This window comes from Ciconia boyciana, chromosome 22 (genome assembly GCF_034638445.1).
Source record: "Ciconia boyciana chromosome 22, ASM3463844v1, whole genome shotgun sequence".
In the NCBI taxonomy this organism is placed as follows: Eukaryota; Metazoa; Chordata; class Aves; order Ciconiiformes; family Ciconiidae; genus Ciconia; species Ciconia boyciana.
The window spans coordinates 6,631,535-6,703,623 of record NC_132955.1 but is presented as its reverse complement, the minus strand read 5'-3'; the positions used below and the strand labels follow the sequence as shown (position 1 = coordinate 6,703,623).

The 72,089-nt window shown below is 43.1% G+C and overlaps 3 protein-coding genes and 1 gene segment (V, D, J or C); 2 read left to right on the top strand and 2 right to left on the bottom strand.

Annotated features, from left to right (window-relative positions):
* The window catches only part of LOC140662591 (von Willebrand factor A domain-containing protein 5A-like), a 9,972-nt gene extending 7,335 nt beyond the window's left edge, over window positions 1–2,637 (top strand). The window contains exons 16-18 of the mRNA XM_072886135.1: window positions 313–536; window positions 744–870; window positions 1,075–2,637. Of these exons, the coding sequence (XP_072742236.1) occupies window positions 313–536; window positions 744–870; window positions 1,075–1,154 (431 nt within the window). The 3' untranslated portion in view covers window positions 1,155–2,637. The remainder of the gene's footprint in view (window positions 1–312; window positions 537–743; window positions 871–1,074) is intronic.
* Window positions 2,638–6,730: 4,093 nt separating this feature from the next.
* Window positions 6,731–7,517, bottom strand: LOC140662638 (olfactory receptor 6E1-like). The gene is given in 2 exon segments (XM_072886208.1): window positions 6,731–7,207; window positions 7,209–7,517. Coding segments are annotated over 2 exon segments (786 nt in total).
* Window positions 7,518–27,117: 19,600 nt separating this feature from the next.
* On the top strand, window positions 27,118–29,284 carry DAD1 (defender against cell death 1). Its single transcript, XM_072886134.1, has 3 exons — window positions 27,118–27,411; window positions 28,391–28,533; window positions 29,093–29,284. The coding sequence occupies exons 1-2, from the start codon at window positions 27,171–27,173 to the stop codon at window positions 28,519–28,521; spliced, it is 372 nt and encodes a 123-aa protein (XP_072742235.1). The 5' UTR covers window positions 27,118–27,170; the 3' UTR covers window positions 28,522–28,533; window positions 29,093–29,284.
* A 4,349-nt stretch (window positions 29,285–33,633) lies between these two features.
* LOC140662450 (T-cell receptor alpha chain constant-like) lies at window positions 33,634–71,760 on the bottom strand. The segment is given in 6 exon segments: window positions 33,634–34,547; window positions 35,032–35,137; window positions 36,328–36,375; window positions 36,833–37,096; window positions 69,462–69,563; window positions 71,159–71,760. Coding segments are annotated over 5 exon segments (504 nt in total).
* Window positions 71,761–72,089: the final 329 nt, after the last annotated feature.

The window sequence follows — 72,089 nt, the reverse complement described above, 5'->3', positions numbered from 1 at the left end:
GGACAGGGACAGTGCTGGATCATAAATACACATTTGGATAAGATGTGTTGGGGGGCTATCAAGAGGGGCCTTGAGACATGTCTGGGCAAGAATGCCAGGAGAAGAGGCAATGGTCAAAGTTGAGCGTGAGTTAGGGATGTCCAGAAAGAGCTGCAGATAGGAGTGCTTTGGGGACATGCAGGAAGGAGCTTAGACTGCAGGTAGCTGCCTAAAGAAGACCAGAGATAATGTTCTGGAGCATTGCACAGGGAGTAGAGAGGGGCCAGCTTCCTGTGATTCTCCCAACCCTCCTGTTCACATCTTCTCCCACAGCATGTAAACCACCACCATCATCTATTTCTTCTCTCAAGTATGTGGGTCCCATGGAATTTGTTTTGCGCTCTACAATTTTTTGGCCTTGTTCCACCAAAGCGTTTGCTGAGTGCCAGGAGCTGGTGGCACTGCAGAATGCAGATGGCTCCTGGGCCCTCACCTCAGGACTGGCCTCTGTGCTGGAAATTGATGAGGCTGAAATCAAGGGAAAGATGCCTGGTGAGGTAAGGGGAGAACCTCTTATGGTGGCAGCATGTCATCCAGGGGCAGTGGGAACCTGTGGCTGGTGGCAACACTGGCATCCAAAGAGCAGCCAGAGAGGAATGAAGGGATCAGAAACCAGAAGCCACAAAGGAAGGGGTGGGAAGCAGTGAGGGGGCAGGGAGGATGCTCAGCACTGTGTGCTGGTCTGAGTCAGTGTTCTCCTACAGGTCATGGAGCCAAGCATTTGGGCCACAGTGCTGGCTGTGGCCTGGCTGCACAGACCCGACAAGTGTTACCAAGACCTCTGTGAGTTGCTGGAGGCCAAGGCTGTGACCTGGCTGTGCAGCCGAGCTGGTGAGTCTTGAGGGTCCTTTTCCTGCTGATCCTCACAGCACAGCCTCCTCCCTTCTCTCTCCAGTGGGACCTGCCTCATCCCTTCTCAGGACCACAATGTCCTGGGGGCAGGTGAAGGAGTCCTGTGTCCCCTTTCTCCTTTACACCTGTGGACTCTCCCTCCTGCCTGACTCCCCTAGTGCCTCTGTCTCTCCCTGATTGCAGTGTCCCAGCTGGACAAGTGCCTGGAGGCAGCCAACACCCTCCTTGGGAGCAGCGTGAAGCCAAGTGTCTTCAGACTCTGAGCTCAACACATGCCTTGTGCTACAGACTGGCAGCACCTGCAGAGCTAAAAAGGGCCAGAAAGTATAGCCTAAATTCACCTGCCACGCTGGGATACCACTGTTGCTGCCAGCTGGGGTCTTACATTACAGATGAATTCTCACTGCTTATGTCTTCTACTAGTTGGGCTGAACCTGTATCATGCTGAACTCCTCAAGAGAAAAACTCTAGTTCAGAGCCTCCAGCGTGTTTGGTTTGGGTGAAGGTGGGAGTGGGAGTAGGAAGGAAGCATCACATTCCCCAGTGGTTGCCCTTCCCGAATTTGGCTTTGGCAAAATGGGCTACTGGCCTCAGTAGACGGTGCTTAGGGACATAGTTTAGTGGTGGACTTGGTAGTGTTAGGTTAACAGTTGGACTCAATGATGTAAGGGTCTTTTCCAACCTAAATGATTCTATGATTCTATGGTTTGTGTCTTGACAAGAGAGTGCTGTGCACACTAGAAAAGATGAGTGTTTAGAGGTGTCAACAGCAGGCACAATAGCAGTGGCTTCCAATGGAGGACTCCTGCTGCACCCCACTTGCTGGCCTCCTTGCTTTGCCCCAAAAGTCCAGGCTGTGTCAGGACTCCCATATCTGCATTGCCATGTAAACCAATAATTTTGGAAGGAAAACTCTCATCTGCATCAGACCCAGCCCATCATAATGTCCAAGAGAACTCATGTTGGAGGTGGAACTGCAGGAGCTTTTGATTAGCAAACCAGTCATGCAATGTACTCCCTCCTGCCCCAGGGTCCTGAATTCATGGGTCTCATTCCATGTTGGCAACATCTCTGATTCATTTTCCAATAAACAGTGAATCTTCTGGAAGCCAAAAGGTGTGACACAGCCTTTATTTCGGTTGGGTCTATGATCCTTCCCTCCAGGGGCAATCTATGAGTTGCCAGGAGGGGCATGAAAGGACTTCACTTCCCAGAGAGCTGTGTATTGTAATACAGTAAATAAGGTGCTGCCATTGCTCTTGGAAGAGCACAGACCTGTTCTAGGTTAGCAAGACAAGAACTGAGAACTTGCCAGGCTTTTTCTGGACTACTGTTGGCTTGAACTTATTTCAGCTTGATCTTAGCAGTAGCAGCTGTAGCAACACTTTGCCCAGCAGATAGATAACTGATGTCTAACTTATCCTAGCTGTAACAGAAAAGTTGTCAGGTGATTAATGTCCAACTTGGTTTTAGCTTTAACGTTTTAACTCCACTGGAGCATGTGACTCTGAAAATAAATGCTGTTCTCCCTTTAAGCTTCACCTCTGCTGTCTGGAGGAGACGCAGTGCAAATGTCTGTGTGCACTGGCAAACCCTCCTGCCCTGGAGGTCAGTGGATAGACAGAGTCATCACCTTCCCCAGAGATGCAAACTGGGTGGGACTGAGAGGAATGTGCCCTCCCACACTCCTTGGGGTGTAGAAGGAGGAAAGAAGGGCATTGGGGACCTCACATTTTGGAGAGGTGAATCATGACTGTGAGGAAATACACAGGAATCCTTCAGGAAAGGCAAAATGCCTTCTGCACCTGCACCTCTCAGCTCACTGTGATCTCCACCTCCTGTGATAGCTGCCTCTTCATGTGACCTAAACCCACCCACACCAGAAGAGCACCTCAGCAAAGCAGTCTCTGTTTACAACACTGTTTTTTGTCTCCTGTTCAACCATTTCATCTACAGCACTAAGAACAGGCTCAGGATACCCAGATGTTGCTGGATGGAACAGAGAGAAAATGGCTGCTTAAAGAAGCATTTGACCCAGAGTTGAACCTTATACAGGAAAGTGAAAAAAGTTCAGACATGAAAATCTATGTTTAGCTTTAAATTACCAGACTAAAGCCTTTTCATCCCCCTTTCTCCCAAGACTCCCCCTTCTTCTCATGAACTGCTCTGATAAGAAGACTGTCAGCTTCCTTATCAAGCGCTTCAACATCAACCCCCTTGAAGGACTGGAGAGATGACAGAAGCAAGCGGGAACAACAGCAGGAGATACCTCCACCACCTATGCAGCCTGTGCCACCAGCGACATCACAAGCAGACACCAGCCATGTGCTTCCTCCTGCCCTATCAGCTACTCAGTCCCCAGTGACCTCAAAAGCACTGACTCAAGCCATGTGTTTTAGTTGTTTAGTTATTGCTTTGGATTATTTTCTTTGGTTTTCTGTAGCATGATCTGCAAATTGTTGTTTTTAAAGAAAGTATTCACTAGCAGTCTGGCTCCTGTTCATCACCTCTTGTTATGACAGGATTGTAATAAAGTTTGTTGAAAATAAATTTACTGGTGATCCAAATACGTAAAGTCCAAAAGTGCTGGTGATCCACATACAAATAAAGTTGTAATTGTGACTGAAAACTAGACACAAGTGCTGACACTTGTCATCTGCAATAAGAAGTTATTTTGAAAGAAAAATAAGAGATACCAGAACAACTAAGCATGACCAAATCCATTTATTAGGAAATGCAAGGATAATAAACAGGCTTTAAACCAGAAAGTTGTATGTTACCAGTCCAAAGGGACTGGTCTCTTGTTGGGGCAAACATAAATCTGCCTTCTAACCCAACTGTATTTAAAAAACCAGACAGGTAGAAAATCACAAAAACATTAAAAAAACATACAAATCACACACTATGCCAACTTGCACATATGTTACAGCACAGTGATTACACACTGCTACGGTCATCCCTGAAACTCCTTCCTCGCGGTGGGTTAGCAGCAGATATTGGACCTCACATGTGTAAGGTCCAAGTGCTGTTCCTTGTTTTCTGTGTTACCCCAAAACAAAGCTGTTGTCCACAACTCAGTTTCTTTTCTTAATCTATTAACCAACCTACTTGGGGAAAAAACATATCAGAAGTAAAGGATCATCAGGCAATTTGCATGAAACATATAGGGCTGGTTGGCTGCAGTTGCTGGTAGTTGGAAAAATCTGTTAAGAAGAATCCAATAAACCAAACTGGCCACATACAGTTAGTTTCTTCATTAGACCCTAGGCAAGGAACAAGTAATGAAATAAGTCATTAACAAAATAGAGAGGGCAGGGCACTTCCTTTGCAGGGTCTCTTGCCAGGGGGTGAAGCTGAGCAAGCTTAACACAGCAGTTTTGATCACGTTGTTTATCTGATCTTTTAATGTTTGAGGTTATGCTCTTTTTCTAAAAATAAGAGGATCTCAACACTTCATGACCTTGCAAGTTTCCTCAAAGAGCTCTGGGAACAGACAAACAGAGATTCAACAAGGCAAAGTGCCGGGTCCTGCACCTGGTCACAACAACTCCATGCAACGCTACAGGCTTAGGGAAGAGCGGCTGGAAAACTGCCTGGTGGAAAAGGACCTGAGGGTGTTGGTCAATAGCTGGCTGAATATGAGCTGGCAATGTGCCCAGGTGACCAAGAAGGCCATTAGCATCCTGGCTTGTATCAGAAATAGTGTGGCGAGCTGGCCTAGGGAAGTGACTGTCCCCCTGTACTCAGCCCTGGTGAGGCCACACTTTGAATACTGTGTTCAGTTTTGGGCCCCTCACTACAAGAAAGACTTTGAGGTGCTGGAGTGTGCCCAAAGAAGGGCAACGAAGGTAGTGAAGGGTCTAGAGCACAAGTCTTATAAGAAGCAGCTGAGGGAACTGGGGTTGTTTAGTCTGGAGAAAAGGAGGCTGAGGGGAGACCCTATCGCTCTCTACAACTACCTGAAAGGAGGTAAGTTGTAGCGAGGTGGATGTCGGTCTCTTTTCCCAAGTAACAAGCGAGAGGACAAGAGGAAATGGCCTCAAGTTGCGTCAGGAGAGGTTTAGATTGGATATTAGGAAAAATTTCTTCACTGAAAAGGTTGTCAAGCATTGGAACAGGCTGCCCAGGGAAGTGGCTAAGTCACCATCCTTGGAGGTATTTAAAAGATGTGTACATGTGGTGCTTAGGGACATGGTTTAGTAGTGGACTTGGCAGTCTTAGGTTTACAGTTGGACTCGATCTTAAGGGCCTTTTCCAACCTAAATGATTCTATAATTCTATACATCTGCTTTATCTTCATCCCTATTAGTCAGCTGACCATCTTCAACAAGTACCAGTCCAATGTTTTCTTTAGACCTCCTTTTGCTATTGATGTACTTAAAAAAGCCCTTCTTGTTGTCAGATACAACATTGGCCAGTTTCAACTCCAACTGAGCTTTGGCCTTCCATTTCTTCTCCCTGCATATACAAATCATAGCTCTGTAATATTCCTGCAAAGCCTCACCTTGCTTCCAGAGATTGTATAATTTCTTTTTCCTCTTGAGCTCCACGATGTTCAGCTCCCTGTTCAGCCATTACCTGTGATGGTAATTGGTAAGTGATCTCCCCATCTTTATCTCAATCCATGAGCTTTTTAATCTTGTTTTCTCCTGCTGTCCTGTTGAGGAGGGGCAGTGAGAGAGCTGCTTGGCGGGCGTCTGGCAGCCAGACAAGGTTAACCCACCACAGGTGTACATGGCAAGATTTTCATAACAAGGGGCCTGCAGGTGGGACCTCTGTGAGAAGAGACAAGCAGCTGCTCTGTGCTGGACACAGCCACTTCCAGCCAGCTTCAAAATGGACTCACCACTGGCCAAAGCTGAGCCCATGAGTGAAGGTGGTGGCACCTCTGGGAAAACATCTTTAAGAAAGAGCAGAAATTGCCAGCTAGATAGAGGAGGAGGGAACAAAAAGAGTGAGAAACAACAGAGGGAACAGCAAGATCAGAGAAGAAGGAGTAAATACTCCATGGTGGAGCAGATATCCACTGCAGCCTGTGGAGAACCCATGTTGGAGCAGAGGAAAAATGCGAGAGGAAAGGAGCAGCAGAGGGAAACCTCTATGGATTGACCATAACCCTCCCCACCCACCCTGCGCTGCTTCGGGAGGCAGTAGAGGAGTCTGGAAGGAATGAATAAAATTGAGCATGGGAAAGAGGCAAGTAAAAATGTTGGCTTAGTATTTTACTTTGTTTCTCACAAACTAAAACTATTTTAATTGGCAATAAATTAAATTAATTTTCCCCAAATCCAATCTGCTTTGCTCTCAGCAGCAATTGGTAAGCCATCTCCCTGTCTTTATCTCAACCCACAAGATTTATTGTTGCTGTTTTTCCGGTTTTCTGCCTCTGCTCTGTCCCACTATGGGGTGGAAGGGGTGAGTGAGCAGCTGGGTGGGAATCCAGTTGTTAGCCACGGCTAACCCACCACAGCAAGGGGGGAAAAATACACAGGCAAAGCTGAGTCTAGGTACTAGAGGACTAGAAGATCCTTTCTGTGTTGGCATATTTTGGTTGCTAACAGAAGAAGGAACTACATAACATGTAGAAAGCATAAAACATTAGAAATCAGTATCTTTAATTCAGTTACACAACGCTGATGTTGCATCTGGGAAACAACTCAGTCACTTGGATGGACTACTCCAGCATTCACAACTGCCTTAGGGAGCTAAAAAATGCCTTCAACATGCTGTCCTTTAAGGCTTGTTTGACTTGACTGTTCCTGAGTGAGTAGATGTATGGATTAAGCATCTGAGTCACCACAGGGAAGAAAGAAAGAACTTTGTCAGAGTCCTGCCCACCTCACTGTGCTGGGTGGATATACCTGTAAATACATGTGCTGTAAAATATCATCACCACCATGAGGTGAGCTGAGCAAGTGGAAAATGCCTTCTTCCTACCTGTGGAAGATGGTATATGCAAGATGGTGATAATAATGTAGCCATAAGAAACAGCAGTTACTATTAAGGTACCAGGTATGATGATAATTAGTATGATAAGCATCAGTCCTTCGATGAACCCTGTGTCTGTGCAGGACAGTTGCAACAACAGAGAAGTATCACAGTAAAAGTGGTTCATGACATTGGGGCCACAGAATGGCAACTGGACAATCATAATAGTGGGAGGAAACATCAAGAGAAAACTTACTGCCCAGCAAGCCAGGACCAGCTGGAGGCAAAATCTGTTGTTCATAATTGTTGTGTAATGCAAAGGGCGGCAAATGGCAACATACAGATCAAAGGACATTGTTGCCACATGCAAAAATGTGCATTTACCCAAGTAAAAGAAAAAGCAGCATCTGAAGGAAACAACAAGGCAGGGAAATCATCTTCCTCTCTGTCAGAAGGCTGTAAAGGGTGCTGGGAATGAATGTGGAGGTGAAAGTAATTTCCAAAAGGGCAAAATTTCTGAGGAAGTAGTACATTGGGGTCTGAAGGAAATGCTTCACAAGAGTGATGCTGATGACAGTAATGTTTCCAAGCAGGATCAAGAAGTAGGCAATCACAAGAAACAGAAAGAGGATGATCTCCAAATGGCGGCTGTTGGTCAGCCCCAAGAGGACAAATTCCACTACTGTTGTGTGGTTCATTGAGGCTTCATTGCTAGAAGAAAAAGAAAAAAAGGCCCATTTTGAGACCTAGTGGAAAACAACAGAGCACAAGTCAGTTTGGATTTGCTAACATTAAAGGGCAATACCAATAATGAACTCTTTGTAAAAGACTGGAGCAGCCACACTAACCAGATATTTACAATCTTGTTCACGTAAATGGAGTCCCAAGCTCCATTTGTAACACTGAGTCCTCACTCCAGTTAAAATTATTCATACAGTTCCCTCTTAGTATAGTTGAGAGAGGTGCACATGCCGAAACTGTTATAGACCCCAGGACAAATGAATCTCTGAATGGTATGACAACATTCACCGTTCATCAAATACAGAAAAAAGCCAAAAGCACACAGTGAGTACTTTGACTAAGTGCCCAAAGACCTACTAGTTGAAATGAATTCAAAAGCAGTACTGCAGAGGAATGCAATCACACTGCAGACTGACACTAAAGCAGATTAGATTAGTTGATGGATACATTAGTACTGCAAAAGAGACGCTTGCTGCAGTTAAAAGGAGATAAAAAGACAGAGAGAGGCAGAGACTTCACAGAGAAAAGGCCAGACATAAAGATAGCAAAGAGAAGGAAGATAAAGCAAGGTAGCAAAGGAAGAAAGATAGCAAAATGAAGCTAGTTACCACTGAGAGAAGGCAAAATGCACAGACATGGATGCTACACTAAGCAAGAGTATAAGAAGGGGAAGGGGAAAAACCATGGGGAAATTTTCTGTTTATTTTTCATTTACCTTCAGCTCCAGTGGGTCAACTCTAATGCTGACGGTCATTCTTTCTTCTTCAGAGCACCTGCCTCCAAGTATCCCTTCACTTTACAACATCCTACCCCAAAATCAGACATGTACATTGTCCAGTGCACTTTGTCTACTGCACTACTGTACTATACTACTACAGTAGCCACCACTGTGGTTGCCATTACCTTGTGGAAGTGAAGTGGAAGATGAAAGCTCTGGCTGATGCCCTTCAATCACATTCTATTCTTGCAGGCTTGCAACGTTCCATCTATGGGTTTTCAACTGTGTAACTAGATGTAACCAAAATGATTAGTTTGTTCTTTTGTAACTAAGCAACATAGACATAGGAGCAGGGCAGACAATACTTTAATGATGTGTTTGTACATCTGTGGCTATGGATATGCTACTATGCCCAAAGACAATTGGACGAGGAATAGTACAGTCATGCTGCTATGCTCCCAGTACAGCCCCAACCCATCTTGACAATGAGTCGAGGGTAGTTAGAATAATTGGTTTGTGTTAAGGGTGCCAAATCATTGTTAGGGACCATGCACCATGAAGAAGGGAAGCAGGTTACATAAGCAAGGTGATATTGCGCATGTCCGTAAGAAGGGGTCAACTAAAGGACACATCTGTACGACCACCAAGGACCACCAGAGACCCCCACGAAAGCCCCTCGGAGCTCAAGGACGCATGCGTAATGACCATGCAAAAATTATAACTAGTTCTGGGAAACAGAATGACTATGCCTTATCATTTTGGGAAATTTGATGCATATGTATGTAATTGGACAATATAAGCTTCAGTTGATGTAACCTGCGGTATGCACGCTAGGTGGAACGATCCCCCATGCATCCAGCGCCGTAATAAAGAATGCCTGCTTCTTAATACTACATTGGTGTTAAGGAGTTTGATTCCTGATTTCAGTTACAGTTTTGGCGACCCAGATGGGACCCTGCTTCTGAATTTCGACAGATCTGAGGGATTGCAGGACCTCCAGCTGGCACAGAGGGATTCTCGGGGAGAACCTCCGATCCCCAGACGAAAGAATTCTGAGTAAGATCGCCTGGAACAAGGTAATAAGGCATTCTTCTAACTGGTAACAGAGTTCTAGGTAGGACATGGGTTAGAGTCCCACTATAGGACGTGGGTTGGAGTCCCGCTAAAGTCTGCTCGTAAGGTGTGGCGAAAGCTACACAGGGTTGCGCTAAAGAGGTTCCGCGGTTGGTAAGTCTCTGCTAGGCGAAAGCCTGTGGACCGGGGCCCAAGGGGCAGTCTTCAACGGGGGGTTGAAGTCTCCAAGGTTGGGATTTCCAGCAGGGGGCTGGAATCCCAGAGGGAGCTCCAACAAAGGTTGGGGTCCCTCTGACTAGTGCCTGTGATAGTGCACAATCACAACCACTAGTCTTTTGGGAGATGGGTACATTTCCGAGTGAAAAAAAACCCCATCCTGCAAAGAACACTTTTGGGATGTATTTTAAAACATTGGAAAGATCTGGGAGGTGATCCTTTGACTCGGAAACAATTGATTGAATATTGCAATCATTGGTGAACAATGTATACCTTGGAATGTGGGGAGAGATGGCCATAAAATGGGACATTGTGATATAATACCATCTTGCAATTAATGCTGTTTTGCAAAACGGAAGGTAAATGGGATGAAATACCTTATGAGGTACTTATTTTTCACTTTGAGAAATCATCCAGAGTGGCAAGAACAGCATGGGATTATCCTGCAAGATTCTATGGTATTGACTTTGGAAAAAAACAGGGAAGGAATAAGAGTTTAAGATTATGTTGCTCTGCCTGTAGCATTGGGAAAAGGTGTTTGAAATGTGGAAAGGAGGAGGAGGGAAAGCAGGAATAGGTAGGGGAAGGGGAAGAGGAGGACCACAGGAGGAGCAGCACCTCCGTTTAGACCTCCCTGCTTGGCAGAAGATCAGTGTGCTGTCTGTAAGGAGAGGGGGCATTGGAAAAGGGAATGTCCCAAAGTGAGAGAATTGGATCTTTCGCTACAGGCAATTAAGTTGATGACTCTGAATGATGAGGACTGAAGGAGACCTGGGGAGTCAAACCCAGCTGAATGCCTGGTTACATTAAAGCTGCGGAATGATTAAGTAGAATTTTTAGTTGATACAGGGGCAACATATTCAGTATTAAATATATGTAAAGGGGCGTTTAGTCATAAAACTATAAGTGTTGTTGGGGCGACAGGGTGGAAGGAAAACCGGCCATTTTTACAACCTTTGAATTTCACATTGGGAAAGCAACGGGCAACTCATCAATTTTTGTATATGCCAGAATGTCCGTCATCTTTGTTGGGAAGAGGTATATTGAGTAAATTGAATGCACAAAATAATTTTTTAAAAAATGGGGAGACTCAGCTGTTAATACCTGAATCAAAAGCTGTGGAAGTGAGAATTTTATGTTACAGAACACACCAAGACCAAAGGAAGAAATTCCTGCAGAAGTGGAGGATGCAGTAACACCCTTGGTATGGGCAAGTGGAATCCCAGGTCGGTCTAAATTGGCGGAACCAGTAAAAGTTGTTCTAAAATCTGGAACTAAACTGGTAAGACAAAACCAGTATCCTATTAAGTGGGAAGCTAGAAAGGGGCTGGAAGAATTAATAACAAAATTTTTGAATTATGGATTATTGATAGAGTGTGAATCAGAATATAACACCCCGATATTGCCAGTGAAAAAGCAGAATGGCAAGGAATATAGGTTAGTTCAAGATTTAAGAGCCATAAATCAGATTGTTCAAGACATTCACCCAGTAGTAGCTAACCCATATACCTTGCTGACATCCTTAAAAGAAAAACATAAGTGGTTTACTGTACTTAATCTCAAGGATGCTTTCTTCTGCATACCTCTAGACAAAGATAGCCAGGCATATTTGCCTATGAATGGGAAAGCCCCACCACTGGACGCAAGACACAACTCACCTGGATGGTGCTACCGCAAGGGTTCAAAAATAGTCCTACAATATTTGGCAATCAGTTGGCAAAGGAATTAGAAGTCTGAAAAAAAAAGAATTCAGAAGGAATAATATTGCAGTATGTAGATGACATCTTGATAGCAGCAGAGGCTCGGGAAGACTGTTTACAAGTGACCATCAGCTTGTTGAATTTTTTGGGACAAGCAGGATACCAAGTATCAAAAAGCAAGGCCCAGATTGGGAAAGAGACTGACATATTTAGGCTTTGAAATTTCACAAGGACAAAGAAGATTGGGAGCAGGCAGAAAGGAAGCAATTTGTCAAGTTCCAGAACCCAGAACGATACGGGAATTGCGGACATTTTTGGGTATGGTTGGGTGGTGTCGATTGTGCATTCTCAATTATGCAGCTTTGAAAGGATCCCGGGAGAATCACCTGTTGTGGACACCTGAGTGTCGGACAGCTTTTAAAAATCTGACGAAGGCTTTGATGTCCACACCTGTGTTAGGACTCCCAGATTTAGCAAAGCCTTTTGAATTGTTTGTACATGAGTGACAACATCTTGCTTTGGGTGTGTTGACTCAAAAATTAGGAACTTGGAAACGGGCCATTGGGTATTTTTCTAAGCAATTGGATAATGTCAGCAAGAGGTGGCCTGGATGTTTGCAAGCTGTGGCAGCAACTGTACTCTTAATCCAAGAAGCAAGGAAATTAACCATGGGGCAGAAGATTATGGTTTATGTCCCACGTATGGTAATTTCTGTCTTGGAGCAAAAAGGGGGGCAATGGCTGTCCCCGAGCCGCATGCTCAAATACCAGGTCACTCTCTTGGAACAAGACGGTGTGGAACTTAAAACTACGACAGCAGTGAATCCAGCAATGTTTTTGAGCTTGGAAATGGGTGAGTCTTTACACCATGATTGTTTGCAAACTATTGAACAGGTATATTCTATCAGACAGGACCTGACGGACGAACCGTTGCCTAATCCTGATTTGGAGCTGTTTACGGATGGAAGCAGTTTTGTCCGAGATGGAAAATGAATGGCGGGGTATGCAGTGGTCACCACCACCCAAGTGATGAAAGCTGAAGCACTCCCTGTGAATACATCAGCACAGAAAGCAGATTCACCCACATGGAGCTATCTGGAAGGAAAGAAGACTGTTGTCAGCTCAAGGATCGTCCATTAAATACAAGGAAGAAATTCTTCAACTCCTCCAGGACATCCAGCAGCCCAAGGAAGTAGTGGTAATGCATTGTAAAGCACATCAATTTGGACAAACTGTGGTAAATGTGGTAAACCGACTGGCTGATAAAACTGCTAGAGAGGCAGCGGAGCAAAGCATCCTTGCCCTGGTACCAGTAAAACAGGTAAAACTTCCAACCCCGAAACCAAGTTATGGTAAGCTGGATAGATTATTGGCAGAACAGTTGAGAGCAGTAGAAAATGAGGATGGATGGTGGGTAACACCCACCCCACAAGTCATAGTTACCCCACAAAAAATTACAAAAATAGCAGAGGAAAACCAGAGAGAAACACACTGGGGAACTGAAGCGGTGATTGTGGATTTACAGAAATCAAGATTGCTGTGTGCACATCCCAAATGTTACAGCTGCTTTGAATGAACAAATAGATGATATGAAGAGGGTGGCACAGCAGACTGAAGGTTTAACAAGTGAAATGCAAACAAATTGGTTAGGCCAAATTTTGGGTCATTTTGGATTTCCTCTTAAAGGATGGATAACTGAGTTGTTACAGACACTAAAAATTTTGATTACAGTTGTTTTGGTGATTTGTTTGGTTTATCAATGTTTAAAGAAAATGTTGACACAGGTAATGTTTACGAACTATATAGCAATTTTTAAATCAGTGATGAAGCATCGTACACCAATGCCGGGAGAGAAGCCACCTGCTTATGTTGAGATATGAAAGATTAAGAGTGGAAGTATTGAAAAGATGATTATTTCAAAACTTCCAAAGAGGGGAAATATAACCAGATGTAACTAAAAGTGATTAGTTTGTTCTTTGGTAACTAAGCAACATAGAGATAGGAGCGGGGCAGACGATACTTTAATGTTGTGTTTGTACATCTATGGCTATGGATATGCTACTATGCCCAAAGACAATTGGATGAGGAGTAGTACGGACATGCTGCTATGTTCCCAGTACAGCCCCAGCCCATCTTGACAACGAGTCGAGGGTGGTTAGAATAATTGGTTTGTGTTAAGGGTGCCAAATCATTGTTAGGGACCATGCACCATGAAGAAGGGAAGCAAGTTACATAAGCAAGGTGATATTGCACATGTCCATAAGAAGGGGTCAACTAAAGGACACACCTGTACGACCACCAAGGACCACCAGAGACCCCCACAGAAGCCCCGTGGAATTCAAGGACGCATGCGTAATGACCATGCAAATATGATAATTAGTTCTGGGAAATAGAATGACTATGCCTTATCATTCCGGGAAATTTGATGCATATGTATGTAATGGGACAACATAAGCTTTGGTTGATGTATCCTGCGGTATACACGCTAGCTGGAACGATCCCCCGTGCATCCAGTGCCGTAATAAAGAATGCCTGCTTCTCAATGCTACATTGGTGTTAAGGAGTTTGATTCCCGATTTCGGTTACAACTGCATTCTCCCTCCTTTTTCTCCCAGACATCAGCCCTCCTTGCCCTAAAAAGAGAAATAAGTCTCATTTTGCACTCAGATCTCCCACGTTTTATCTACTGTGTCTGGATCTTTGAATCTGGTTTTAGACTCATTTCAGACTCATTTCAGATATTTCTGAATGATTGAAATAAACCCCAACACAATGAGTTTCCAGGGAAAGCAAGCACATCTTAGATGGCTTGTAGTCTATATCAAACATGCCACTCGATTTTCCTTTTTCAAATGCTCCTTACAAAATGCTCAACAAAAGTATAGATACGAGCTAGGATGCTACAACCCTTCTTATAACACTATTCCCATCAAATCTTTCGCCTTTAGTGACCTTTTGCCAGCAAAACACAGGGGTTTATTAGCATCATCTCATGGCTGTTTCTCAAAAAACACCAAAACAGAACAACTCCGCTCTCACAAAACATATAAAATATAGAACGTATTTTTCAATACCACAGATGGACAGATATTATCTGGAAGCTGAAAGTGATCCCTTAAAACAAGAAACTCCCTCAGTAACAACTAAAAGCTTTTACTTTAGTTTGAAGACTAAAATTTCAGTTTTCCAAGCTATTGTCCCTTTAAGCTTTCCCTATCTCCAAAAAATCATACCCAAACTCTAAGAAATGGTCCAAATAGTTACCAGTATAGCCACAGAAATTGAGGATGCTTCAAAAAGGATTCTGAGTCTGATGTTACTCCTTCATTTAGTTTGACATGTGATTTTCGGCAAATAAATTTCCTCTCTGTTCAGCTCCTTTTTATAATAGTGGTAGCATATTACATTCTTGTACTTCTTCGCTGAGTCAAACCTCAGGGACCAATTAGGTATTGAAATCTGCCAAACACCTTCTGGGAAAACATTTGTGAAAGTTTGAAGCACAGCAAGAATATAATCAAACCATAGAGAAAATTATATTGGAAAGGACCTCTGCAGGTCCAATCCCTTGCTAAAAGCAAGGCTAACTTCAAAGCTGGACAAGGTTGCTCATGACCTTCTCTAGGTAAGTGTGGATATCTCCAAGCATCAGGATCTCACAGCTTCCCTGGGGACTGCCTCGTGCTTCACCACTTTCATCGCGAAGACTTATTTCCTTGTGTCCAGTGGAGATTTACTTGTTTAAGCCATGACCCACACCTCTTGTCCTTTCCTTGTGCACTTCTGAGAGGTCTGGCTCTGACTTGGCTATAAGTCCCCTTCAGACAGTGGACAGTACAGCTAGATCCCACCTCTCAACTTTGTCTTCTCCCTCTGCTTCTCTTAATGTGTCATGTGCCCCAGTTCTCTGATCAACTTGCTTGTCCTCTGTTGGACTCACACCATTTTGATAAGATCTTTGGGTTTTTTACTGGGTGGGGGGAAGCTATACTGTACATAGTTCTCCAGATGCAGCCTCACAAGTGCCAAGCCACAAGAAATTAGCACCTATCCTGAATGGATGGCTACACTCTTGCGAACGTAGACTGGTATGCAGTGAAACTTCACTGTCACAGATGCACACTACTGATGTGTTCAGCATGTCATCCACCAGGAGCCCACAGGTCTGTTGCAGAGTTGCTCCACAGCCAGTCAGCTTCCACCCTACACCTATGGATGGGGTTATCCCATCCCACATGCAGGACAACTGAAGGGAGCCCACTCCACCTCACTCAGTACATGAACTTAGTAGTAGCTAGCTCCCTAGCTACTGTGGTTACTACAGGAGCTAAGTTCAAAGCACCAACATCAGACAGGAACTAGAGTATTAAACCACCCTTTGGCACCATCTGTCTTTCTCGATTCACTATTAGGAGTAAAGTGACTAACATGGATTCCTAAAGCAGAGACCTAAAGCTAGCCAAGGAAACACACCCTTGTAAGAATTTGCAAGCCAAGTCAGTGGCTTGCAAGCTAAGTCGGTGAGAAGGAGTATCCCAGATCCTTACTTAAATCAGGATTCACCCATCTCAAATCAGCCCATTTTGTAGGTGTGGAGCGGAGAAAAGGACAGACATTATTGCAAATCTCAGTTCTGCAGGAATCAAAACTCTACTTTGACTGTTAACACTTTCCTTCCTCCTGAGGGAAGCAATTCACAGGTTGGGTTGAAATCCTTCACCACACACCAAGAATAAATAAATAAAATTACCATTAACTATTTTGTACAGAAGGAAAGAGGAGGACTCCAAGCTATAGCCCATCTGTTTATTTGTAACATGTTTTTCTCTACTTTGATGATGCTCCTGCAGCTAGTAATAAATCAACAGCATAGGATGTTTGGTAATGAGGAAGTTCTGATGTAAGAGTGGGAAACCCATCCAAATTATATTGTGATATGTCATTCCAGCAGGTTCAGGTATTATTCCGCCACTTGTTAATCCATGGTCTGTACCAGGGTTTATCACACTCAGCTCGTTTGCGCTGTCCTGTCTGTCATGGCTCATTACACTCTGTTACTCAGCTCTTGATCGAGGTAAGGTTGTGCTACTCCCACTCTACTCTACCCCTTTGCCTTACTGTCATCTGGAAAATACATGCAATATATAGATGCAATTATACTTTCACTTGCATTATACATCATTAGTGGGCAAATAGCTTGTGTTTTCACAGGTGTATACATTCCATACACAAAAATTACGATAAAAACTAGTATGGTGCAGGCTAATCAATGGCCATCAGGTCCTAATAATCTCAACCCTTATGAAAGCAGCTTGCTTTATTCACATTGTACTACCCGTCAACTAGTTTTCTGTTTCTTCTATGCAGACACCAGCTGGGGAGTTTCAATATGTAACTCAATCTTTACAGGTATTTGCCACTTCTTGCAGTTACATCTACTGCTGGTGTTGTGGGTCATTGAGAGTGCAGTAGTCATATCACAGATGCCCAGCATCCATCAGCTTAAGGCATACTGGAAGCATGAACTCTGGAAGGGCCATGCTGTTGTGACAACTGCTCTTACCTCTTGCTTTTGGGGGGCTAGTAACAGCTTGGCACCAACATATAACCTTTCCACCTCACATCCTCTGTGTCTACAGTGTCTGCATACCAGTGTTCCCCCCATATCTCTATTACTGGGAGTTTTATAGACAAATGTCAGCACAAGTTGTCAATCCAGTCAGTCCCCAGATATATCATGGTATACCTTTCTAGCAGTTTTAGGTACTGTTCTCCTGTCATTTGTGGATTGGTGGCCTCTGCAAAGGCTCATCACACACAGTTCTTATTTACATTGTCCTGCTGACTATGTCTCATTACACTCAGCTATTCAACTTGTGATCAAGGCAAGGGGGTGATACTCCTGTGACATACACTCAGCTACACCCACAGTGAGGTGACTGCCACCTCACAGCAGAATTCTAAAACAAGACAGACTACCACCACAGTCAAGTGTCTGTTGTTGTTGCTCACAAATTGAGACCTTTATGAGTTGTGCATGTTTCGTCATGCTCCCAGCATGGAGGACAAGAGAAGTTACAGTGACAAAAATGCAGTAAAGGAAACACATCGATATTGGCAGGAGGACAGAGAGGTCTAAGGCTAGTGTAACTCCAAAAGCAAATATACTTAAGAAAAAAACCAGAATGACCCTACAGCTGATTCCGCAAATTGGCTCGATTCACCATCTCCTTCAGCAGTTTCTACCACTTGTCGTATAGGACTCCATAAGGCAGCTTTCCATCTCCGATGTTTTCCTACAATACGACAGGACCCATCAGTGAACAGGGCATATTGCTTCTCATTTTCTGGTAGTTTATTGTACAGTGGGGCCTCCTCAGCACGCATCACCTCCTCCTCTGGCGATATTCCAAAATCTTTGCCTTCTGGCCAGTCCATAATTACTTCCAAGATTCCTGGGCAATTGGGATTTCCTATCTGAGCCCGTTGTGTGATTAGTGCAACCCACTTACTCCACGTAGCATCAGTTGCATGATGTGTAGAGGGGACCCTCCCTTTGAACATCCAGCCCAGCACCGGCAGCCGGGGTGCCAAGAGGAGTTATGCTTCAGTACCAACCACTTCCGAAGCAGCTCGAACCCCTTCATATGCTGCCAATATCTCTCTTTCACTTGGAGTATAGGAGGCCTTGGATCCTCTGTATCCCCGTCTCCAAAACCCTAGGGGTCGACCTCGAGTCTCCCCTGGTGCTTTCTACCAGAGGCTCCAGGTAGGGCCATTCTCCCCGGCTGCGGAGTAGAGCACATTTTTTACGTCTTGCCCTGCCCAGACTGGCCCAAGGGTTACTGCATGAACTATCTCCTGTTTAATTTGTTCAAAGGCTTGTCGTTGCTCAGGGCCCCATCTGAAATTGTTCTTCTTCCGGGTCACTTGATAGAGAGGGCTTACGATCAAACTGTAATTTGGGATATGCATTCTCCAAAACCCCACAATGCCTAAGAAAGCTTGTGTTTCCTTTTTGCTAGTTGGTGGAGACATGGCTGTTATTTTGTTAATCACATCCTTTGGGATCTGACAATGACCATCTTGCCATTTTATTCCTAAAAACTGGATCTCCTGTGCAAGTCCCTTGACCTCACTTTGTTTTATGCCAAAACGGGCCTTCAGAAGGATCTGGACTATTTTCTTCCCTTTCTCAAAAACCTCTTCTGCTGTATTGCCCCACACAATAATGTCATCAATGTATTGCAGATGTTCTGGAGTTTCGCCTTATTCCAGTGCCATCTGGATCAGTCCATGGCAAATGGTAGGGCTGTGTTTCCACCCCTGGGGCAATCGATTCCAAGTGTACTGGACACCCCTCCAAGTGAAAGCAAACTGTGGCCTGCACTCTGCTGCCAAAGGGACTGAGAAAGGCGCATTAGCCATATCAACTGTAGCATACCATTTGGCTGCTTTTGACTCCAGTTCGTATTGAAGTTCCAGCATGTCCGGCACAGCAGCACTCAGCGGCGACGTGACTTCATTCAGGCCACGATAGTCTACTGTTAGTCTCCACTCTCCATTAGACTTTTGCACTGGCCATGTAGGAGTGCTAAAAGGTGAATGAATCTTACTGATCACTCCTTGGCTCTCCAGTCGACGAATCAGTTTATGGATGGGAATCAGGGAGTCTCGGTTGGTACAATATTGCCTCTGGTGCACTGTTGTGGTAGCAACTGGCACCTGTTGTTCTTCAACTCTCAGCAACCCCACAACAGAAGGGTCCTCTGAGAGACCGGGCAAGGTAGGCAGCTGTTTTGGGTCCTTGAAATACCTTCTCCTGAGGTAGTCTATGCCAAGGATGCACGGAGCCTCTGGGCCAGTCACAATGGGGTGCTTTTGCCACTCATTCCCAGTTAGGCTTACTTCGGCCTCCAATACAGTCAGCTGTCAGGATCCCCCTGTCACTCCAGAAATACAGACGGGTTCTGCCCCTATATAGCTTGATGACATTAGGGTACACTGTGCACCGGTGTCTACAAGAGCCTTATACTCCTGTGGGTCTGATGTGCCAGGCCATTGAATCCACACAGTCCAGTAAACCCGGTTGTTCCTTTCCTCCACCTGGCTGGAGGCAGGGGCCCCCTAGTCCTGGTCATAATATTCATTACCCATTTCTTGTATATACGAGTCAGGAGCTCCTTCATTAAAATCAGGAGTAAGATCAGCCCTTTCACTCTGTCTGGGGAACTGTCCACTGAAACCAGAGCAGCAATTTTCCTGGAAGAAACCCTTTGTGTGATTGTTTTTCCTTGCAACTCACGTACCCGTGCCTCTAGGGTCGAGGTAGGTTTTCCATCCCACTTCCTCATGTCCTCTCCGTGGTCACGCAAGTAAAACCATAGGGTGCCCCGTGGTGTGTACCCTCTATATCCTCTCTCTTGAGCAGAAGAACGCTGACTCCTAATAGGTGAGACACTGGTCCGTACAGGTGGGGAGTAGGATATATCTTCTTCGAGTCACTGGACCTTCCGGGACAGTTTCTCCACAGCTGAGACAAGGGAGGAAGAGATACTTTCTTCGTATTCCCAGAGGTTACTAGCAGCTTCATTCACTGTTGGACCCTCTCCGTCTTTCCAGGTCAGTATTGCCAGTGAGTTGGTAGACAACAATGGTGCATTCCATACCAACTTCTGCCACACAGGTCGTGTGCACTGGACCTCATCTGGATCTTTGGGTGACCACTCATCGTCCAGGTCACCATAAATCACCTCCAACACGGCTAATTCCCTCAGCTACTGGATACCTCTCTCCATGGTGGTCTACTTCCCAGGGCAATATACAACATCTTCCTTGAAGGGATATCTTTCCTTCATAGCTGACAGGAGTCACCTCCAGAGGCTGCAGGCTGGTTCCCCTTTTCCAATTGCTTTGTCAATGCCCCCTTCCCTAGAAATGGATCACAGCTGTTTGGCTTCCTTACCCTCTAATTCCAGGCTACTGGCCCCACTATCCCAGCATCGGAGCAGCCAGGTGACAATGTGCTCGCCTGGATGACGGCTGAAATCTTTTTGCATATCTTGCAGCTCACTCAGGGATAGGGATCGGGTGGTTTCCGTCTCATTTACGAGTTCTTCGTCTTCCTCCTCCTCTCCCTGTGATGGCCCTGCTCTTTCATCTTCCTTTTCTAAACGAGATGACTTTCTCTTCCAGGATTTCTTCTTATGTATAGAGGTGACTGATACTGACACGGGTTGGTTCCCTGGTTGAACCATATCGTCTGTCGTAGGGGGGGCTGGGGTGACCACAGTGCTTGTAACAGAATTGTCCGGAATAGCCGCAGTGCCTGTTGCAGCGGGGGCTGGAGCAGCCGCAGTGCCTGTCATTTTGTCACCAGATCCTTCAGGGTTCTGAATAGTGTTGAACAGGGCTCAGTAGGCATGGGCCAGGCCCCAGCACATTGCAGTGATTTGTGTCTCCCTAGAATCGCCAGGGTGACAACATACTTTTTTCAAATATTCTACTAATTTTTCAGGATTCTGCACTTTTTCAGGGGTGAAGTTCCAAAATATTGGAGGTGCCCAATGACTTAGGCATTTGCCCATGCTATCCCACGCACCCTGCCACTCATAACTATCTGGCCTTGGGGCAGATCTCTGGATGATATTCTTAAATTGCTTACTAATCTTGGACAAGATCAAAACAATATTCCCAAGCAATACCAATAGATATATCTTAACTACCCAAGGATGTTCAAGATACTGAAAAGTTATTGTAATGAAGGAGGAAGCATTGTAGAAGAAAGTACTGAAGGTACAATTCTGCATTTCTTCCATAAAAAACCTCTCAGAGGAAGAGGTATAATTGCAAATTGTCTCCATAAGGTAATATCCGACATACAATTATGGTTTCAGTACAGCACTTAGATACCAAAATAAAGCCAAGGTCACTGTTTTAACAACAAATTGCACAGGCAAAACATCACAAATTAAAGCAGAGCACAGCAAACTGCAAAAAACAACACCGATCTTTAACGTGTACAGCACAAAAATTAGCATGGTGCAGATCAGGTAAACTAATATCGAGAACAGATGAATGAATATCGTGTCCCACAACTACTAACAGATCTAAATTCCTTAATACACTCTGGTTAATCTGTTATTATCCCAAACCCTTTGTGCCCCACGCTGGGCGCCAAGAAGGACTGTCATGGTTTAGCCCCAGCCAGCAACTAACCACCATGCAGCCGCTCACTCACTCCCCCCCAGTGGGATGGGGGAGAGAATCGGAAGAGCAAAAGTAAGAAAACTCGTGCGTTGAGATAAGAACAGTTTAATAATTGGAACAAAATAATAGTAATAATAATAATGAATTGTAATGAGAAGGAAAACAACAAGAGAGAGAGAGGAACAAAACTCAAGGGAGAAAAAAAAAAAAAGTTATACAATCGCTCACCACCTGCTGACCGACGCCCAGCCACTGCTCCCTGAGCAGCAATCACTACCCCCCGGCCAACTCCCCCAGTTTATATACTGGGCATGACATTATATGGTATGGAATAGCCCTTTGGTCAGTTTGGATCAACTATCCTGGCTGTGCCCCCTCCCATTTTCTTGTGTACCTGGCAGAGCATGGGAAGCTGAAAAGTCCTTGACCAGTGTAAACACCGCTTAGCAACAGCCAAAACATCAGCGTGTTAATATTATTCTCATACTAAAATCCAAAACACAGCACTATACCAGCTACTAGGAAGAAAATTAACTCTATCCCAGCCAAAACCAGGACAACTTGTCAGTCCAAAAAGAAATCTCATGCAACAAATAATCCTTGAGCATTCATTCCAGGTTTTTAGGTGGAGTAATGGCCATTGCTTTCTTCTCAAAGGCCTTGTAAACAACAGAATCAGTCGTGTGGTCTGGGTTTTTTTTCAGCAGCCAAATTGGTTGACTCAGTCATGAAGAAATAAAAGTATATTAGATACAAAATCTCAAGTGTGCAAGATAAATATTGGTTCTAGACAGAGAAGAACAATGCAGGACAGAGGCAAAGACCAAGAAGATGCTTAAGGGGAGCAAAAGGAACTGCAGAAAAAGGGGCAGAGATTCTCTGTGGGAGTTGCAAGGCTGTTAGAAGTGTAGAAAGTGAAAGTACCTGACTACAGGGTCCTGTAGGGTATTTTTAAAATCATCATTTGTAGAATCATTAAATGATCATAAATCACAGAGTAATATAGTTTGGAAGAGACCTCTGGAGATCTCTGGTTCTACTCCAACTCAAAGCAGGCCCAAACTGGAGCAGCTGCTCAAGGCCTTGTCCAGTTCAGTTCTGAAAATTACAACATATTAAAGAATTTTTCAGGGTCCCTGTTCCAGTGTTTAACTACATTGTGAAAAATCTTTTCTGAATATCTAACTAAAATTTCTCGTGTTGTGTCCATTGGTTCTCATCTTATCTCTGTGCACCTGCAAGAAGAATCTAGCTCTTCTTTTTATATACCCCACCAAAGGCACCTGAATGTCACGTTAAGATGCCACCTGAGCCTTCTCTTCTTGAGACAGAATGAACCCAGTTGTCTCATCATCACGTCTTGTGCTCCAGCCTCCACCTCTCCTGGACTTGCTCCAGTATACCAAAGTCTACCATGTTCCAGGGAGTCCCAAACTAGACCCAGTACTGCAGAAGAGGTTTCGTAAATGCTGAAGAGAAGGGAAGAATCACCTTCCTTGACCTGCTACCTATGCTCTTCTTAAGACAGCCCAGAATACGCTTTCTTTACTGACTCATGTTCACTTGTTCACAGGAACTCCAGGTCTCTTTCTGCAAAGCTGCTTTCCAGCCAATCAGCCCCAAGACTCTTCTGTTCCATGAGGTTATCCCACATCAGGATCAGGACTTTGCTCTAAACTTCATTGAACTTGGTGGTGTTTCTTTTGATACATTTCTTGGCTTGTCAAGGTCAGTCTCAATAATAGCCTTGCCCTCCAGTATATCGATTGCTCCTTCCAACTTGGTATCATCCACAACCTAGCTGAGAACTCTGTCCCATCATCCAGGTTGTTAATAAAGATAGTATTGATCCCTGAAAGATTCCACTAATAACCATCTGCCACTTGGACTTTGTATTACTGATCATCAACTTTTGAACTTGGAGGTCCACCACTTTATAATTCACCTCTCCATTCCATAGCTCAACAGTATTTTAAGTGCACGTAGCTCTGGGGTAGCAGTTGTTATCTCTCCCACAAAACATTGTTTCAGGGTGTGACCGCAACCGTAATTCTCAATAAGATGCTTCATCCAGTTGTTGTTCTGCTAATGCTCACTGTGTTATGCTTCATTCTAACCATTGCACTGTATGTTAAACTTTGGATTATGGTGAAGCGCTTGTCTCATCAAATATCCCCACAAGATGTACACGTACTTGATAAACCTCACCACGAGAATATATGTGATACACGCAAGGCATTCCAAATATGTTGAGCTGTTATGAAGCTTGAGTGACTATAGTCACGGGGTGGGTTATGTGGAATAATTGCTGGAGGTGACTTACTTAGAAATTAAACTTATATTCACACTTTTAGGTAAGGCACAGCATTGAAGAAGCTGCCTGGGTGGAGTGCGGCTGACATGGAGGGAATCCATTCCACGGAAGTTCCCTAGGCCTGCAACCTTAGATGTCGGTAATGCCAGGGGAACCTGGTGTGTTGGCTCTAAGAGGAACTGCTCGGAGGGTGGAGCGGTGTGGAGATACCGCAGCCAGGCTCTGTGATAATATGGGAACTGAAAGGTATCATGGAACTGGTAAGCTGCATATTTGCTATCCTGGGCCAAAAGCTTGTCATGTTTTTGACAAAATGCTGTCCTTCTGGTGAACTTTGCTCATTATAACATCATTATAATACCAAAACACACCTCCATCCCAAAAGCTACCCGCCTCCAAGGTGCAACCACCCCTCACTGAGCTTGCGCACTGAATTTTCCTAGTTTATACCTTTAAAAGAGAAGCGAGAAAAACTTTACACCAATCCTAAACAAAGGTATGTATGACTAGAGTCACTCAAGCTCCACCTGAAAGGTGAAAGATAGTATAAAATGGCTTAAGAGAAAGAGAATGTTAGGGAAGACACCATCATGTATCACTGTGACGTTTAGGATCAGTCGACGGGCTGAGCCTCTCTTCCCCCCCATCAGGACGCCTTTGGGTAAGAGTCGAACATTTGGTTATACCAAGTGCCTCCCCGGGAATCTTAGGAACCTCTATAGAGTCGCTTTATTATCTTTTAACACGTTTGTAGGCAGCGGTGTTACTCATACTCTTGGTATTTGCACATGCTTTGCAGACAGTGAATTTATCACCTGTAATCCAAAGAATCTGTGTGTCTGTTGCTCTAATAAACTGCACTCTTCATTGATCTAGCCGTGGTAGTTCTCATTGAATACGACCAGACTCTTTAAGTGTGGCCGTGATAGTTCATGCAACATGACTAGACTGGGGGTGTAAGCGTGTTATTAGTGAATCCGTAATTGTGAAGTTCAGTACATTGAACACGACCGAACTTATAACGTTGTCAAATTAACGCAGTCACCTTAATTGACTTTGCAAAGCTGTTTCAGTGAAAGCCCTGAGAGGGCTCTGACAGGCAAACGTTGACTCTGATGGGTGGCTACATATACCGTCCTTAGAAAATAAACCATTGACCAAGTCTGAGACTAAGACTGGACTTAGCAGCACCTAGACTCCTGTCTGAGAAGGAGTTTAGAAAGCAAGGGGGTCCTGTCTGAATTTTGTGACTCAACGGGAGGGTTCCCCCCCTCAGCCACTCCTCAGACTCCCACACAACAGTAACTTTTATACGCCACACAGGGCCATGGAGAGACATCAAATGCAGGCATTCTCTGATGAAAGGAGATGACTTCCAGCTGGTGTTTCTTCACACATCAGCATGGCAAGCTCCCACAGGTCCCAGCAATCCTGAGCACCACCAAAATTGCTGGAGTGCCCTAGGACTGCAGCCACCATCTTCACCCAGGACATGGTGTCACAGAGCTGTCTGGCTTTGGTAAGATGAAAAGGAAACCCTACAGATGCTTCTCTGTAGATGTGAATATGAAGAGGACCTCCACAAGAGCAGCAGTTGCTAGCATTTGGGGGAAGAAGCAACAGACATGGCTGTGGAACCCATTTCCATACAGGCCTTTGCTCCTGTGCTGGACAAGAGACGGGACACAGGCAAATCATTATTCCCAGAGATGCCACAAAAATGGGCAACTGACCAAGGGAAAAAAGTCCCAGTCCCCTTATGGGCACCGCAGAGAAACCCTGGGGGAATATGCATGCTCAGGTCCCAATTTCCTCCATGACTGGTGAGACTTTAACACATCAGGATACCAGAGGCTGTAGAAGAAAGACAGGTAAGCCCCCAGACTGTGTCCTACCAAAATCATGCTGTTAATCCCATCTCCTAGCCACAGAAACTGACCTCAGAAATGTAGAAGGTCTCTTCTACAGGACAAGGCTCCTTCAGGAGGCACTGGAGGATCAGAAGATGGGGCACCTGTAAACATCCTAGCTCAGCCCTACCACTGACAGACATGGACTTCAAAAGGGAAACAGTCTGCACAAGTTGAAACCAAAGAAGGGAACGTGTACACACTTCCCCTGTCCAGCCCCCCGATGGGTGCATTCCCTACCACATAAACAGAAGTGTTGTTTCTTGGGGGTATTTCTATCCCTATCCCAAGGACAGATAAGGAGAAGACATTCACAAGGACAAAGCACATGAGTTAGAAGGGATAAGGTCTCCAAAGACTCAGGCTACAGGACTGATGCTGTGATGTAGTTCAAGTGACACACAAATGTCACTCCTGTCAGAGGGCAGGGGATAGGAAAATGCCCCACCTTCATTTCAGAGCCTGTTCAGGAGTTATCAGCTGTCCACATCAAGAGCTTCCCTGGTTTGGGAGTGACAGGAAGGCTGGAATGATTTAAATAGAAGGAAGATTTGGGTAGAAGAGCTCTGCTTCTGGTCTCCTGAAAAGTCTTTTTTTTTTCCCCAAAAAAACCCTAAAAGAAGCAGAGTCATTTTGCTCCCATTTCAGGCTCACCATCATGAGAGTTTTTAGTCAAAACCAAGGAAAACAAACGATTGCCTTCCCCTAGCTATGAGAAGGGGGCCACAAAAGTCAGGCTTCCACCACCCTCCTGGGAGAATTTGGACAGTCTTTCTGTAGAACAGGCAGCAAACACACAGGTACACACGCGCGTGCTGAGCCTCTCCCCTCCCACTCAGCGGAGGCCACCTCAGGCCAGAGCATCTCCCAAAAGGATCCGCTGCTGCCAGCAGTGTTGGTTTTCCCCAAACGGGCCCTTTTCGGGCAGGCCGGCTCCACAGCAGCCAGGTGTGACGGGCAAGAGCAGGCAGGCAGTCGGGCAGGCAGCACTGCCCCGGGTATGCCGGCGGACTGACCACACTGCCCACGGGGGACCGCGAAACTCTGCCCGCGAGCAGCCCCGCCACAGCTCCCACCCAGGGAGCCGCTCTCTAATCCACCTAGCAACAGCCACGACTTGGCTCTCATTGGCTCTTGGAAGCAGGTGCTGTCTAATCCGCCTAGCAACAGCCGCCGCGTGGCTCTCATTGGCTCTTGGAAAGCTTCGGGGGTGCGGACTCAATAAAGCCTTGAGCGCATGCGCTAGCTGAGAACCCGGTCCACCTCTCCCCCTCCGCGACACGTATGGAAGCGCATGCGTATAGAGGCCGGTGGCACCTCCCAGTTCCGCCCTTTCGCGGGCAAGAGAACCGCGCCTGCGCAGCATTCACTGACCTGGAGGAGAGTTAGGCGTGCGCCTGCACTTCCCCTAGTGCCCCGGAAGTGCTTGCTCGGACTGCTTCCGGCCACCTCAGCCTGGCCGGCGGGACCATGTCGGGCGCGGCGGGCTCTGGCGCGGGGGCTGCGGGCTCGGTGGGCTCGGTGGTGCGGCGCTTCCTGGCGGAGTACGGCAGCGGCACGCCGAGCCGCCTCAAGGTGCTGGACGCCTATCTTCTCTACGTGCTGCTCACCGGGGCGCTCCAGTTCGGCTACTGCCTCGGCGTTGGCACCTTCCCCTTCAACTCCTTCCTCAGTGGCTTCATCTCTGCCGTCGGCAGCTTCATCCTCGGTGGTCAGTGCCCCACCACACCCGCTCCGACCCCGCGCGGTTCTCCCTGGAATCCCTTTCGCAACTGCACAGCCTCCGTAGCAAGGCCTGAGCCTCCCCCAGCGACCGCGGAATCCCCAGCAACGCGCAGAGGCCCCCGGCCATCACTGAGTTGCCTCAGAAATACCCAGATCTCTTGTAGTAACCAGAGGATTCCCTTAGCAGCCACAGGCGTTCCCCAACAGCCCAAGGGAGTCACCCACAGCAACCCTCAAACCTACCCTGGCAGTCAGGGAGTCCCCATGGTAACCTCCAACACTCCCCCCCCGTTCCCCCATAAAACCTGGTTCTGCTCCCAGAAACCCAGGCTCCCAGGCTCCTGCCCCAGCCGGCCCAGTCAGCTCCACAGCAACTGTGAACCTGTGGGGGTCCTGCCTGTATGCACCACAGAGCCTGGCTCCTGATGAGCCCCAGGGTGTCCTTGCTTCTCCCTGGCAGTCAAGGAGCCCTCCCTTTTACCATCTTGTATTGATGTCCTTCTTTAGCAACCTTCCCATGATGAAACCCAGACTCTAGCAATGACTGTTTCCGGGTGTCGCTCTCCCATAATACCCCCTCAAACCACCTTAGAATCATAGAATCATTTAGGTTGGAAAAGACCTTTAAGATCATCTGTGGAGCCCTCCCCAACACACCCAGTGGAGAACATAGAAATATTCTGCTTTCTGTGTAAGTCCCATCCTGTTACAAGCCTGTTCCCCTCAGGACTCACTTGGCCACCCCTGATAGTGTAGGGCTATAGGAGAGCTAATTGCATAAAAGCCTTGTGCAAATCCCGTGCCAGTGTCCTGCTCCTCTTATAATAAAGACAGACTTACCTTTTCTTGTGGTACCCTGGTGGAACAGTGACCCAGACTGGGGTGCTCTGTCGCAGGAAGGCTGTGCTTCCCACCATTACTTCCTTCTGTGATCCCTAATCTCTCATTCTTTCTCTGCCATGCAGTTTGCCTCCGGATCCAAATCAACCCCCAGAACAAAGGCGAGTTCCAAGGCATTTCACCAGAGCGGGCATTTGCCGATTTCCTCTTTGCCAACACCATCCTCCATCTTGTCGTCATCAATTTTGTTGGCTGAGTGTACTGTGAGGTACTGATTCATGGTGTCACAAAATGGGCAACCACAGCTCACATGACTTCAGTACTTTTTTAGAGTTAGGAGACAACTAGACAGATAGTGAATCCAGGAGTCCTAGCTCCCAGCTTCATCTTGGCCAAGTACAGTTAAGCTGTTGTCCTCTAGGTTGATACAGGGTTAGGATTTACAGCTTTCTGGTTTTGTGCATCTATTTTTTGGTTTTTGTCATTTAAAGGGCAGTTTAACTAGGAGTGTTACAGAAACCTACCCACATTTCTCTCCTATAGGAGAAAAACGCCATTTTGCTAGAGGGGCTTTAGGAGCTGGAACTCCTGGGGGGCTTTAGGAGCTGGAACTCCTGGGCTCTATTTGGAGGCCACGGTATGGCTGGTGTCCAAGCCTCAAGTTTCTCAGCAGATGAGAGTGAGTTTGGGACAGGGAGAATTTAGTGCTGGAAAGTGGAGGACATGCCCTGTTGTTACTGTTGCAAGGGGTCACAAGGTCATTGGAACTTGGGTATTTCCTCTCCCTTTGCAGAAACATTGCTCACGTTGCCTTTCTCTCTTTCCAGGTCTTGGATTGCTCTTGAGCTCTCATGCCAAAGCCTGGCACTGGGAAGTGCTGTTCTGCAGCAGACCTACTTCCTTGGTGGAGGAAGGGGATGCAGGGCTCAAGATTTTTCCCCAGAGACTGTCCTATGGAGGGGTCTGCTGCCTCATTACAGTTACTGTAATCCTTTCCATCAATAAAACCCTTTATAATACTGCAGTCTTTTCCCTATTGGTGACAAATACAGTGGTTCTTCTGACATCCAAGTTCCTTCTCAGGCACGACTCCCTGTTTTTACCCCCCCTCCCTCCCTTTCTACCTAGCAGGCTTTTTTTCTGTGCCCCAGTTTCAGAGGGAAGCAGGAAACAAGTTGTCATGGAAACTCAGTTGTCGTCCACCCTTTTCATCTCCCTGTTTCCTGCCCCTTTATCTTATGGAAAGTATATTGCCAATGTGCCCCCAGGCTTCAAAGCTGTGGAAAATTTGGGTTAGGCTGTGGTTAGCAGTCATGAACGGAAGGAAGAGGAGGAGGGTGTCCTCCAGCACATCCCCCGGTGCACCCATCCTCCCACAGGCCCTCCCATATCCCTCAAAGGTATGTGGAGCACACCTGGATGTCCCAGCTGGACTTATAGGCTCACTAAGGCCTGGTAGTGATACAGGCACCTAGCATTTCTTCAGTCTGATGTGCTGATAAACCTGAGGATGTTGGAAGGGGCTGCCAAGCTGTGTCAGTGCCTCAGACAGAGCTGCATTTGAGTTGTTCTGGCTCCATGGAGAAGCTCACCCCTCAGACTTAACCTCATTGAAAATCCTTCCCCCTCTAAAGCATTGTGAAATGCTTAAACTCAATGGCTTTGGCCCTTGGCTGTTGCCTCCTCAAGCCCAAGCTAGCTCCTGCATTGAGGTCAAATGCTTCTTTGTCCTGATGGAAAATGAGAGCCCTGTGGTGATCAGATTATGGGATGAGATATTAACCCCGGCTAGCCCCTCCACACCTTTGGCTGCAGAATTTACCTGGGTTACCTTCATGCATGAGGCTCCATTGTACTGATTCTGCTTCACGCTTCTCTGGTTTGCTCTGCAGCTGAAACACTGGATAGGTAAAATGTGCGTTGAGGCTATGTGACAAAGAAATGCTTCTCTGCTGGCACTCAGCAGATAAAACATTGGGTCTGATAGCTTCAACCTCTCAGCACTGGATTATGGCTCCTGTTTACCACCTTTTTCCTTTTAGCATTTCCATCTGTGCTGTGGCCATTAAACCCATAAAAGTGTGAAACCTGGGGCTCCTAAATCTCTTGCCTAACATAGGCTCTGAAGAGTGAGGTATGAGGGAGCAGGGCCTTTACTGTCTCAAAAGGATGCTGTCCGGGTCTGTAGTAGGAACAGAGAATTCATGCCACCTCTGACACCACCACCTCCCTACAGCCCCAAGCATTAAGCTGGGTTTGTTTACAATGGGACCAGCTTTGTACTGCTGGGGAGCAGGCAGGGGACTCGACAGCACGCAGGGATTGTAAATGAGACACCGAGTTTTTCTTTCCCATAAGAAGGGCCCTCTCTGAGCCAGGCCTGTGGCAGACAGAGCCAGCATGTTCACAGGAGGAGGAACAGCTCTGGGTCTCCCCTTTGCCACTGCTGCTGTTTGCAAGCTGCGAGTGCCTCCCTGTGGGTCTGTGTGACTCGGTCTCCCCACGGTTTGGCTTTAGAGAGAGCTCCAGGCTGGGACCCTCCTGTGGCCACTTCTGAGAACTGCACGGGAGCCTGTGGAAAAGGAAAAACCGTGGGGTTTCTGTGGGGTTTCTTTTTTTTTTCTGATTTTTACCAGCTTGCAATGCCTCTAGTTGCCATAAACTCAGCACTATAATTCAGGTCCTGTTAGAGCTACTCCCACATCTGAATAAGCTTCAACAAGTCTGTACATATCTTCAAGCTCTGCTCCTTATAAAGGCCATGCTTGGATCCCTGTTCACACTGTAGAAGAGTGCAAGAAGAGAGGCTGTTTTGTGTACAAGGCCATGTTTAATAAGAGATGACAAATGTCAGGCAGGGTATTTTCTCCAACAAAATCCCTAGAAAAGATGCAAATTCATCTCCTACCCATAGGTAGGTATTAGGGGGCAGGAGCTGGCATAGGGGAGAGGATGCTAGAGATGGACCATGGCAACATCTTCCCTGCCAACGTGAGAGGACTCTCTGGCCTGCCCCATCTTCCTCCCTTCTCTCTTGGGTCAGGAGAAGTGAAAGGACTTTTCTGCACTGATTCACTGCCTGTATAACAGGGTGCAGAGGCCTATCAGCAAATTCAGAAATCTTACGCACTTCTAAGATCTCTCCCCACCACACTTTATAATGTATTTTCTCCCCTCCTTTCCCCTGGTTATGCTATACATAGCTCAATCTTTCCTGCTGTACCCAAAACAACTACCCCCAGACCCAACAGCAGGCTGTGGTGAGGGGGCAGGAAAGGAGGGTGCCTTAACCTCATTTGACTTTGGCGTGTGGTCTAACGTCTGCTGTTCTTTTCCACATGCTTCTCCTTCTCCCTGCCATGTGCCACACCAGCCCTGCTCCCCCTACTCACTGTTTTGCGTTCCACTTTCCAGAGGAAGTGGTTTCTGCAGTAGGGTGTAGAGGAGCATCAAAAGGTGACCCAGATCTCGATTGTGGCGTCATGGAACTGGTGGTGCATCCTCTCTCTGCCCTAACTGGGCCATGAGACCACTTCCACATCCTGTCCTACTGTGTTATTTCCTGCCTTTGCTTTGCACTGCGGTTTTTCTTTCTCGAAATAAACAAGAAAGCACGAAGTGGCGATGGAGGGGGGGGCACATTGTGGTGGTGGGAGGTTGAAAGCCTAATATCTGAAAGTATCTTTGAACTAGACCTACAAATTCAGTGTTTTGCAGATCACATACTAAGAGTCACTGTAGTCAAAACATTTAACTTTATCTGTACACTCATCCCCTCACTCAGCAAATCTTATCACTGGGGTCGTTTAACCAGGAAGAGAAAAGACTGAGATATGGAAAAAGAGGCAGCACACTGTCTTTCCTCCTTGACCATACAGCTAGGAGTAGGTTTGAAGTGCAACACAAAAATTTAAATTGGATATTGATTTTAAAAGTGATGCTAAAGGTAAATGAGCATGGTAACTTTTCTTCCATGTCCCTGAAGGTTTCTGGAATGAGATTAATCAGTCAGAAATCTGTGAAATGCAATGACTTGCTTTGTAATTCAAATATGGTTTAGGCAGCTTCATCAGGCTGTTTCCCTGTGACTGGCAGACCTCATCATGAGCGAAATGTAAGCTTCAAGAGCTGCCTGGAATCTAGCATTTAAAGAGCTGTGAGCTTTCTACAGCTGGAGAGAAATGAGACTTACTGTTGTGTCAAGGGAGAGACAAGAGAATGAGTCCATGAACATCCGTACTATAAAATAACCAGGGTAATAGACCTGGAAAGTTTGAAGTTGTTCCTTGGCAGGAAGGGTCAGTAACTTTCTGTCACCCTGTGACAGGCCACCTGCTAAACGGTCAGGTGGCAGCACCATGGCAGGAGTCCAGGGAGACTTTGTTGTGTTGCTGCTCAGCACTGTGGAGTCAGATCCTGTGGCAGGGGTGCTGGCACGGTCTTCACACAGGGACTCTCTCCCACATGAAACACCAGGGCTTTTGGCCAAAAACATTTGAAGCATGAGCCTTTCCAAAATCAGAGTTCCTTGCAATGGCTGTGAATCCAGCAGGGTGAGAAATATCAGGGGGAATCACCCCTACCAGTCTGGTGAGGCTTTCCCTGCCACTCAGTTTGGGCACTGGTGTGAGGTACGAGCAAGGTTCAAGCTTTGCAAGGAGGGTGTGTTTCTTTCAGAGCACCCTTCTCATTTATCCCTCCAGAGGAATCTCTGGTGCTTCAGAAGAAGATGGAGAAATCGATGTCACAAAAGGAGAAAATTTCCTTTCCAGTCTCACCAGTGACAGACTGAACCTGGAGATACAGGCCAGTCAGTTGGTGTCATTAATGCAAAGCAGGTACCTTGTTCTCCAGTGATGCTTGGGAATGGGGGACATTTAGAGGCAGGACACTTCAGGCTCCTGTGTTCCCCATAGCAGTAGACATCTGCCTTGAAGAACCTGGAGCGGTTACTAGTCTTCTGACTGTGGGCAAGCCATATTTTACCATTGTTTTTACATAGCACAGAGTCTACTCTTGGAGAAGAGGTGCTCTCTCCTCCGTTCCCCTCCCTCCAAGCCAGCCACACTGTTCTCACCCAGACACAGCAAGGATGTCCTGGAAAGGGACTTTGTAGCTATTGCCCTCCCCCGACGGTGGATCCAGCCAGTTATTGCAAAGAGCACCTGGTGGCCAGGTCAGGCTGAAGAAGAAAGTCCGGACACCTCTTCCCTCCTTCACCCCAAAGGCCAGGCTCATTCTTAAAGCTCATCTGAAGAGTAAAACAAGCTCCTCAAACTACAAATACAAAAGACAAACGAGTCTTTTATTTTTGATAAGAATTGTTTAATAGCAGACAAAGGCCTAAAGAAATGCCAAGACATCAGTGTGGTTGCCAGTACAATTCAAGAATTAGCAGCATGCGAATTTCACATGCGTGCACTGTTTCCAAGGAGTGCACACATAGACAGGTAAATATTTCAGTACAGTTTTGTGCAATGATTTTAAAAAGAAATTGGGAAATCTAAGGTTGTCAGAGCTAAACAGAAAGAACAAAAGTAGTCTGTATTTTTACTAAACACAAAGCCAAATCTTCAGCTGGTTTAAATTCAGAAAATGTTAAGGCCAGATAGACTTTAAAAAATACTAAAACCCAGTCTTTTGTGCTGTGATAATTAAGTGAGAATTTGACTGAATTCAGGACTTCTGGGAGACCTAGCAGCTTATCTTTTAGGAAAAAAAAAGATACCTTGGTCTGATCTAGCAAAAGATAGCAGGACATGGTGCATAGCACCCTGAATAAGTCTCCCTTTGCTTTTCGGAGTGTTTCATTTGCAACTGAAATGATGTCTGTGGGGGTGCACTCTAAGATACCTGAAAGCTACCAAAATATGAAAAATGCACATTCAAGTGCATTCAAGTGCACATTCAAGTTGCAGTTTTCAACAAACAACACTGCTCCAAGCAGAAATTGTATGTCATTTTAACAATAGTGATGTCTGGCAATTTATAGTTATAGCAAACTATGCTTCATGCAAACAGAGGCATTGTCATGCTAAATGAATAAGGCATGGGGGGGAGGGAGCAGAATGCTGAAAATTTTAAGCTTATTTTTGAGTAACTTTATAACAATGCAAATAAAGCAATTTAGACTATAATGGCAGGTGTGATATACAGAAACAGCAAGTGATATCCCTTGCAACAGGAATGCCTGTGTTCCCTCTTGCACACGATGCTCTGGTAAAGATTCCTCAGCAGATTTTTTTGGTGCTTCAGGACTGAACCATCTGGTTACTTTCATTCCTGTAACAAAAATAAAGGTATGTTAAATCATTATTTGGGATACAGTTGCAGCTACACAATTGTAGACCTGAAGTGTCTAGGCAATAGCAAGAGGAGAAAGAGACACTAAGCCAAAACTAATATATTAGGTCTAAGGTCTTAAAGTCAATAAGCATCAAACTTTCCCAGCTGGAGACTGATCAGGGGATGAATCTGATGGATGAATGCAGACAAGGGAAGGGATGGATGTAGAAATAGAAGGGAGAGATATCTAGAAAGAAGAAAAAAGTTAAATTTGCATGTGGATAAGGAAAAGTAAATAGACTTGAGGGGCGGGCGAAAGCAATGATATGGCCAAAGGAGTGGAGGGATTTTACTGTTGGTAGACAAAAGGTGTATGGATAGACTGCATAAACAGTTATTACAGAGAGAAGGAACATTCATAGCTAATGAACTGATCAAGATGTTTTCTGTCAGAGGCCTTACCACCCCCATGCATACTCACTTTTTTTTCCACATAAACATCGTCATCAGCACATTAAAAAATATTCCTTTCATTAAAATTATTTTCAGGCCCAGCTGTGATAAAGACAGCATGTTCAGGTTTTCATCTGTAAAAATAACAGAGAATGAAAGTCACAACAGCACTGAGACATCCTTGCTTCTAGACAGTCTTAAAAGCACTTCTTAATGAAGCTGTTCCACTTTGTGTGATTGAGTCAGCTAGTAGGATAGCTAACGAGACAGTGAGCAGGACTGTGTCACTGAGAGATTTTCATTTCTTCCAGTTGGTGTTTCAAGGGCCAGGTTTTCATTCAATAACCACTTAACTATGCAATATGCAAGTCTGCCAACCACCTATCTGTTTTTAAACACAGTGTGTTACGAATCCAGGATGCTGGAGGCATCCCTCCTTCCTCTCCCTAAAATTTTTTAAGATGGGCAGGGGGAAAACAAGTTAAATTTTATTCAAAGAACACAAAGTCTATTTGGATTTTCTATTAATCTTAAATTACAAAACCATTTTCATTTGAAAATACATTGATTTATATTGGGAAAGCAGAGAGCTATCACCAAAAAGTAATTTTATGTTTATCTTTGAAAAGCTCTCTCTGAACTGACTGATCAAATCAGCCAAGTTTACTGATGAGTATTTTTCTGAAGTGGTGTTTTGGAAACATTTGGCTAACTGGTTTCTTTTCAGCAAGGCTGCATGTTTGCAAAAGTACAGCTATTCTGCAAACAGGGCACATGCAGAAGCAGGCTCAGCTCCTTTGATCTAGCAGGAACAGCAATTGCTTGGGCTCCAGCACCTGTTAGTATACTCCCACAGCCATGAGCTGAAGCAAAGCTTGCTCAGATGCACCGTATCTTTAGTGCAACCCTGCTTCTGAGCACACACTGCAGAAACCACCTGCTTATCTTTTGGTTCATTAGGTGTTTGTGCACCCCAAAATACAAACAACTCTTTTGAAGTCTGAAATGCAGACAGACATCCAGTAAGGCTGACTCATATCAGTACCTTAAATCATTATGTGATGGGGAGCAGTTGTTTGGCTAGTCCTAGCAAGAGCATGTAGGCACTGACTACACTGGTCACGTAAAATTACCAGCTCAGATCTGGAATTAACCCAATGACTTCCAGCCTTGGTGGTTAAAGCCTGTGGGGCCCTTCTGGAAATTTCCAGTCTGAGCTTTTTGCTCCAACAGGAATTCCGCAAACAGGGAACATTAGCAAAAACTTGGGAAGACATTTCCTTTAATCAGGCCAAGCTTTACTCCTAAAATGCTGTGTACATACCTGTCCTGAAGTGTAGAGACACCCCTGTAACACATACAGTGCTGGCACCTGCAGATAGTAACAATAAATTTAATTAATAACAGAAATGTACTTCTTCAGAAGTTCATAAAGATATCTCTACTTAGAAGAGCTGGATCAGACTTTCTGGCCAGTAAACCCTCCCAATAAACACTCATTTCTGCTGTTTTCAGGGCAAGAATAAAATATGATCTAATTAAACTTTAGTGTCCCATTGGACAAAGGAATTTCAAGCTTTATATCCCCCCCAGTGTGATTTTAAGATCTCTCTACTGTGATTCTACCAGTCTACTGACCCTTAATCTTCTTTCCACCAAGGAGGAAGGCAAAAGAAAACAGAGGCAACAAGGCAACATTCCTCTGGAGTGTGGGAGCATGATTCAGCATTGCTTACAGGGTTGGGAGATATGAACAAGTCCTGCTCATACTAATAGCACAGAGACCAGAGTACCTCTAGCCCTGTACACACATCCAACAATGCCATTACCACTTTCAGGATCCTCGCCCTCCACTTCTCCAAAGCCCTCGTGATTTGCACCACACTGCATTTCATCTTTCTTGGACCAGTAGGTTGACAGATAGCTCACTTCCTGTTTGTTCTCGGATGTTGCCACCTCCACAAGAGCACTTGTCTGCTTTTCAGCTGAGTTAGGAGTAAGCTTTTCAGGGGAGTAATCTGTGATAAGGCACATTTCCAAATCCTCATCATCTTTAGAGATCAGCCTGTAGACTGAAGGAGATGGAGTAACATCTGAAAATGGAGAAGAGACATTAGATGAGAGTACGCAGTCATAGTTCCTTTGATCTTAACATACAGACACTTAGGTATGGAGGTTTTTCCATTATTCCAGTGGGAAGTTGCCTGATCACAGGGATGTTGTGCTAGGACACCTTTAGAGAACCAAGGCATCCACAACAGAAGATGCAGGAGCTACATGAGACTTATGTTGACTTACGTTGCATGGGAGACACAGAGAGTGGTCAGGCAGGATCCCTAGAGCATCTCAAATGATACTCACGTGGGCATCCACACCCTAGATGTCCATATCTAACCTAGTCATTCCTCCCTGTAAAAACTTGTTCAATTCTACTCTGCAGCCTGGGCTTCCTTTTGGATCTTGGCATGGATGCATTCAGGAATGTGCCTAACAGGCAGAAAGAGCACTCTCTTCTTGCTTCACTGCTACGAGATGTAATGTGTCTAGAGAGAACTGAGCAGCCCAGGGGCATTCTGCCTTTCCTGCAAATGTGTAGTCAAATCCTCAACTGATATTCAAAATCACAGAATCGTATAGGTTGGAAAAGACCTTTAAGATCAAGTCCAACCGTAAACCTAACACTACCAAGACCACCACTATACCATGTCTCTAAGCACCTCATCCAAATGTCTTTTAAATACTTCCAGGGATGGCGACTCAACCCCTTCCCTGGGAAGCCTGTTCCAATGCTTGATAACCCTTTCAGTGAAGTAAAATTTCCTAATACCCAGTCTAAACCTCCCCTGGTGCAACTTGAGGCCATTTCCTCTCGTCCTATCACTTGTTACCTGGGAGAAGAGACCAACCCTCACCTCTCTACAACCTCCTTTCAGGTATCCCACTTCCCACTTCCTCCACCCAAATCCCACTTCCTCCACCTGTCCTGAGGGACAGTAGATGAACTACCAAGTCTTAAGGGTGTCCACATTTACCACCAATCTAGCTAATTGTGTTCCTACAGGAGAAAGCTAGGGAAGCCACTGCAAAGTAGGAACACATGGTTGCATTTAGGGAAATAAAGATTAAATAAATGAGTGTTTCGTTATGTTCCACCACCTGACAGTGCAGTGCAAGATTTTTTTTACTAAATTCTACCCTGCAGAAGAGGGGTTTGGGGAACTAAAGGCTGCAGATATAAGACACCTGGGGTTTATTTCTGTTTTCTTGCTTCCAATTCTGCTAGCAAGTCAGTTAGACTAGGATTTTCCACACATATCAAAACACTACCTGTGGTTAAACTCTTTTTTGACATTTAGCTTTGTAAACTTGTACTCTAAACATACATTTCATCTTGTCCAGCTCTTGAACTCTGATTCTTTGAGAAGGTGCTTTCCTAAATCTTTGTTCATGTGTGATAGTAAAATGTTATGGGCATTGCAGTACTCTAATGATGAACAGACGAAATATCATTAAAGACATACTGTAGCCAAGATGCAGATTTGGGGCTCTCAGCAACTCTCTGGCTGCGTTTTCCACTGGACTTCACAATCACAGGTTTGAACCGGAGGTTCAGTTCACATTTATAAAATGACAAAGTCTTATCTTGTAGGGTTGAGAGTTTAATATTTGCTTTGTCCCTGTTCACACACCACACTGATAAAAATTGTAGAAATACTAAAGACAGCTTAGCTCCCAGATAAAGAAGTTTTAATTTCTTCCCATGGAGGAAGTTTGAACTAAATCTTGGCTTTTAGAAACTGTCTCAAAATCTTATGCAAGTGCAGACCCTAGTTCTATCACTGAGATAAATGCTTTTCATCAGTTCAATTGCCAGTTGTCAGCACCTTAAAGAAATAGCCATACTTCTTTATTAGTATGTTCTCAGAAAAAAACTAATCCACAAAGCCTAAAGATGCATTCTCTGGCCCTTCACCTGAATTGCAGATCACCTATCCCAGCTTTGCCCCAGCTTTGAAAAATCTGATGAGACTGTCTCTTTCCCAGCTACACGGAATACGGCCTAATGTATATTCTCACTCCCTCAACCCCACTCCCCACCTCCCATACTCCCTCCAAGTTATTGTTTCAGAAATAGTTTTCAGTTATAGTTTGTTAGGGAGAGGAAGACATGAGCCGATAAAAAGCTTGATGGTAGATCCCTGTATAAAATACAGATGAACCAGGGTACATCATTGTCATGGAGTACATGGATACGAAAGAGAAGAGGAGGAATTGATCAAGCTGTTCTGCTTCTCTCTCATAATGAGTACTATGCTTTCAGAAAAGCTACATATCCAGCTTTCTCCAAATTAGGGTGTTTTTCTCCCTTTCAATATGTGCAATGATTTTATCTTGAGCAGATAAAAAAATAAGGTCTGGTTTCTGCAGGCAGCTTCAGCAGCACCTGTTTTGCAAAATACTTGTTTCTCATTCTTGTTCAGAGTGGCTGCTAGCTTTGTTCTGGTACTAAGAGTCTTTTTCCGATAAGTTCCTTTGCATATTTGCACTGTTATGAAAGTTTGCAGATAGCAGTCTTGGTAAATATCACCTATTATAACCACAGCACTGTGACCTATGTTTCCTGTTATTCTGTCTTAATGAGTTGGCAGATGTGCTGGAGATGCTGCATTGATATTTATGACCTGTGTTTGCAGGAAAGATTGAGAAGTAAATCATGATAATCTGAGCTGTCCACCCTGCCTAATTTAATCTTTACTGAAGGACGTATTCCAGGTGGAACAACAGGAGCTGTTGGAATGCTATTCCTGACCAGTTTGCAGAGAAAGCAAACTCCAGAGGCTGATTTCAGGGAAAGAGCAGTAGAAGCCTCTTCCAACATCAGACTGAGACCCATGCCTTTTTTTCCAAACAAGCTGCAGTAGAAATCCTGAACTGGTTTAACACACAGCTTGTATTATACAGAGATTTATCTCATTCTCCATTCCCTCCAAAGCAAACTGTCTGAATCTCTGGTCAGACTGGAATTGGTGTGATAGAGGTCTTTGATCCTCTTACCATTCCTCAGCCTGAGACATGATATTCCACAGCTAGAGTCAACCTGGAGCTATCGCCCAACTTAGGGGAAATATATACCCCCTCACACACTCACACAGGCTAAACTTGACCCCAGAGGAGCAACTCCAGTGACTTAACAAGCACTTTAGTGATGTTTGCTCGCTGTCATCCAATGGAGGTTCCAAAAAGTCTACCAGAGGTCCTTTGTGAAATTTTCCAGCCCTGCATGGATGCTAGGATGTCCACAGCAAGACTAGATGTCCACATTTAGTACCTGAACCCTTCTCTAGACTTCAGTGCTCGTGTCTGGAGGCACTCAGATAAAAAAATCCAGGTCCTGGTCCAGCATCAGCCAAGTCATCCAAGGTACAAAGACTGTGCAGAGATTCGGTATGTGCAAATGTGAATATGCTGCTTCACTTACAGGGTTCAGGCATAATTCTGGTCTCCATCCCAAAAATGTGTTTGTCATTGCCTCTGTAATTACATTTGGGAAGTCAGACTACCAAACCCATCCAAGATCTTTCTCACAAACCTTTAAAGGGGAAGATTTCTAGCTGAACCAAAACTAAAGCTGAATTAATAGAGGAAGATACCCAGTATGAGAGGAGAAATCAAGTGTTCAATGGACTAAATAGTTCTCTAGTACCAAAACAGGATAAATCCTGGGCTTACAGCATGTGTTCACATTAAGGAAAAGTTGAGATGAAGTTTTCTTAAATTTTATATTGGGAAGCAATACCTTATTTGTGTTCATGTATAGATTTATTCATGCATCACCTAAACTGCGGGAGAGATTTACTATGATCTCATCTGCTGCTCCTTTCAACAATGTTAAGGAAAGATTTTAGGGAGTCAGAAGGAGCAATTCTGCTTATCTAATCCACTCTTTAAAGCTCACAGATGAATGAGATGGCTTAACCCATCTGTGTAACAATTGTCTGGAAACAAAAAGACTTGAAGTGGCTGCTCATGAACCTCCTGAGAACCTCTGTCATTTTTACAAAATACTTCTGCATGCTTTTTCTTCAAAAATCAGAGTGGGTTTTAATTGCCAGAACAAGTTTTCAATTTTATATGCCAGAGATTTAGTTTCTAGAAAAAAAATTCAGAGAATCGTAGAATGATTTGGGTTAGAAGGGACCTTTAAAGGTCATCTAGTGCAACCCTCAATTCAAATAATTTCAACTCAAAATAAAGAAACTTTCTGAATTAGAGATTAAATATTCATGTAGTGCCAGCCAAAAAATCACATTTGTTTAATGAGTAAGAAAAAAAAAACCCACTCAAAAGTATCAGCCTAAAATCCTGTTCTAAAAATACGTGGAAGATCATTTTTATGTTGATATCAAAAAGTCAGAAGAACTTTTGATCTTACACTTGTGGAATTGCCTCAGATGTAGATGTCTGTTTCACCCCAAAATGATATCCTTTCCTGATCAGTCTATTTAATGGGTACATTTAATTAGATAACTTATTTGGGATCATAACCTTGTGCTATTTCCACAAATTACTCTCCTAGCTCCAGTATCGCACGCACCCCAGTTTGAATAATTGCAAATACTATAGTCTAAGTCACCTGGGAAATTCCTTCACAATGTAGTGTGAAACTAAGACTTAGACATGAACCCAGATGTATCTCTGAATTTTTTCCCCTCAGTCTAAGGCAAAAATCTATTACTGTCTGACAGGACTCAGAAGTTAATGTTAATGATATGCCAACATCATTAACCTAAGACATTGATGATGCTGTCTCATTTCCCACTATTCCCAGTCTCCCTGCTCCATCTTCACAAGCACCCTGTTGAGAAATAATCCTGGGTTCATTTTCTTTCAGCCTTCTCTCCTCCTTCCACTCTTCATCTAGAGTACATGTTCATTATCCATAAAGGTAGACCTATTCAGAAACACTAACCAGTGGGCACTACTCCTGCCTTCATACATTCATAGCCTGTCCTCCAAATCTTACTCACCTGAGTTGACTCTAAATATAGTCCCTCTTCCAAACACAGATTTACTGTATCTTTCAGTTTCCCACTCAACAAGAAGCCTTTGCAATAAATTCCTGCCTCCGGGCTGCGTATTCCAATGGCTCCTCATCCAAAATATGTGGGAAAGCTCTCTACCAGAGGATGACACACAAAGATATTTGAAATTTCATTCGATTTTTTCAGGTTTCTAAAGCATTTTAAAATATAACTGAGGAAAGGAGAGAGAGTTACCATGCATCACAAGTTTGGTTCCCCTTCCAAATACAATTTTTCTAGTTTCTGACTGCTCACACTGTAACATCAGTTTTTACAAGTGTGGAAGGGGACTTTACTTTTGGATTTTAAAATCAAAAAATCATGACATATTCTCTTAGGCTAGGAGTTAGAAAATCCAGTCTCTAAGCCACAGTCAGAATACCCTCCAGATATAATTTAAAGATGTAAAAATCAAATCTGAAAACTTTAATAGCCAGAAACTCTATAAAAGTGTTAAACTTTTTATGTAGCATTCAGCCATGTGTGAACTGCTTGCAGCACTCTATGTGTGACTGCACCATGTCATGATTGTTAAACCTGTGTGAACATTACCATCTTCTCTAGCTGTTCTTTCCTGCAGCGAGTCACTGCCACACCATAGCCAAGCACTCCTTGGATTCCAAGACATCATCTCTATTTCAACTGTTTTTTGGCAAGGGAAGCTGAAAAGAAGTTGGAATATGCTTCCATGAAAGTCCCTACTCTATCTACCCAATGAACAAATGATTTGCCAATCCTGGTGTTAATAGGGAACAGAAAGCTCAAACTTACTTGGGGTAACAAGAAGTTGGGTCCCAGTTCCAAATGCAGGTTTCACATATCCCTGATTGGCACACTGGTGTCAACCTCTACAAAAATGTAGACAGGTTTTCCCAACACATACTGACAACCAGGTCAACAGACATTCCAGAGCAGGGAATAACTTAAGGGAGCAATGACGAAACACATTGATTTAAGTCACCATCAAAGTACCAAAGAAATCTACTAGAAAATTATCAGGATCAGAAACAGGGAGATCAAATAAAAAAATGTTCATTCATTCACTGGGTACAATTGTGTATTACGCCTTTCGGGGCAATACTAGGAACAATCTGTGTTTTTCCATCTGTAACATCACCCAAAATTCCTGTTCACTGTGCCGTGTAGTTAGGGCCACTGCCTTTCAGTCCAAGTTTTCTCCTGAATGTTTCACCATTTACTACGCACCTGGCTTGATCACCAACAAGGTTCCTTTTCCTAATGTCAACTTGTATCCTTCTCCACCCCCATAATTCACACGACCCAGGAAACCTTTGCAAGAACCCCTTTGACCTTGGTTACAGTTATCTCCATACCGGTTACAGTGGCACATTGTAACCCTGTCTAGATCTTAGAGCTTCACAGGCAGTTGCAAAGGCAATCTGAGCCTTCTAACCCTATTACTTCAGGATTCATATACTCTCACTTACTTAGATACGCTGTAGCAGGATGGCCTTGTATGGCCTTGTAGTTGCGACAGCTCAGCAAACCTGGATTCAAGTCCCAGCTGTGAACAGAATCCACTTGCAATATTTGTGGATGATACAGTATCTGTACATCAGACAAACCAGCTAAAAGGCAGTCCAATTCCAATTCCAACACTAATATTAAAAAATGTTGTAAGTATACTGTTCCTTGGTGGGATTCTGCTACAAGCAAAGACCAGCTAAAATGGTTGATAATCTCTGTAAGTGGATATTTTCTAAATCATAGAATCACAGAATCATAGAATGGTTTGGGTTGGAAGGGGCCTTTAAAGGTCATCTAGTCCAACCCCTGTGTAATGAGTAGGGACATCTTCAGCTAGATCAGGTTGCTCAGAGCCCTGTCCAACCTGACCATGAATGTTTCCAGGGATGGGGCATCTACCACCTCTCTGGGCAACCTGTTCCAGTGTTTCACCACCCTCATCATAAAAAAATTCTTCCTTATATCTAGCCTGAATCTACCTTCTTTTACTTTAAACTATTACCCTTTGTCTACGCTACAGGTCCTACTAAAAAGTCTGTTCCCATCTTTCTTATAAGCTCCCTTTAAGTATTGAAAGGCCACAATAAGGTGTCTCCAGAGCCTTCTCCAGAGCCTTCTCCAGGCTAAACAACCCCAACTCTCTCAGCCTTTCTTCAAAGGAGAGGTGTTCCATCCCTCTGATCATTTTTGTGGCCCTCCTCTGGACCTGCTCCAACAGGTCCGTGTCTTTCTTGTACTGAGGACCCCAGAACTGGATGCAGTACTCCAGGTGGGGTCTCACCAGGGCCGAGCAGAGGGGGAGAATCACCCCCCTCAACCTGCTGGCCACGCTTCTTTTGATGCAGCCCAGGATACGGTTGGCTTTCTCGGCTGTGAGTGCACATTGCCGGCTCATGTCCAGCAATAGAAATATTATAGCCATTCTTGTATTTCAATGCATTTTCATCTGACTTATATCATCCATGACTTTGCTTGAGGCCAATGGAAGTGCCATGGATTTACCCTTAGGAGAGAACAAATCCACATGACTTACTTGACAGAAGAGCAAAAACAGGCTTTGACTTAGCTTATCACAGAAATGCATTTGATGGAAGAGCACTGAAAGCACATGCTTGCCTGCAGCTGCCTCAAGGAAGACTGCTTGGACAGCTGCCATGGAATAAATTCCACAGGTTAAGGTGAGACCTCAGGCCACTATGCTTTTGACAGGTGCCATTTCCCAGGTCTTGGTTGTGTATCCACAACAATCTTGCAAATTAGGCAAAAAATCAGGATAAATGTACCTGGCAAAACCAGAAGTTTCGTCCCAGATCCAAATGTGAGTTTGTAACTACTTCCATAGTCACACAATAGCACAGGCCTCTACAATATGTAGAGTGGTATTGAATGAAACCTTCAACAATGAAATACTCCACCAAAAGAAATCCTATTTATCTCTATGATTAGACAGATCCATCTATCTAGGACTTTTCTTCCAACTCACTTTCTTTTCATGTGATGTTTTCCATCTTTCAAACTCCCAAACACCTGTTCCTTAATATTCCCCTCCATTGTATTTATCCTGTTGCTTCCAGAAAGCCACCTGCATCACAAGCTCTATTCTTCAACTCATTCCTTGTCTATTTAGTCTGCCAGTCAGATTCCTCTCTCAAAAATTAGTTGATTTACTGTTACTTCACAGACCACCTACTGATCGATGGTGTAATACAAACTCCATCACCCCATTCTCTTGGATTTGCCATCTGAATTAGTCAAGAGTAATTCCAGAGCAAATTTGCCATTTAGCTTTTAAGTAGAAAGCACACTTTTTGGTATGCAATTTCTTTGTGGTAGGGAGACCATTGCTTCTGCCATTAAACACTGAGGTTTCAGTATGCATTCAGGAAGCTCTTAGGTTCTGCAATGTGACCAGAGTGATATCTGAAGCAGTTGCGTACAGACATGACCATAATGGTAAATCTGGGGACATGTAAATGAACAGAGTCTTGATTTGTAGCTCCTTTAGCTTGCTGATAGCTCCATATAAACTTGAGATTCTTATTTTTCTCAGATGCTTTTGAACAGGGTCAGGAGGGTTATTTGAAACATGAGGAATTTCCCCAGAGGTTTTCACAGAATGAATTGTTTCTTTATATTGCTGTGGTTTTTAACTTTCAGAATAAAATTATTTTGAAATTGTCTTAACAACCATTTTTAGAAATTGAAACATTACTTTTCACGAGTAAACCCAAAGCATTTAGATATTAAATGCTTCTAAAAGTATTCTTAAGAAACTTGGAAAAATTGATACATTTACAAAAAAATATCGGTGTCTCAGGATCTGCCTTACTTTCTTTCCCTTTTCCAAAGAGTTTCAGACAAGAGAAGAGGCATGGGGTTCTGGGGGGATTTTTTTTCAGATACTTGTGGCAGCAGCTGTCAAAGCACAGATTTTTTCTCTTGTTCAGAGAAAATTATTTTGTGGTCAGGGTCACCTTTCCATCTTTCCACAAAAGTAATTCAGTAATGAATTTGGCTTCTTGACCTCTTTCCCCTCTGTCTGGGTATCTATTCCACCCCTAGCTTTTAAGACTTCTCACACTGTTCTCCAACAGTTTCAGAGTTTCACTTCTAATGTGCTCCAAGCTTCACATGGATGTTGAAGGCCAAGGTAATTTCACAGTACTTAACACTAGTTGGCTGTGATTACAAACTTGGTAACATTCTCAAGGATAAGCTTGCTTCCTGAGCTTCCAGTATTTATATAATGCCTCATAACGTGACAGAAACCCATTCCCTATCCTTACAGCTTTATTGAGGATCTCCAAAGCAAAGACCCAATATGTGCTTATATTTTGCATCCGCATACAATTAGGAGTCTTGTTATCTCAAAATATTACCATCTACATACTAGAAAAGTCCTTTTTTCCTCCTACAGATTTATGAGACTAGTCTCACCACTCTGCATTTTGCTGGCCCATGCTGGCTTTCACCGTTTCCCTTTACTTCTCCTCTACATGAGGATTTTTTATTTAGGAGCCCACTTCCTGTTGACTGTCCAAGAAAAATCCTCTTGCATATGTAAAACTTCTGCTATGGCTAGTTCATCATCAGGAATAGCGAGGGGAAAATATATATGCAGCCATGGAAATCACTTGCTGTTATACCAGTTGAAAAATTATAGTCCTCTTCCTAATATATTGTGGAGTGACGAAATAGGCAAAGTAAGTTGCAAAGTGAAAGACGTACTTCCAAGAGGAATCACATCTGAGAATTCAGACATACCTGGAGAAACTGTGAGTTTGGTTCCAGCTCCAAATGTAAGTTTGCTGTAACTCACAGTATTACACTGTGACACTATGCTTTGCAAAATGGTGCACTGGTGTGCGCATATGCTGGATTAAGACTTGAGAACATGGCAATGCAAGATTCTTATTGGAATAATCTAACCAACATTATTGGCCACCTCCTCAGCACATACAGTGAAATAAACACTTCCTTCAGCCACATTCCTCTGCCTGCTTAATAATTCCTGACACTCACTAGTCTAGCTATTGTCCACCACCTAGTCATCTGTTTATTCTTTCCTCTGTTTCCACACAACAGCAGCATCTATCAATCAGTGTGTGCATATACAACTTTCCAGACAGTGTTTAGAAGCTTTCTGAATGCTGCTGCTGAGTCTTACCAGTCAGTGTTACCCTTCTGCTCTGTTCTCTCACAATGCCCACCCTCCTTTGCAGGCTGCACTTCATGTTGTATTAATTAATACTTGCTGGGTTCCACTCTGAGGGGGTGTGCTACTACCAAACGTGAGTTTGTATCCTGCCCTAAAGTCTACACAGTGGTTCAGCACACAACAGAAATCTTCCTTCTATCCTGTCCAGAACTAGGTCTTCCACAGCAGCTCAGGTTCAGCAGTGATGTTTCTACAGCTACACACACAAGCAAGCACTCGGTAAGTGCAGTATATAGTCAATTTTCCATTATCCAGAGCCACAGAGAACCTGAGTTGCCCTGGATAGCAGAAGAACCTGAACAGTATGATTATTGTGAGAAAGGCTGAAAAGAATAACGCAGAAACATCAACTACCAGAAATTGAATTCAGGCCATGCTTTCACAGAAGTTTGCATCTGAGCCAGTAAATGGAAAAACAACAACAACAAAAACCCCATCAAAACCCCCCCACAACCAAACTGCAAAAAGAAACCAGTCGGAGCCAAACTTTGGTAATTTAGCCAAGGGTGTCCAAATGCATCCTCCCAGTTTGCACAACTAGCTAGTTTTGCATGACAAAAACTGGCTTAGCATGCTGGAAGCTCTGTAAAGTCATATGTAAAATCAAGTCATACGTAACTGGAAAAATGCATTCACACAAAAATGGAGACCAGGGCACAGTGCATCAAAACCTCACTCACTGGTTATGTCAAGCCCAGAAATCCTTCCTTTAAGTCGACCCATAAAAGACCCCTATCCCTGAAGAGCTTGTAAATTAAATGGAGAATGAGATCATAGTAAATTCATTAGCTAATAAGCAAACAAAATCCAAGCATCAGTGACACCTCTCTCCCATTCTTCCTGCAAAACCTAGACTGCAGTTCAGTTTGCTCTCCATCCCCACTCACAGCGGGAAAATAAGTTGCATGCACCTACAGAAGTTGCCCATTTTTAAGTGTTCTCTCACAGGAAAGCTCCACAGCTTGTGAAATTTACATCATTGCTCTGCGTACCATCTCTCCTGTTCTACAATATCCAGCAGATACTATAGTAACCAAGAGATCACTGTTAACTACTGTTTGGCAACAGCATGCTTCTGAACTGCATTTCGCTACCCTCTTAGCAAACATTTACTTTATTTTAGGTGGATTGAATTTTTCCATTGAATAACTCAATGTCCCAAATCTCAGAAATCTTACCTGGTTTTACCACGAGCCTGGTTCCATGTCCAAACGTAAGTTGGTAGGTATTCATAGACACTGTGTTGTTTGCCATAGCAAAAACCTGTGTACACTCCTATCCACCCCAATAACTTTCCTCAAGGAAACCCCACCATTTCCCACGCACATGCTTGCAACATGTTACGTCTTACCTCCATGTCCATTGCTTATCCTTCTTCCTCCCCACACTACAGTCTCATTAATACCACAAGGAAGAGCCACAAGGCAATTCCCTTTCCACCTCCATCCTTGACAAATACAAACCTGCACCACTCACTAAAGACCATTAGACTTTTTTCACATCTCTGTTCTTGTATTTCACTTACTTGTTTTCACTTTTCACTTGGTTCCTTTCCCCAGGATGGATGTTTTTCTGGTGTGTACTGGTTAAATAGGAAGTCTAACATTTCTTTCCAGGGAATACTAAAACCACCCCAAATTGCTCCACAGAGCCACTACACTGTTACGTTTGAAGCTAGAGTACAGTGTCATCTATATTGAGTCCACCTTGACTCAGAGAAGAGACAGCTCACCTGGGGCAATGAGAAGTTTGGTTCCACTCCCCCATGTGAGTTTTCCCCATCCTCCAGTACTAGCACCGTATGACAGGCCTTTGCAAAATGGGCGTCTTCATTCAGCCACCTCAGTGGGTGTTGGAAGGCTTGGATACATTCAGTCATGGATCTGCCTCTGAGAGAAGCTATAAATACCCATACAGATTTCCACAGGCCTCCTCTAGCTTTCTCTGCCAAATACCTTTTTCCTCATTCAAATGCATGGGAATAACTAGATTTGATTACAGTCATCTCAGGTATCAGAGATGGGAAGAACCTACTCCTTAGTTAGCAGGGAACACCTTATGTAGCTGTGTTGTTATGTCCAAAATATGGTGCCTACAATTAGTCACTGCAGGTGGTTTGCAAGCCTGAGCCTCTTCCCACTAATCCTCCTTTCCTTCCTCATTGTCCGATACTTGGCTGCTGAAGAGCATTCAGTGTTTTCATTACAGCATGATGATTACCTTGCTTTTAACAAGGGCTGTGGCAAACTGAATCCCAAGTAGAAAGCCAAGAAAATATGTTTCTACAGGGTCATGGAATACCTAAGTAGTATTCAGATGCATTTTCAAAACATCCCTTTATAAGGAAGTTTCTTTCAGTAAATCATGGAATAATCCCAGTTCCTCAGACCCCGCTGTCACCATTTTCCCATGCAATGGCCTGAATACTTAGCGGGGTTTTACTGACCATTTTGTTCCTTTGCCAAAGATGAACTTACTTGCTGACCCATAATTCACATCGTGATGCAAAGCTTATTAAAAAAAAAAAAAAAGTTTTGCTTTCCAAGCCAAAACATTCTTTTCCTTCTCAATTTCCAAGACAAAGATGATTTTCTCCCCGGTTTTCCTAAGTAAATGCCAATGGTTACTAATACTGGTATTTTGAAGAAAAATATGGGAAAAAAGTCCACTGATCTCCTCAAACCATGTCAATTTTCACAGGCACCAGCTGACTGTACTTTTCTTTTGCACAAAACTTTCATGACTAAGTACTCTATTATTCTTCATTGTTTGGTTGTCATTTGGCTGTGATGCAGCATTCCCCACCAGACCAAGAGCTCAGAGGGTATTTAGCTAATTCTAGCACAATCAGCCACTGACTTATAGTATGAAGGTAACAGTCCAACTATCAAGATAAGTGGAGAAGACAACTGTATTTCTGTCTTCTTTCAACAACTCATTCACTATCACAACAGCAAATCTTCCCAATTGCTCAGCTTCTCCTATGGACAATTCTAAATCCAGAAGGTAATCAAAGCATGCATGCACACTCTGCTTAGCATGTTACTTCATTTAAAAGACAGCCTTGCCTTCTCTCAAGTGTGAATCTGGAGCCAGTGATCCCTGTTTCTCTGCTCAGAAAAAAATGTGTTCCTAGACGTTGTTTTTCACAAATTCCAACCTTCCTTGCCCCCTATTTAAGGTTTCAGGTATGCAGCAGACAGCTCAGAAAAAGACTGCACAGAGTTTTCTTTTTTCCCCCTCACCTTAGATATGATTGATAACGTGGGCATTTTTTAAAGGCTTTTGCAGCAAAACCAGGAGAATTTACCTTAGTCCACACAGTCACAGAATCACTTAGTTCAGAAAGGATATCCTTGTAGGTGTTCAAAATCCAACTGGACAAAGTCCTGTGGAACGTCTTTCAGTTGATGCTGCTTTGAGCAAGAAGTTTGGACTAGATGATCTCCAAACGTCCATTCCAACCTCCATGATTTTCTGATCCAATGAATGCTAAACTTCAAAAAACCTCACGTTGCTGGCTAAGAACATGTATAGGGGTGGTTATGGAGATTCAGTACCGTACTTGGAAATGGAAGTACAGAAATGGAAATGGACCATTAGTAATGAAGCTGCTTAAGATCGTCATTAGAAGAAAAATGGGTCTATTGACTTTACAGTTAGGCCTGGCGCAATAGGTCCTGCAAAGACATTTGCAGATGCGATCTCAAAGCCCTGTTGTGCTGAAATGACAAAAAGGGATGGGAACAACATGAACATGGTCTAAGGTCAGAGTAACTAATGAAGTCCACATTCCTATCAGTCCCAATTTCCATCTACAGGTAGGTTTTTCTACAGTCCAAGAAGTATTACAGTATTTAGATCAGTGCTATGCATTTCAACTAGCCGGTTCCTTTTATTGCCAAGTCACAGCACAGCCTTAAGACAAAAATGTCAGGTGAGATTACAACGAGCAGGCATTAACCCACTTACTTGGCCAGACGGTGACTTTAGTGCCCGAGCCAAAGGTGAACTTGAGGCTGTTGTCACAACAGCAGAGCACTTTACAGAAACCCAGAGGGTTAGCTCCCTTCTGGCAACACCTCCACCAGTGGAGCTGTACTGGCAGCCTCCTCACTTACACCCTGGGCAAGCAGGATGCTCACTCTAAAGTGAAAACCTGCTGCATTTCTGCCGAGTGGATCAGTGGAGGGTAATTTCACTTGACTGGCTTTTTTGGGGGTCCTTCCACTCCTGGCTGTCTGCTCAGACGCACTAGGTTCCTCCTTTCACTGTGCACACCTTATTCGGGCTGAAAGCAAGCATCATAATGATCCGCAGCTTTTCTCTCCCTGGTTATGCTCAGAAAAGCAATCTACCTGCCTAGAGCTATTTCACATGACTATCAGGAAACATTTGCACCAAGCACAATATGAGCCTTGCCCAAGTTACCCGAAACTCCTAAGGTAAGGAACAGAACTGAACCCCCTTTCACATATCCCCCAATGGCCTTCCACAGCCATGCACAGGTACTGAGCACAAGTTGTTCAATCAGTCCGGCTGTCCTAAATCACACCTCTATTCCTGCTCGCTGCCGGACTAACAGCATCCTGGAGCACCATGTCCATAGCACATTTTTCTAAATAGCAGAAGTCCACCACCTGGAAAAGCTTCTAGGCAGGATAGTATCTTGAAATAGCACCTGTGTTCTCCTTCCCATCTGTAACGTGACCCAGATACAACAACTTCGTCTACAGGGCACTCCAGTGGACACTCAAGGACTTTGGACAAAGGACGCACAGGAAAGCTACACACTCACTGGGTTGGACAGACAATCTGGTCCCTGAGACAAAGGTCAGCTTGCCGTAGCTGGAGTCATAATCACACAGCATTTCCTTCCATAACAAAAAGTCCAGCAAGACATTTCAGGAGCAGCACCTCTCCCCAAGCCTTTGCCCAGCCATACCTAGGCTTGGAGAGGCAGCAGAAGGGTGACACGAAGCAGGAGGATCCCAGGGCAAGAGCAGAGGCTGACTGTGTGGGATGAAGCCAGGGCTGGGGCCAGAACTAAGGGGCACCTCGCAAACCTCTTCCTCCTCCTCCTGTCCCCACAGTGCCTCCAGGCTCAAGGCCTCAAATAAAACAGAAAGCATAGGAGCAATGTTGGACTTACATGGCCTAACAGTGAGTCTCGTTCCAGGGCCAAAGACAGGTTTATATGCAGCAGCTCCCCAGCTACCAAGATATTTCAGAAGCAGCACCTCTCCCCAGGCCTTTACCCAGCCATGTCTACGCTTGGAGGGGTAGCAGAAGGGTGACAGTCCCCACAGCAGCACAAACCCCACTGGGATGCAGTGGCATAGGACGGCCTCGCCAAAGGGCAGCTGGGACATTTGGGAACAGTCATGTGCCATTTTGTGAACAGCCATACGGAGAGCAATAAGAGTTATTTTGGACCAGCGGGCACATTCCCTTAAAGCAAAGTCCATCACTACATATGGTCACACATAAATGACCAAACACCCAGCCATGCTGCTGCTCTCCACCACCTCAAGAAAGGCCTCAATGTAAACAGAAAACATAGGAGCAGTGCTGGACTTGCATGGCCTAACAGTGAGTCTCCTTCCAGAGCCGAAGACATGTTTATATGCGCCATCTCTCCTGGTCACACAGCATTTCCTCTCTCAGCCAAAAGCTTCCCAAACAGTTGGCAAAGGCAGGCACCATCAGCTCGACTAGACTGTGCTGACTGTCACTCATAGTCAGCTACCTCCTGAAGACCCCCCCCACGACCTGTGTGTGGGATCAAGAGCACGACTGGACCTATGGGTACAAACCCCATTTGGGAGGACTCTTGCTTCTGCCCTGAGCCAAAGCCTGTCCTGGAGGAAAGCAGACAGAATGTAACCCCACAGCTGAAGAGCCACAATCCCAGGAAGAGAGATGCTGGAAAGCTCACTGGGCAGTGGGTAGCTTTGCCCCAAATGGAAGGAGAGTAGAAGAAGGTGGTGGCACTTACTAGGCAAAACCTGAAGTTGTGTCCCTTTTCCAAGTGTGAGCTTGTTGTAGTTCACACAGTGGTTTTCACCTCAACAAGAACACAAGCTCATCCACGTCCTTAGAGAAAATGGCAACCCATGCTCACATGGCCATGACACAAAATGTCTGTCCCTGAGCAAATGGGTTCAGGACCCCACACTTCTTATCTGAAAGGAAGGAAGTAGATTACTGACAGAGTTGAATAATTCAGGGCATACCTTAGTAGACCTTTCTTCAACTCATACAATATAATGCTAGTATGGTTTTTTTTTTCTCTTTCTTTTTTTATACAATATTGAGCAGAAAATGGTTTAAAACTTACTTGGTTTTACCCTTAGCTGCACTCCACTTCCAAAGGTGAATTTGTTTCCATAGCTATTCACACAATATTTGTCTTCAAAAGAAAACCCATTTTTTTCCTCTAGTAGCTTATTAGTTCCTGCTTGGCATTTCTTTTAATTTAGTCTACTCAAGTAAATTCCTTGGGAACTTTAACTTAGATTTCTTTTAAAGATTTTCCTAGTTGATGGTCTCTTTCGGTTTTGATGGAGATGACCACTGACTGCAAGTTTTGTCCTTCATTCATGCGAATAAATGCTACAAGGATTAACAGCAAAATTCCTCTTTCAGCATTAGAACAACATTAAAAGCAGAGATCTCCCCATGGACCTTCCTGCACATACAAATCTTCAAAATACTTTTCCTGATTCCCCAAAAAACCAATGCCTTGCTTGTTCAGATCTCTTTCCAAGACAGCCCAGCTTTTTTTGTCAAGGAGTGAAAACCTGGATGGAAACCTCTCTGTAGCCAGAAGCAGGAGCAGCAGAACAAAAGGTAAGACAGTTTTCCCAGCAGAGACAAGAACTGCAGCTTCTGAGAATTAATGAGGACAAGGTTCTGCAATGGAAATAAAAGGACAGTGAGTGTCCCTGCAGGTCTGGGAGATTTCTGGGAACATGTAGAAGTGAAGAAAAGGAGTATTTTGGGTAGGACTCCTCTCTCCATGTGTAGAAAGCTATAACTGAGTCATTTGCTTATTCTTTTTGGAGAAAAAGAAACATCCAGCATACAGTCCATTGGGACAGATATGGTCTCTCTGCCCTCTCGCGAGGACAACTGACATCAATAGAGGCTGCCCAGAAAATTATTATTATAGTCATCACTCCAGAACCTGCATTTAACTCATTTTGAACATTCACAAATTTTATAGCTCTCAATGACGCATACAACAGGAGAGTCCAGTCCTCCAACTAGGTATTTAGCTTTATAATTATTTTTTTTCTTTCATCAAGGTCAACCTTGACTTTTGATTGCCCACAGAAGGAAAGAATAATGGAACTGTAATGGCTGTTTCACAGAAAGGGAATTAGGCTTTCCTATCTTTACTCCTTCAGGGTTTCTACCTACCTGGTTTCACCATCAGTTGTGTCCCACTTCCAAAGGTGACTTTCCAGTTGGATGCTGAATTCACACAGTGAAACATCCACTAACAAAAACCACACACAACTTTTGGCCCAGACAAGTATATGCATTTTTCAAAAGAGATCAAGGGGGAAAACAGATGTCACCTTTGTCACATACCTTTGACTCCACATTAGGATGTCTTTCTAGTTGCATGCCTCTGATCTTTCCATAGAAATGCAGATAGAAACAATTCTGAAATGCGTGAAGTAGAAAATCAAGCCCATTACCCTGTTAGCATAACACAGTTGAAGCTCCTTGGACAGTTTTTAAGTAGAACATTTTTTGCGTAGTTAGGAGGACAGGGGAATCTCAACCTTGCATTTATAATGCAAAACAACTATTTGTTTTAAGATGTACCTGATTTCATAATTAGTTTTGTGCCTCTCCCAAAGGTGAGTTTCCAGAAAGACTCAGTTGTCGCACAGTAATAAGGCTCTATACAAAAGTTGTAAAGGAAAGAAGCCTCAGCCTTTAAAAGCCAGAACACACTGTTAGACATATCACAGTGGGATGAAATTGCCACCATTTTTTAAAAAAACTAACATAGCTGTTTCTAAAACTACTCATGGTCTAAAGGAGTTTTGACAGATCAGCCAGCTAGTCAATCTCAGAAGGTAAGCAAGGAACCAGACCCATAAGAGAAAGAAGACAAGAAAAAATAAACAGAAGGAAACTCCCAGAGAAAACCAATTTAAGTTCCTAATTTTTCTTGTTTATTCAGTTGGCAGTGAACCCAGTAATGGATCCAAACCTAAGTCCCAGAAGCCAGTTTCACCTGCCTTTTGAGCAAACAAAGGTTATTCATGAACACTAATCTCAAATATATTCCCCTGTAGGGTTCACCCTGACTAACGTGGTGCTTGCACAACACAAAGGTCATTCACTGATTTTAGCAGAACAATAGCAATTCCTGACCTGTTCCAGTCACATCAACACGACAGAGAAGTTAAAAGCGAATTGTTTAGAATGTGCTCTTCTTCCCCCATGCCCTCTTTCCTTCGGATTTTAAAGAAGCTCTTCCCCCTGTATTTTAAGGAAGATCTGACAAAAGACCTAAAGTACTCTGTCTTTCCCAAGCATATTGGTGAAGAGATACCTACTGGGCTTTATCAGCAGCCTGGTTCCTCTTCCGAAGATGAGTCTGGCTGCATTTCCTGAATACACACTGTCAAAAGTTCCCTTACCAAAAACCCCATGCTATTCTGAACATTTCAGGTTCCATGGCAGGAGACTCTAGTCATCGGAATAAAACTATATGTACAAAATGCCTGTTAGATATCCCCACAAGACAAAGGCTGGGTTATCTCTTCTCTATCTCCTAGCAGGTTTCAGGTCAAGAAAGATGAAGTGCCCTGAACATGGGATGCTTTGGCATAGCCAGGAATCCTGGAGCACTAACAGCATCCTGGAGCACCATGTCCATAGCACATTTTTCTAAATAGCAGAAGTCCACCACCTGGAAAAGCTTCTAGGCAGGATAGTATCTTGAAATAGCACCTGTGTTCTCCTTCCCATCTGTAACGTGACCCAGATACAACAACTTCGTCTACAGGGCACTCCAGTGGACACTCAAGGACTTTGGACAAAGGACGCACAGGAAAGCTACACACTCACTGGGTTGGACAGACAATCTGGTCCCTGAGACAAAGGTCAGCTTGCCGTAGCTGGAGTCATAATCACACAGCATTTCCTTCCATAACAAAAAGTCCAGCAAGACATTTCAGGAGCAGCACCTCTCCCCAAGCCTTTGCCCAGCCATACCTAGGCTTGGAGAGGCAGCAGAAGGGTGACACGAAGCAGGAGGATCCCAGGGCAAGAGCAGAGGCTGACTGTGTGGGATGAAGCCAGGGCTGGGGCCAGAACTAAGGGGCACCTCCCAAACCTCTTCCTCCTCCTCCTGTCCCCACAGTGCCTCCAGGCTCAAGGCCTCAAATAAAACAGAAAGCATAGGAGCAATGTTGGACTTACATGGCCTAACAGTGAGTCTCGTTCCAGGGCCAAAGACAGGTTTATATGCAGCAGCTCCCCAGCTACCAAGATATTTCAGAAGCAGCACCTCTCCCCAGGCCTTTACCCAGCCATGTCTACGCTTGGAGGGGTAGCAGAAGGGTGACAGTCCCCACAGCAGCACAAACCCCACTGGGATGCAGTGGCATAGGACGGCCTCGCCAAAGGGCAGCTGGGACATTTGGGAACAGTCATGTGCCATTTTGTGAACAGCCATACGGAGAGCAATAAGAGTTATTTTGGACCAGCGGGCACATTCCCTTAAAGCAAAGTCCATCACTACATATGGTCACACATAAATGACCAAACACCCAGCCATGCTGCTGCTCTCCACCACCTCAAGAAAGGCCTCAATGTAAACAGAAAACATAGGAGCAGTGCTGGACTTGCATGGCCTAACAGTGAGTCTCCTTCCAGAGCCGAAGACATGTTTATATGCGCCATCTCTCCTGGTCACACAGCATTTCCTCTCTCAGCCAAAAGCTTCCCAAACAGTTGGCAAAGGCAGGCACCATCAGCTCGACTAGACTGTGCTGACTGTCACTCATAGTCAGCTACCTCCTGAAGACCCCCCCCACGACCTGTGTGTGGGATCAAGAGCACGACTGGACCTATGGGTACAAACCCCATTTGGGAGGACTCTTGCTTCTGCCCTGAGCCAAAGCCTGTCCTGGAGGAAAGCAGACAGAATGTAACCCCACAGCTGAAGAGCCACAATCCCAGGAAGAGAGATGCTGGAAAGCTCACTGGGCAGTGGGTAGCTTTGCCCCAAATGGAAGGAGAGTAGAAGAAGGTGGTGGCACTTACTAGGCAAAACCTGAAGTTGTGTCCCTTTTCCAAGTGTGAGCTTGTTGTAGTTCACACAGTGGTTTTCACCTCAACAAGAACACAAGCTCATCCACGTCCTTAGAGAAAATGGCAACCCATGCTCACATGGCCATGACACAAAATGTCTGTCCCTGAGCAAATGGGTTCAGGACCCCACACTTCTTATCTGAAAGGAAGGAAGTAGATTACTGACAGAGTTGAATAATTCAGGGCATACCTTAGTAGACCTTTCTTCAACTCATACAATATAATGCTAGTATGGTTTTTTTTTTCTCTTTCTTTTTTTATACAATATTGAGCAGAAAATGGTTTAAAACTTACTTGGTTTTACCCTTAGCTGCACTCCACTTCCAAAGGTGAATTTGTTTCCATAGCTATTCACACAATATTTGTCTTCAAAAGAAAACCCTTTTTTTTTTCCTCTAGTAGCTTATTAGTTCCTGCTTGGCATTTCTTTTAATTTAGTCTACTCAAGTAAATTCCTTGGGAACTTTAACTTAGATTTCTTTTAAAGATTTTCCTAGTTGATGGTCTCTTTCGGTTTTGATGGAGATGACCACTGACTGCAAGTTTTGTCCTTCATTCATGCGAATAAATGCTACAAGGATTAACAGCAAAATTCCTCTTTCAGCATTAGAACAACATTAAAAGCAGAGATCTCCCCATGGACCTTCCTGCACATACAAATCTTCAAAATACTTTTCCTGATTCCCCAAAAAACCAATGCCTTGCTTGTTCAGATCTCTTTCCAAGACAGCCCAGCTTTTTTTGTCAAGGAGTGAAAACCTGGATGGAAACCTCTCTGTAGCCAGAAGCAGGAGCAGCAGAACAAAAGGTAAGACAGTTTTCCCAGCAGAGACAAGAACTGCAGCTTCTGAGGATTAATGAGGACAAGGTTCTGCAATGGAAATAAAAGGACAGTGAGTGTCCCTGCAGGTCTGGGAGATTTCTGGGAACATGTAGTAGTGAAGAAAAGGAGTATTTTGGGTAGGACTCCTCTCTCCATGTGTAGAAAGCTATAACTGAGTCATTTGCTTATTCTTTTTGGAGAAAAAGAAACATCCAGCATACAGTCCATTGGGACAGATATGGTCTCTCTGCCCTCTCGCGAGGACAACTGACATCAATAGAGGCTGCCCAGAAAATTATTATTATAGTCATCACTCCAGAACCTGCATTTAACTCATTTTGAACATTCACAAATTTTATAGCTCTCAATGACGCATACAACAGGAGAGTCCAGTCCTCCAACTAGGTATTTAGCTTTATAATTATTTTTTTTCCTTCATCAAGGTCAACCTTGACTTTTGATTGCCCACAGAAGGAAAGAATAATGGAACTGTAATGGCTGTTTCACAGAAAGGGAATTAGGCTTTCCTATCTTTACTCCTTCAGGGTTTCTACCTACCTGGTTTCACCATCAGTTGTGTCCCACTTCCAAAGGTGACTTTCCAGTTGGATGCTGAATTCACACAGTGAAACATCCACTAACAAAAACCACACACAACTTTTGGCCCAGACAAGTATATGCATTTTTCAAAAGAGATCAAGGGGGAAAACAGATGTCACCTTTGTCACATACCTTTGACTCCACATTAGGATGTCTTTCTAGTTGCATGCCTCTGATCTTTCCATAGAAATGCAGATAGAAACAATTCTGAAATGCGTGAAGTAGAAAATCAAGCCCATTACCCTGTTAGCATAACACAGTTGAAGCTCCTTGGACAGTTTTTAAGTAGAACATTTTTTGCGTAGTTAGGAGGACAGGGGAATCTCAACCTTGCATTTATAATGCAAAACAACTATTTGTTTTAAGATGTACCTGATTTCATAATTAGTTTTGTGCCTCTCCCAAAGGTGAGTTTCCAGAAAGACTCAGTTGTCGCACAGTAATAAGGCTCTATACAAAAGTTGTAAAGGAAAGAAGCCTCAGCCTTTAAAAGCCAGAACACACTGTTAGACATATCACAGTGGGATGAAATTGCCACCATTTTTTAAAAAAACTAACATAGCTGTTTCTAAAACTACTCATGGTCTAAAGGAGTTTTGACAGATCAGCCAGCTAGTCAATCTCAGAAGGTAAGCAAGGAACCAGACCCATAAGAGAAAGAAGACAAGAAAAAATAAACAGAAGGAAACTCCCAGAGAAAACCAATTTAAGTTCCTAATTTTTCTTGTTTATTCAGTTGGCAGTGAACCCAGTAATGGATCCAAACCTAAGTCCCAGAAGCCAGTTTCACCTGCCTTTTGAGCAAACAAAGGTTATTCATGAACACTAATCTCAAATATATTCCCCTGTAGGGTTCACCCTGACTAACGTGGTGCTTGCACAACACAAAGGTCATTCACTGATTTTAGCAGAACAATAGCAATTCCTGACCTGTTCCAGTCACATCAACATGACAGAGAAGTTAAAAGCGAATTGTTTAGAATGTGCTCTTCTTCCCTCATGCCCTCTTTCCTTCGGATTTTAAAGAAGCTCTTCCCCCTGTATTTTAAGGAAGATCTGACAAAAGACCTAAAGTACTCTGTCTTTCCCAAGCATATTGGTGAAGAGATACCTACTGGGCTTTATCAGCAGCCTGGTTCCTCTTCCGAAGATGAGTCTGGCTGCATTTCCTGAATACACACTGTCAAAAGTTCCCTTACCAAAAACCCCATGCTATTCTGAACATTTCAGGTTCCATGGCAGGAGACTCTAGTCATCGGAATAAAACTATATGTACAAAATGCCTGTTAGATATCCCCACAAGACAAAGGCTGGGTTATCTCTTCTCTATCTCCTAGCAGGTTTCAGGTCAAGAAAGATGAAGTGCCCTGAACATGGGATGCTTTGGCATAGCCAGGAATAAACTAAGACCCTCTCTACAGAAACCATACATTTAACATTTATTTTCAAAGTTGTGCCTTGGTAAAGAGAGAGAAACGTTACAAGAAGCACTTCACTCCCCAGTCCTGAACAGTTTTGCAGGGGAGGATGTAACTGAGCAGTCAGAATGTCTGGCTAGGACACCTGGTCCAGTATTTCACAGGAGCAGAACTTCGCAGGCTCTTCTATCTCTGTTAATGCATATTAAATCACTTTTTTATAGGGCAGAGACTTTCCGATTCTCTGAAGAGCCATCTTCTTGTTTCTCTGTTTCTTGCTCATGTAATTTCACACATGGGTAGCTCTTGAGGTACTCTTCAAAAGAGATAAACATGAAAAGCACAAGGAAAATCCATTCTTTTACACTGTCTGCAATGGCTCTTTCTACAAGGAATGCCATGAAGCTTAAACAGCTTGCAAAATGAGACAATTCTTTACTTTGGGGAAAGATTTTTCACAGCTCTCTGGCACTCCATACTGATTTACACTGTTTTGTTTTGCTGGGAATCTAGTCCTTGATTCCTTTGTGTGAATAGAAACCTTCCACTGTAATTACTATAAGAAGGACTCCTGTCATAACAGCTACTCTCCATAAGGTATTACTGTCAGACCTTACAAAAAACCCCAGACTTATTCTTGCTGCTGTCTTTACACTAAATGTTCCAGCCACACTACCATTTCAGCCTGAGAAGCAGTAGATATGGAAGGAGATTCCCTTCCCAGGATCATTATGTACTACCAGTTCCAAGCATCAGGTTCTCCAATACTTCTCAAGATACTTTTGTTCAGATCATGCACTTACTTGGTTTAATGCTGAGCCGTGTTCCTTTGCCAAACTGCAACTTGTTATAACTGTCTCCTGAATTCACACATCATTTAATTCCTTTGCAAAAACCTTTCCTGCTCTGCAATTATACACAAAACAGGGAACCGCCTTATCTGTGATGATTTCTGGACAGGAATGAACCAAAATGATCCTGTCCCAGACTTACTCAACCTGGCAAAGAAAATCTAGGCATATATTTGAAATCCCATTAAAACGTTTCCATTCTGTAAGCTACCTGAACAGGAAAACGCTGGCACCCTAACTACAAGCCTTTGTTCTTTGTTCCTCATGAAGAGTTCAGATCTTATATGCAGACTAAAATATAAGGGAGAGAAAGAAAGAGAACTTGCCCTTGCAGTAATTAACCATACTCCTAAAGAATTTCTGTGATGGATATACAAATTTCAGCTATTCCTTGCATATACTGTGTCATCCCACATATATTTAGGTGGATGACTTGTTTATGTAAGGTTTTTAGAAATGCAATAATGTACATGTCATGAATGCAACACGACGTAGTCCTTCTTTTTGCACCCCATCAGGGCCTAAGTCACTCACTGCGTTTTGAATAGGATCCGGATCAAGTCAAGTCTGTAGCTGAATTAACCTACACATTGTGGTGCCCACTTACTAAGAAAACCTTGGGTTTCTTCCTATCATTTTCTACATACCACTTTTCATTACCAGCATCCCTCCCCAGTATTTTCTGCCATTTGGAAAAGAGACATGCTTGTCACAGAATTCAGCAGAACCACAATTTCTCACCTATGAATCTCAGGCAAAATCTGACAAATACCATTCTGATCACAAATCAAGAAACAGGACTTACTAAGTTTATTTAGCCTGACCCCTACATAACACAGGCAGGAAAACCGAGTGTAAGATTCCTACAGTATTTGAGACTGTCACAAGAGAAGAAGAATGACACTCTATAGATTGGCATTATGGACCAATAACTTGAGCTGGGTATATTTCCAAAATAGCTTTGGAAAACTTCAGATATTCTTTGCTTTAATTCAGAGCAAGTGAAACTGGCCCTTCAAACTGTACTTTCATGCCCTTCAGTAGATTTGATCACCTTCCCTACTGAATCTAGGCCCCCTGGCCTTTGACCAGCTTCCAGAAAAATACCTTCGGAATTTTTTATTTCCTATGTGAAAACATACATTCATTAGAATAAACTGCTTAATACCACTGAGTATTTGTCTTATGATTTACATTCAGTTTTCAATTTCTCTCCCCCCACACTTTTTCTTTGTCTTCAAAGCCACATAGATCTCCACATCTTGAAGAGTATGAAGAGAAACAGGTAAAAAACCTGAGTGTCGTTAACTAGACTACACTTACTTGGTGTCACAACTGTGTCCCCTGTCCAAATATCTGCTTTCTTCCTTCTCCAGTTGCACTGCCTGAGAGTCTTCTACAAAAATCAGCTCTGAAGTTTGAACTTAAGAATTTCTTGTCTAAAAGCATCCTGGTGAGCCCCAGGACCTGACTATAAAGAAAAAGTTGTGCCTTTCATAGTACAAAATGGAAAAAAAACCCAGTCATATATAGATAAATATTTTATGGGAAGTGCTGTCTGGACTGCTTTTCTTCCTTTTGTTCTCAGGTATTTTCTTTAAACTAAAACTGCAAACTGGAAATTTCTTTCCTATTAACAAGATTGTTCTGATTTTTCTAGTAAGTGAAAAGAAATTTCATTTTACTTTACTGATTTCTGCTTCTCAGGTTTATCCGCCTCTCAACTGCAGCACAAATGACCATTGTATCACAAGTATTCAATAGCCAATGAAGCAATCAACCTAGTAGAACAAGATAACATTTTAAGTAGCTCGAATATCTAAGCCTAAAAGGGAGGTCCATTAAACTTCCAATTAGTTCTTAATTGCTTAGCTTTTAACATTTGAACTGACAATGCAGCAGTTTTGAACTAGCATTGCTGAAGTCTCAAAATAGGTAGGAAATTAGTAGCTACTTGTCTTATAGCCCCTGAAAAAGTCTATGCACTTTATCAGATATTAGCTTGGAAATTAAAGTCCAGCACTGAAGGGCTTGAATACAAACTTCTTTATAAAAGTACCTAATTGAAATTGCAAGGGCAGAACAGAATTTAGCAGAAACTTGAAGTTAGCTTGTCTGATTTATACTGCTGCACACTTCTAGGATGAATCTGAATTCATCATTCAATCTGAATCTCTGGGAGAAGATACCTATGACCAAAGCACAAGAATATTTCTGCATCCAGCTCTGCTGAGGACACAGGAGTCGCACTGAATGGACTCTCACTGGATCTGGGATGTGCTGAAACACTATGATCTGAGATCACTATTTTTACTGGAAGACTTACTTGGAAGCACAAACAGGTGAGTTCCTCCACCAAAAGTGAACTTTCCATAACCACCAATCACACTGTGACAAGGCGTTTTACATAAACCATTACAGGAAGAATTTAAGAGATTCCTAATCACCACTGAATGATAGAGTTAAATATTGCCCTTCCAAAATCTTTAGAAGCCAGTATGAAGCAAAATGTCTTGCTGTGCTGATGACTGTATCCACAGAAATTTACTTTTGTTGGTTAAAATTTTGCTAAACCAAATCTTATCATGAATGGCATCAATTAATACTTTACCATCCACATCAGTATATATTTTGGGTCTGTAAAAGCAAACAAATTTTACATGTCACTGTTTTTTCCATTTAAGATGTTTCAGTTGAAGAATGGATACAAAAATATAGCATTGCAACATTTCTCTGCAATCATTATTGTGCCAACATATTAACTTTAAAAGAATAAAAAAAATTTGTCTGAATCATTCCACATCGCTGCCCTTGTAACACAGTACATTTGGGAAGGCCATGGGACTGGCAAAAGAAAAATCAATATTGAAAGATTTTTCAGTCTTATGGATACTCACCAAAACAGAAACAAGATTTCCTAATCCTTCAAACAAATTAAATGCTTAAAAAAACAGCACATGGAAGAGTAATTAGTAAAATTGGGTTGATATGAGAAGCTGAACCTTGGAAACGGAAGTTAGATTGTTAGTGTTTATATATGAAATTCTTCAATTCTCACTTACTTGATATTACAACAATTCTTGTTCCTTGTCCAAATGTTAATTTCCCAAAGTTTCCTGTATTCACACAGCCAGCAAGTGCTTTACAAAAACCACCCAGAGAAAGATATTTCCCTTCTTAACTCCTCCTTTCTTAGAAGAAAAGTTAACTAAATGCAATTGGGAGTATTAAATTATGATATCCATAGTTTATTACTGAATTAGACTCATGGCTTAACTAAAGACATTACCCTCAACCTGTTTCATATAATTGTATGTGTCCCTTTCTTTTCTTTCCACTATAAATTGGAAACTGATTTATTTCACCAAGGAATAATTATCACTCTTAACTATACTACTTTCAACTATAAAACCATTTACAAGGCAATTCTTCATTAGGAAAAAATAGCTGTTTTTACCATTAGTTTATTTCCATTCATGAAGGTGAATTACCAGTTGCAGGGAGAACTCAGAACAATGGTATATGAAGTAACAAAAGCTTTAATGAACTTAGTTTCTACCAGTACCTTGTTTGCTGGCAAACGATCAGCTCTGGCTTAAAATCCAGAGGTAGTTGCTCCCTGTGAACATTGTCAAAACATGCTGCAGCCAAATTGCTTCTACTTCTGTTTAAGGATTGTGTCATATCTAATCACACAGGCATGAATAGTGTCATCCAAAGTATCGAGCTACTATAGGTGAGATGAAACCTGCTTTTTGTCTGACTTTTGGAAGTCATCCGGAAATAAATGAAGGTAGGTATTTCTGGAAAACACTAAATTCTTACCTGCTCCTGTTGAAGATCTGATTGTCTGCCTTGGGACAAAAATCTGTGCATACTGATATTTTCTGAACACTAAAAATGCTGGTTGCCAAAACGCTAAGAGAAATAATTGCTGGAAGCTAAAGACACTCAAAAATAATTTTCATCAATAGATTTCAGTGATCAGCAGCCCCAAGCAAGGACATTCACAAATTCTTAACAACCTTTGATATTCCAGTGCTTTTAAAACCTAAGTTATATGTAAATTAAAAGCCAAATTTCTTGGAATACTGAAATGTAAGTACTCATATGTCATTCCCCATTTCCATTCTGGAAACTTAGAATAAGACAATGACCCAAATCTTCAGATAAACTCTATGGGGAACTAGTATTGGACATCCGTGGCCCACATCTGTATCCATGCAATCCTCAGAAACACAGGCACTTGCTTTCTAAAGCCTTTCACATTTCTTTTAGGCTTACATGGCTTTACTTTTAGGTGCATTCCTCTTCCACATTTAAGCTCTTGATTGCCACCTCCAAAGTTACACCACAACAGAGCTTTACAAAATCCTGGCCATGGAAAGTTTTGTTCCATGACTTTCTCCCTACTTAGTAAATGGTCTTTCTATTTCTAACTGTGAAACTAGTAAAAACCATCATTTGAAAAGTCTTTTTTTTTTTTTAGCCTTCACATGGTGCAAAGAAACTGACACTCTGGACTACATGTTCAAGGAAATTAGATGGCTTGAGACAGAACAGAAACATATCCTACACATGTGAGTTATCTAAACTTAGTACAGATGTCCTAGTGTCCCTCTATAATCAGTAGAAAAACACAGGTATTTTTCAAGCACAGTTCTCATCTTGAAGATATTAACTCTAAAAAAACACCTCAAAAGCCAGTGATGAAGATAGAACCAAAATCACCTTGGGCTAGCAGATTTGACCTTGAATGTTTTCTATTAAAAGGAGTAAACCTGGACTCACAAGTCTGACAATTTCAAGATGAACATTCACTTATTCTTCATCTGAAATGTGACACATCCACTAACTGTGGAAACACAGATAGTTGGAAAGTTTCCCATTAAGGGAAGAATTTATCTTTAAATCCCTAAATGCCAAAGCTCATCACAGTATCATCAAGCTCAGTTTTTGAGATGTTCATTTCTGGCACTTACTTGGATGAACAGACAGCCTTGTCCCCTTTCCAAAAGTCAGCTTTTTGTAGGCACCTATGGAGTTTCACTGTAACAAAGAGCTTTAGCAAAAATGCTGACAGCAGCTTTTGACTCAAAGGAGTTTTTTAACTTTGATGTGTATACATAGATCTCCCGGGGTGTTTCTTCTCAAGCTTCCTAGAACAAAACCCAAATTCTCATGACTATTCGCTACTGTGAATCCCACTACTGTGGGATCCTATCTCACCAGCCTAGCTCATATCTATCACAGAGGAGACTGTAGTTGCATCCTTCTATGATAACAGCAACTGTAGAAGTCAGGATAATTAACTGTAACCATAAAGGTGGATAAGAAAAAGCAAGACAGGAGTGGAAATTTTGCTATAGCACTTCCTCCATCCACCTCAAGTTAGTGCCTATCTTATCCCAGCTTACACCAGCCTGTAACATTGAGGCATCTCACATTAAAACCATCTAAACTCCTCATCCAACAAAGCCTAAACACAACAATGATATTTCTTCACTTTGGCTGTTTTTTTTTAAATGCCCCCCATCTCCTGAACAGCACCAAAATGATGACCAAGCCTTAAGGATTTATTCTTCTCTAAGATATGAATTTGCCTCTGTTCTCACATTCCCATTCTGGGGAAAAAAAACCCAAAACCACAACCACAAACCAAAAATACAAAACCACAATCTTCCTTTGTAACTAAAATTGTAGACAGACACTCTACAAAGCAACTCAGTCCCACTTTCTGCCTCTATTTTCATTCCAATAGATGTACAGAGATTCCTAGAAACTGGCATTGCAGCCCCAAAATTCAGTATTATCTCTTTCTTGTCTGCGCATGACTAGCTACACATCCATAAGCCTGAAAACTTCCATCAAACATAAAGTGGAATATACTCAGATAATTCTTTATTCTAACATGTGGCTTTTTTCTTCTTCTTCTTCCATTATACTCACTTGGTTTTACCTTCAGTCCTTGTCCCAAAGCTAAGTGCATTGCCACTTCCAGCATTCCCACTACCATGGAAGTTATTACCAAACCACCTCAAAATGCCACTCAGAACTCAGATTTAAAAACCTGTGGAAGCCACCCACTTCCAGGCAACCTTGTACTGCTGCTCAGTAGTTACTCTGGAATGATCAGGTTCTTCAGTATTCTTCAGACTTACTTGAATTTATTGTTAAGCTGTTCCTTGACCAAAGATTATTTTCTCAAAACTGCTATATCACAACTGTAAGAAACTTTACAAAACCCTAAGAAGCTTTACAAAAACCTGAACTTTAAACTTGCTGAGTTTTCACAACTTAAGCAAGGAGAATTACTTGTTTCAGCTTCTGCCCCCACCACTTTCTTTCTCAGAATTGTCTATTAGACTTCCACTGTAAAACTACAAAAGCACATAATTTTCTACTACAATGGGCACCCTACAGAGCTGTACAGTCTGCTATAGTGATGTTGAGAATTAAAACACTAAAGCATGTTGAAAGTAGTCTTAAGTGTTCACTCTGAATTAACAGGATACTGGATCACAGCTGCTGAATTACTGAGAGCAACTACCGATTTGATCCTGTTTGTCTGGTTTAGCTGTAAACCAACAGATTTCATGGAGATGTTTTCCTCCATTTGGACTTACTTGAAAGCACATGCAAATATATCCACTTAGAAATATGTCTTGATATGAACTGTTCAATACTATGCCACCATGAAAATATTTACAAAACTGCCAGCTTCACCTGATGCACTATTTTAAATATTCAGTACTAAAGAAGGTTCCAGGAAATGTTCTAAAATTCTCCTTTGTCAGTTGTGGGACGCTATAGATCTATTCCCAAGCCTCACCAATTTTGCTAAAGCATCTTCAGAACCACCAGAGGCTTATTGCAATCCTCTAGTAAGTATTTCAACTTAATATCTTGAAAGCATTACACTTTGACCAAAGTTTGGTGTACACTTTTTTCCTTTCCTATACAGCTGTGTCTTAATAACAATTCTAATTAAATGGCTTAGGAATTAATTTTATAAGATATCCAAGAGGCAAATAAAAATGTCAGGTATAATAAATAAGGATAAAAAAACGTGAAGTACATAAGAACTCTGTTAGTGTTTCTAGACTACAATGTATTGATATCTGTATAGTTATCTTCAAGTTGCAGTTTAAGATGAGTGTGCCAGAAAAGATGGATTTACATAACTGAGACTATAGTTATGCATATTTCTCATATTTAAGAAGAAATAATCTATCTTTTAGGCAAAAAAATTAAAACAGAAAAAAAAGGTCAGAAATTCTTACACTAAGTGGGATGTGGTGTCAGATACACCCCCTTGACAAAAATTAAGTTGGTATTTGCCACAAGTGTTTTCACTACTACAGAAAGCTTTGCAAAAACTCATTTGAGTTTAAAAAAACAAACAAAAAACCAAACCAGAGCAGACTGAAGCATCTAATTATTTTTTAATCTCATGCACTAGTTCTAATTTTTTCAAATTGCTGAAGTGCAGAAAAGAAGCATTGTAGGATTTCAATCATGATTTTTCCTGTCTCAAATATAACTTCAAATCCTTCCCCAGAGGACAAACCATCCTACACGGTGTTTCTGTCTATAAACAAGCAGTAGCTTTCAAACCCTTTCTAATGTAAGACTGGACTGACAATCACAATCAGTTTATCCAGTCAGAAAACAGGCCTGAATTTACAGAATGACATCAAACTGAAAACACATGATTTTGTAGCAAGGATCTCAGTTGACACTGGCCTTGAAAAATAATACACACAGCTGACTAATTTAATTTGATTTTAATTTAAGTTCATTTAAATGCATGGGAATTATATGATCTATTTTGCTCATATCAATCTATTTGCAGTGGTTTTTTCCAGTCTTTCTTACCTGGCTGCGCTTTCTGTTCTGAATGTCACCTCTGGGAAGCTGCTTCATTGCTATATTAGACAATAGCTTTGAAAGAATATACTGTAAGCAGGATTTTACTGATAATCTTCCTTTTACTTCACAAAACTGGCTGCTATAGTTGGCAGGGAAGTGATTTGTGCTCCTGTCAATTTTTTCATGTTTGGGAATTTTAAATGGGAGCAAGGCCTTGGAAATACCATCCTCATATTTCTCTAGCTAAAAATGAGCAGCTTACCTGAATACACTGTAAGACGTATTCCACACACAAATATGAACATCTCAAGGATCATGCCCACAGCAGCTCAGCCCTTTACAAAAACATGACTTCCATTCTCTCCTGAAATTTAAGATGTTTTCATTGCACATTATGAATTCTAACTATTCCTTATCACATAGAAGTATTCATAATCTTTTCTTTTAATACAACTTGGCAATTATACACAGGAATTAAATATTCAAAGCCATGAAAAATCCATTAAAATGAACAGCATCTCAAAAAACAGCCATACCTTTGCTGAGGAAAGGTAACTGACATAATTGTGATGAAATAAATAATTCTGCAGTAACTCTTTTAAAATAACTGAATATGTGCAGATTTTCTTTAGAGCAAAAATTACCTTTATTCTAAAACTTTTACTTTTCTCATTAATGCAATCTTTCTTTCTGTGTTACACTCCATAGAGAAGAAAAACATTTTGAATGGATAGTCAGGAGCAGCCAAAAAAAAATCTGGGCATCTCTTCCAGAATAGCTTAGCCAATCAGTCCCACTCCAGTCAAGCAGTCTCAAGCACATATACTTGCATCAAATGAAAGAATAAAAAAATTAGAACCAGCAGCTTATCCGATTTTTTCTTAGGTAGCAAGCACAGCAGGGATTATGTTTTTACTCAGAGTTACAGTGGCTGAATTGAAGAGTATATGTGGCTGCTGTGCAGCAGTAAGTTCCCTTCTAACTCCTAGCATCACAGTGTAACACCACTTCACACAAAAAAATCCCTTCTTACCATGTCCAGATCAATTTTTATCTGTAAGTCAGCCATAGCACAATTTGCATTTGGAATTTTTCTTTGAGTGCCATTCCCAGGTTCCAGAAGTACTGTACAGCATAGTGAAGAAGGAGGAAAGGAAGGAGGGAAGGAAGAAAAGAGAGGAGAAAGGGAAGGAGGGAGGAAGGAAGGGAGGGAGGAAGGAATCACTATTGTTCAAATTATAAGTTTAGTGGTGGGGAACCTTTGTGTCTGCCCATGCAAAAATAATTTATATACAAAATCATTAGCTTTCCAAGCTGCTCTGTACATGCAATCCCTACTAAAGTCAAAGATTTTTTTTTAACTAAAAGCTGGCTGAGATGTGGGGAGGAAAAACTGTTCAGTTCATTACAGGATGAAAAGCAGCAGATCAAATCACTCAACAGTTTTAAACATCTCACCCAGAGTTCCAAATACACAAACTCGTTCAACAAATGGAAAGTCTCTCACTGATGCTACTATAAAATATATAAATGGAACAGAATTAAAAGCAAGAACAGACTAATTCTGTCTTTCTGTTTAAGTCATTCTGTCCTTCTCTGACTCCCTGCAACATTTGAGTACATAAGAAATTTTAAGGAATTTAATTTCTCTCTCCTATTTCACACATAATGGACACCAAAGGATAAGTCATTTTACCAGACTCCTATAGCAAGTGACCATCTCTAAGGCCAGTCCTTTAACATGCACCGTCCCCTTGACTGACTGTACCACTAAACCCGATTACATCTGTTCAAGAGCACACCCCTCAGTATAGTCATTATTGTGACTGCAGTATACCTAATGAAGAGAAGGATTCCAATGTATGGCACCCTGAATTCCGAGTTCGATGAAATTAAAGAAGTATTATATACACAGGTTTGTGGTATGCAAAATTCCTGGGCAACAGCAGACAGACTTACCTGTTTCCAGAAACAGCCAGGTCCATAGGCAGAACTTGATGGAACTGACGTGCCTTGGTCCTTTCACAGTGAGAAACAGCTCTGCAGAAAACCTCACAGTTCAAAGGAGAAAAGAGCCTCACCAGAAGAACACAGCTCTTGAGTGCATCTCAGCTGTAGCCTTCCTAGATGCAACAACTTGCCCTACAATTTCTTTTCACAGGGCACCAGATGCTTTGGTACTTGTATTCACCCGTCTTATCAGCCTCTTCATTGCCTGAAGCCAGAAAGTTTGTACTGCATTCCTTGCTGTTTCAGACTTTCTCCTTGTTTAGCAAGACACCCATACCTTTGGAAGACCCTAGCCTGCTTTAGACATAACAGCTTTTCAGGGCACAAGTGCATCCCTTAATCCCAGCAAGACATCTTTCCTCCAGCCTAGGACATTTCTGACCACCAAGTTTCTTGAATAACTTATAGTTTAAAGCTTCCTTAGAAATACTAATGGATTTCAAAAGCAGTTCTGCATTTCTCATATTCTACTTCATTTCTTCTGTTACAAATCACTTACAACTCTACAACTGTTTTAGCCTGTATCTTCGAATAAAGCTTCTTTGAATCTCAGTTCAGCTATTCATCTTCTTTCACCTGTGCATTTCTGGCACTGGACTTTCTAAAGCCTCTATATTACATAGCAATGCTGTTTCATCTGCATCTGCTGGCAAGGCAAGAATGCAAATGAAGAGCAAATAAATTTAATTTGTGGCATGTGCAGAGACAACACTTATTATGGGGTTTGGGTGTTTGTGGTTATTTTCCATTTGACCTATTTACTGGATTTCATCAGATCGAAAATGTTGTGAGAACAATAAACACTTTCACCAGCAGGTAGCAGGAGAGAACAAGGAAAGAAATTCTGTTTACATCAATAGATCTAATTTTATGAGGAACT

What these genes read in the sequence shown, in the direction of transcription:
- DAD1 (XM_072886134.1), top strand. Translation starts at nt 27,171, where the DNA reads ATGTCGGGCGCGGCGGGCTCTGGCGCGGGGGCTGCGGGCTCGGTGGGC. An exon ending in CGGCAGCTTCATCCTCGGTG is followed by an intron (nt 27,412 to 28,390) that starts GTCAGTGCCCCA and finishes TCTGCCATGCAG; the next exon opens with TTTGCCTCCGGATCCAAATC.